Source organism: Oncorhynchus clarkii, chromosome 4 (assembly GCF_045791955.1).
Source record: "Oncorhynchus clarkii lewisi isolate Uvic-CL-2024 chromosome 4, UVic_Ocla_1.0, whole genome shotgun sequence".
Lineage (NCBI taxonomy): Eukaryota > Metazoa > Chordata > Actinopteri > Salmoniformes > Salmonidae > Oncorhynchus > Oncorhynchus clarkii.
The window spans coordinates 54,309,404-54,381,492 of NC_092150.1; the positions used below are offsets into that span (position 1 = coordinate 54,309,404).

The 72,089-nt window shown below is 42.5% G+C and overlaps 2 protein-coding genes and 1 pseudogene across 2 annotated transcripts; all 3 read right to left on the bottom strand.

The window, feature by feature from the left end:
- Positions 1 to 260: 260 nt before the first annotated feature.
- On the bottom strand, positions 261 to 14,984 carry LOC139406946 (translocating chain-associated membrane protein 2-like). The gene is made up of 11 exons (XM_071150133.1): positions 14,758 to 14,984; positions 12,515 to 12,578; positions 12,122 to 12,231; positions 10,859 to 10,975; positions 10,688 to 10,746; positions 10,177 to 10,261; positions 5,894 to 5,964; positions 4,088 to 4,192; positions 1,833 to 1,976; positions 1,481 to 1,638; positions 261 to 1,296 (listed from the first exon to the last, which is right to left on the bottom strand). Exons 1-11 carry the CDS (start codon positions 14,875 to 14,877, stop codon positions 1,220 to 1,222), a joined length of 1,110 nt encoding a protein of 369 aa, XP_071006234.1. The 5' UTR covers positions 14,878 to 14,984; the 3' UTR covers positions 261 to 1,219.
- A 1,902-nt stretch (positions 14,985 to 16,886) lies between these two features.
- On the bottom strand, positions 16,887 to 26,962 carry LOC139406945 (XK-related protein 5-like). The gene is made up of 7 exons (XM_071150132.1): positions 26,766 to 26,962; positions 25,147 to 25,330; positions 24,391 to 24,575; positions 23,423 to 23,635; positions 21,824 to 21,993; positions 19,863 to 19,974; positions 16,887 to 19,441 (listed from the first exon to the last, which is right to left on the bottom strand). Exons 1-7 carry the CDS (start codon positions 26,890 to 26,892, stop codon positions 18,402 to 18,404), a joined length of 2,031 nt encoding a protein of 676 aa, XP_071006233.1. The 5' UTR covers positions 26,893 to 26,962; the 3' UTR covers positions 16,887 to 18,401.
- A 2,883-nt stretch (positions 26,963 to 29,845) lies between these two features.
- On the bottom strand, positions 29,846 to 30,569 carry LOC139408001 (ruvB-like 1 pseudogene; annotated as a pseudogene).
- Between the last annotated feature and the right edge of the window lie 41,520 nt (positions 30,570 to 72,089).

Genomic DNA, 72,089 nt, shown 5'->3' on the forward strand with positions numbered 1-72,089 from the left:
GGTAAAAAAAATATATGAACTGTCCCTCACCTGTCCAGCTCCCCCCTCAGACCTCCTCCTCCAATGAGCTATCAGACAAATTGAGGAAGCAAGGAAGGAGGTTGCAAGGATTTGACAGTCACACAAAACAGATTTGCATCATGGCAATTGCAAATGATCAGTTTTTTTAATATTTTAGTGTGTAGTGTACCACACATCAGTTTTATGGTTGAAAGATTCAATTAATGTAAAAAACAAAATAACAGTCCAGACCATCACAATTGAGAAAAATGCATTATTTAATTAAGTAATAATAGATACCTCTTTAACAAAAACAATGGGAATGGCATGCGGTATTATCCAACATACATGGTCATCAGGATGGGCATGGTTTGTGTCAAGTGACCACAGCATGAGCACAATGCGGTCCGAGTAACACCGACCATGACCAAGAAGAAAGGGCAAAGGAGTAACCAGAGCCCCATGATTGGTCCAATATCAACCTTGTCCCGCCCATTCTACACACTACCCATCACTGACTGGGTAGCATCAAAGCCAGCACATTTGGATGTCCCTCTAGGGCCACCGTAGTATCAGCAACATCCTTCCTGCACCACATTACCAGGGTCGTATTTATTAGGGCACAAAACATTCAAACATTTATCAACGGAAACCGAAAATGTGCGTTTCTTATTGGACAAGTCCAGATAGTGCCTCAATGTTTCATTCCATTTGGTGCCTAATGAATATGACCAATGCTAAAAACAAAAAGCGAAGCCTGCTCATTCAACGGTGACAACAGAGCTCAAAATCAGCTGCGGTGACATTTCGACAAACACTACACCAGTACAGTACTTAACGCATGAGGCATCACATTCAATATGACACATACAGTGTGCCAAACAAACAACATATTCATCGTTCTGTATACAAAGGGGACTCCAAAAACACAGTGGCCATAGCAGGCGGTGTGGGTGTATAAAAATAAAATACTGATATTAGAGTAGAGAGAGAGAGTAAATGTCTGTTCAGGGCTCATGGGGGGGGTTTGGTTTTGGATTTTCATCCAGCATTTTTAAAGCCGTGTTGTGTCCATAGCGACAGACCCAGGCCCTGCATCCCCTCTGGAACACGCAAAACAGGAAGAGGATGAACCGTGTGGGACCAGTTTCCTGTTCATCTGATTGATAAGCCATATAAATCAGGGCCACTGTTAGGGCAGCCATTCCGGGTAGAGCCATTAGGGGGCCTTGATCTTCTTGGGCCGAGGAGAGGCTCCATTCTCGGCTTTGATCACGCCATTTTCATGGTGGCCAACTGTAAAAGGGAGGGAGGGAGGAGGGCAATCACACATTAACATGTTATTGTTGCTGCAATAGAATGGCTTCAACTCTTACCATTGACCATCTTCTAACTGTTAAACTGTTATAAATCCCCTACTGATCTTGAACAATGGCATAAGAGGTGCTATAAACCCATTCTAAAGTGTGTGTACACTCACGGGAGTCTCTCTTAAGAGGTCGGGGGGTTTGCTTGGCAGCGGCCCTCTTCCTAGAGGCTTGTTCGTGTCTGAACTCTCGCCACCGCCTCAGCTGGAAACGGATAAACTTCCACAGGAGCCAGGACTGGGTCAGACACACCAGCAACAGCACAGTCATTCTATACAGAGGGATGATAGAGAGAGGGTTAGGGAGATAGTGGTGTGTCTGCGTTTGTGTGAGAGAGGGAGAGACATCGTATTAGTGTGCACACACGTGTGTGTGTGTGTGTGTGTGTGTGTGTGTGTGTGTGTGTGTGTGTGTACATTAGACATAGAAGTACACTGTTCAAGACAGCCATCAAAAATCTCTTACCGTATCAGCACCGTGTTAAAGTTGCCCAAGTCCCAGTCCAGTCCCTGGTTTTCAGCGCGGGCCAACCCAAAGCCCACAGCCAGGAACATAAGGGTAAGGGTCACCATCCGCGTGAACACAAAGCACACCGCCCACACGTCAAACCTGGACACACACACACCGAACACATCAGTACATGACATAAGTGGATTGTGATTATGCTAGGATTGATTGCAATAAAGGTAGAATCAGCAATAAGATGTCATTATACACATCAGGGATATTCACAGCATTTTTAGAAAACAACAAAATTGAGATTTGCCAAGAATGTAGATATTGGGAAGAGCCAATAGTGAGAGTCTTGGCAGGTTGTATTTCAGGAAGTCACCCCACTGTGTCTGGTGATGTCACATTGCATAGTTTAGCTGTAATGAAGTGCTGTTTATACAGTTGAAGTCGGAAGTTGGCATACACTTAGGTTGGAGTCATTAAAACTCGTTTTTCAACCACTCCACAAATGTCTTGTTAACAAACTGTAGTTTTGGCAAGTCGGTTAGGACATCTACTTTGTGCATGACACAAGTCATTTTTCCAACAATTGTTTACAGACATATTATTTCACTTAATCACAATTCCAGTGGGTCAGAAGTTTACATACAGTAAGTTGACTGTGCCATTAAACAGTTTGGAAAATTCCAGATAATGATGACATGGCTTTAGAAGCTTCTGATAGACTAATTGACGTAATTTGAGTCAATTGGAGGTGTACCTATGCTTTGACATCATGGGAAAATCTAAAATAAGCCAAAACTTGTAGACCTCCACAAGTCTGGTTAATACTTGGGAGCAATTTCCAAATGAATGAAGGTACCACGTTCATCTGTACAAACAATAAGTATGCAAGTATAAACACCATGGGACCACGCAGCCGTCATACCGCTCAGGAAGGAGACGCATTCTGTCTCCTAGAGATGAACGTACTTTGGTGCGAAAAGTGCAAATCAATCCCAGAACAACAGCAAAGGACCCTGTGAAGATGCTGGAGGAAACATGTACAAAAGTATCTGTATCCACAGAAAAACAAGTCCTATATCGACATAACCTGAAAGGCCGCTCAGCAAGGAAGAAGCAACTGCTCCAAAACCACCATAAAAAAAACAGACTACGGTTTGCAACTGCACATGGGGACAAAGATTGTACTTTTTGGAGAAATGTCCTCTGGTCTGATGAAACAAAAATAGAACTGTTTGGCCATAATGACCATTGTTATGTTTGGAGGGAAATGGGGGAGGCTTGCAAGCCAAAGAACACCATCCCAACCGTGAAGCACGGGGGTGGCAGCATCATGTGGTAGGGGGTGCTTTGCTGCAGGAGGGACTGGTGCACTTCACAAAATAGATGGCATCATGAGGAAGAAAATGTGTATATATTGAAGCAACATCTCAAGACATCAGTCAGGAAGTTAAAGCTTGGTCGCAAATGGGTCTTCCAAATGGGGAATGACCCCAAGCATACTTCCAAAGTTGTGGCAAAATGGCTTAAGGACAACAAAGTCAAGGTATTGGAGTGACCATCACAAAGCCCTGACCTAAATCCCATAGACAATTTGTGGGCAGAACTGGAGAAGTGTGTGAGAGCAAGGAGGCCTACGAAATTTACCCAACTTATTGTGGGAAGCTTGTGCAAGGCTACCCAAAACTTTTGAACCAAGTTAAACATTTTAAAGGCAATGCTACCAAATACTAATTGGGTGTATCTAAACTTCTGACCCACTGGAAATGTGATGAACAAAATAAAAACTTAAATAAATAATTCTCTCTACTATTATTCTGACATTTCACATTCTTAAAATAAAGTGGTGATCCTAACTGACCTAAAACAGGGAATTAAATGTCAGAAATGGTGAAAAACTGAGTTTAAATGTATTTGGTTCATGTGTATGTAAACTTCCGACTTCAACGGTATATCACATTATAATATGAATAGCACTTCATTAAAAGGTAGACCCCGCAACATGTTGTTTTGCAGTTGGAAGTAAAAGTAAGCAGCCATAGTCTCCTGCGCGCTCTTATTCTGTAACGTGAAGCAGCATAATGGACAGGACGATAGTCAATCACAGGCCATTAGCACAAATCCATCTGAGTGCCAAGTAGAGAGGCATCGGGCACCATTTTTACAGTCTTTGGTATGACTCAACCAGGGATCAAACCCCCCAACCTTCCAATCTCAGGACGGACACTAAGCACAAGGACACTGAGTTGGAAGTATGAACTCACATTTTTTGGTGGCTCTCATCAGTGAAGTAGAACATTCTTGCGATGTGGAAGCCCATCTCAGACAGGTACTGGAGGCAGAGGAGCACCAGGCCCACACGACTCAAACTGAGGGAGGGGAGAGCGGGGGCGGTGAGGGAGAAGGACATGGTTATGCATGTGTTATGAAGTCCTTATGCAAGTACAAATTTGGAGTAAATATGAATATGGCAACTCAGGTGCTCTTAATTAAAGGTATAGGTGTTTATATATGCTAATGTAAAGTGCCGTCAGAAAGTTTTCATACCCCTTTGACTTATTCTACATTTTGTTGTCTTGACAAAGATTTTCTAGTTGATTTAAGTCAAAACTAACTAGACCACTCAGGGACATTCAATGTCATCTTGGTAAGCAACTCCATGTATAGGTTATGCATGTGTTATATAGTCCTTAAAGCAAGTACAACTCCATTGTTAGTATTGTGGAGGAACTACAATGTTGTCGAGCCATCCTCAGTGTAATGGATGTGATAGGAGAAAACTATGTAACTGTTTTAAAGTCACCATTGGCCTCAGTGAAATCCCTGTATCTTTGTAGTTACTGGGTATATTGAGACACCATCCAAAGTGTAATTAATAACTTCACCAGGCTCAAAAGGGATTTACAATGTTACAATGTCTGTTGACCCATCTACCAATAGGTGCCCTTCTTTGCGAGGCATTGTGGTTGAATCGGTGTTTGAAATTCACTGCTCAACTGAGGGAACTTACTGATTGTATGTGTGGGGTACAGAGATGAGGCAGTCATTCAACATGAATGTAAAACACATGTTGCACACAGAATGAGTCCATGCAACATGTGACTTGTTAAGCACATTTTTACTCCTGAACTTATTTAGGCTTGTCATAACAAAGGAGTTGAATACTTATTGACTCAAGAGACTTCAGCTTTTCATTATTAAATGAATTTGTAGAAGTTGTGAAAAACATAACACTTTGACATTATGGGGTATTGTATGTATACCAGTGACACAAAACCTCAATGTAATCCACTTTAAATTCAGGCTCGAACAACAAAATGTGAAAAAAATGAAGGGGAGTGAATAAATTCAGAAGGCACTGTATGTGCTTATCTAAGCTTCTTTGTTGTGGGTGCTCATGCGATTATATACTGTATGCATTTGTGCTAATATTAGGAGGTTATGTACACGTGCTTCTATTAGGGATGTCACGTTTAAATGAAATTGTTAAGGTTTTAAAAAGAAGAGCTAACCGAAAACCATTCAAATCACAGGGCAGTTGCCAAAAAACTAAACAGGTCCCGATCACCATCAAGGGAAAAAAGAAACATTCAACAAATGCCTAAAAACAATGCTGTAACGTAAGGAGATATTCATTTTTCAAAACGATTTGCTCAGCAAGTTATCCTCGTTTCACAATTGAAAAAAATTGCAGCGTGAGACAAGGAAGTGACTGCAGCGAAAGTCCTTGTAATGGCAATACTTTGAGAAGTTAGATAAGAAGGTTGTGAAATGCAAACTTTGTGAGGTGGAATTGAGCTACAGTGGCAGCACAGGTGCTGAAAGGGAGGCACCGTGAGGCCCAACCCGTTGCTGGCTGCAGTGCGATAAGGGATGGAATGAGAAATCACACCGCACTGATTACAGAAAGGATTGCGGTTGATATGCAGCCATTGTCAACGGCATGTCTAGAACCAGACTACAAGATGCCATGTAGGAACAATAAAAAATAAAATAAAAAATAAAAAGTGGCAGTTTTAAACATTAAGAACATTTGTCACATCCCAACTGTAGCTTGTACATGTGCTTACTTGAGCAGGTATGCTGCAGAGACGTGCAGCAGGTAGAGACAGATGTACTGCAGCTGGCGAGGGATCTCTTCCTGAGGACAACAACACAAGAGCAGTCACATCAGGAGTGGGTTCCCAACCTTTTTTGGAACCATGGCACAACTTGATGGGATTTCAAATTCTGTATTTAGTGGTAATGGCCAGGGGTTGTAACCGGTTCAGGGAACAGAACACCAGAATATAACAAAAATGTCATGAAACAGATTCAGAACCGTGAAGGAGATTGATCTATACAGTTCCAGAACAGAACCGTTACTTTAAAAATTAGGGGAAATCAGTTAATAACGTTATTTTACTTTCCGGCAACAAAGTGCCGATGATCTGAAAAGTCAGTCAATCGATCAATAATATAATAATACTTTAAGCAAAAATATTTATTTTAAAATGTACAATCTATAGAAACAATGAGAATGGAAAGGTTCAGAGCTTCTGTGAAACATCACAGCACAGTTGAAAAAGATATGGCAAATAGAAATCCAATAAGGATGGTGTAAAGAGATAGATGGGAGGGGTTGAATGGAGCTGAAGGTTGGGACAAATAACAACTAATGTAAAACATATATAGGTTAGGAACTTTTTTGAAAGACTACAGTTTGAAAGATATGAAAAATAGAAATCAAACTGGATGGGCATCATAAATATATGGGAGAGGTTGAGGAAGGACGAGTTAAAAACAAACAAAATAAAACTATTGTAAAATAAACTGTCCATAAAATGTATATAGCATGTATAAGCTGGAAATACAGGCCTAAATGTTGTTGTTCACTAGTTTGCTCCAATAGGGGGAGGGGTGGTAGGGTAATAAAGGAAATAAATAAACTCAGCAAAAAACGATACGTCCTCTCACTGTCAACTGCATTTATTTTCAGCAAACTTAACATGTGTAAATATTTGTATGAACATAACAAGAGTCAACGACTGAGACATAAACTGAACAAGGTCCACAGATATGTGACTAACAGAAATTTAATAATGTGTCCCTGAACAAAGGGGGGGGGGGTTCAAAAGTAAGTCAATGCAGCTGGTGGCCACACCAGATACTAAGTACTGCAGTGCATCTCCTCCTCATGGACTGCACCAGATTTGCCAGTTCTTGCTGTGAGATGTTACCCCACTCTTCCACCAAGGCACCTGCAAGTTTCCCGGACATTTCTGGGGAGGAAATGGCCCTAGCCCAACGATCCAACAGGTCCCAGACATGCTCAATGGGATTGAGATTCGGGATCGTCGCTGGCCATGGCAGAACACTGACATTTCTGTTTTGCAGGAAATCACGCACAGAACGAGCAGTATGGCTGGTGGCATTGTCATGCTGGTGGGTCATGTCAGGTTGAGCCTGCAGGAAGGGTACCACATGAGGGAGGAGGATGTCTTCCCTGTAACTCAGAGAGTTGAGATTGCCTGCAATGACAAGTTCAGTCCGATGATGCTGTGACACATCGCCCCAGACCATGACGGACCCTCCACCTCCAAATCGATCCCGCTCCAGAGTGTAGGCCTTGGTGTAACACTCATTCCTCCGACGACAAACGGGAATCCGACCATCACCCCTGGTGAGACAATACCGCGACTCGTCAATGAAGAGCACTTTTTGCCAGTCCTGTCTGGTCCAGCGACAGTGGGTTTGTGCCCATAGGCGATGTTGTTGCCGGTGATGTCTGGTGAGGACCTGCCTTAGAACAGGCCTACAAGCCCTCAGTCCAGACTCTCTCGGCCTATTGAGGACAGTCTGAGCACTGATGGAGGGATTGTGTGTTCCTGGTGTAACTCGGGCAGTTGTTGTTGCCATCCTGTACATGTCCCACAGGTGTGATGTTCGGATGTACCGATCCGGAGTAGGTGTTGTTACACATGGTCTACCACTGCAAGGACGATCAGCTGTCCGTCCTGTAGCACTGTCTTAGGCGTCTCACAGTACGGACATTGCAATTTATTGCCCTGGCCACATCTGCAGTCCTCAGGCCTCCTTGCAGCATGCCTAAGGCATGTTCACACAGATGAGCAGTGAACCTGGGCATCATTCTTTTGGTGTTTTTCAGAGTCAGTAGAAAGGCCTCTTTAGTGTCCTCACTCGCTCTGAACCTTGGAGTGGTTGTTCCCCTTGCTCTGCATGGGTAACGCTGCTTCGATGTGGTGGCTGTTGTCGTTGTGTTGCTGGTTTGAGCCCAGGGAGGAGCGAGGAGAGGGACGGAGGCTATACTGTTACACTGGCAATACTAAAGTGCCTATAAGAACATCCAATTGTCAAAGGTTAATGAAATACAAATGGTATAGAGGGAAATAACAGCCTAAAACTTCTTATCTGGGAATATTGAAGACTCATGTTAAAAGGAACCACCAGCTTTCATATATCCTCATGTTCTGAGCAAGGAACTGAAACGTTAGCTTTCTTACATAGCACATATTGCACTTTTACGTTCTTCCCCAACACTTTGTTTTTGCATTATTTAAACCAAATTGAACATGTTTCATTATCTACTTGAGGCTAAATTGATTTTGATGTATTATATTAAGTTAAAATAAGTGTTAATTCAGTATTGTTGTAATTGTCATTATTACAAATAAATAAATAAATAAATAAATAAATATATATACTATGTAAGTCGGCCGATTAATCGGTATTGGCTTTTTTGGTCCTCCAATAATCGGTATTGGCGTTGAAACATCATAATCGGTCGACCTCTAGTCTGAATACCTTCCAAATGCACTGTAGATGGGAGGGGTTGAGCGGAGCTGAAGGATGGGACTAAAAATAAACTAAATGTAACCATTGTGTGTATGCATGTATAAACTGGAAGTAGACACTTACGTGTTGTTGTCCATTGGTTTACTCAAATTACGGGAGAGGTGGTGGGGTAATGGGAAAATATATTTTTTAAATGCACATATTTAGGGCTCCCGAGTGGCGTAGCGGTCTAAGGCACTGCATCTCAGTGCTAGAGGTGTCACTACAGACCCTGGTTCGATTCCAGGCTGTATCACAAACCGGCCATGATTGGGAGTCCCCTTGGCCCAGGGTTGTCCAGGTTAGGGATTGGCCGGGGTAGGCCATCATTGTAAATAAGAATTTGTTAAATCGACTTGTCTTTTTGAATAAAGGTTAAATAAAATATTATTTTTTTTATGGGGGATTGGGTGATTCAAACAATTACATTGATGGAAGCCACAATCTACCATATAACAGCTGATCTATTCCCCCAACAAATCTTTTTTTTTTGGAGGGGGAACCACTGCTTTGTGCACGGTAGCAAAACGTTTTGCAATGGAAAAACTAAAACATGCGTTTCTAATTGGACAAGTTCGGGTAGGTCCCTCCCCGTTTCTGCCGGCTTGCTTCCGTTTGGCTCTTATGGAATGCAACTTGGTTACATCATCCTACTCTCAATTCATAAAGAGCGTCTGCATCTGGTTCTCTGTCAACGGGAATGTTAATGCTCAGAATGAGGTTGTGTGGGTGCAAACTAATGTTGTATTAAAAGGATAGTTCGCTCAAATGACACATTCACATATTTGTTGCCTTAACTTCAAAGCAAAGCAGTCTATGGACAAGGATCGCAACTTTCAAGGTGAGGAAGTAATATGTGATTTTGTTCAAAAAGCACTTGAGAAAAAAGAAACCTGCACACTGCTCTTTAATAAACCTTACGTATCGGCCCCACGGCCTTCGTCAGAGCTTTTAAGAGTTAAATTTTTTTTTTAGCACCCTTATGTAGATCTAGCCCCACCCACATCCATTCCACACATCGAATGGGGTTGGAGTTGAGGTTTAACCTACATAGCACAGCCCACGTGGACATTTAATAATGTAGATAACATGGGTGGTGGAAAACGTAATAATGTCATTTATTTGGAACCGTTTTCCTGTATGTGGGTGGCAGAAATATTCACACATCATCATATCATTACACTGTGCGCAACCTCTGCATCTATAAGAGGGCGTTCAGAAGAGGGCGTAAAAGAGCCTGGCTGATTTTCCTTTGTGGCTGGCAGTCGGCATGGACCAATTATTGCAACCTCTCCTATAAACAATAAGTGGTGGATTCTTAAATTCAGCTGGCAAGGCTGGGTCCACAAAGAAGATAGCTCCGGTGCCTTATGAATGTTGAAAAAGCCTTTACATTTGGGTGGGAAATGCTTTTTATAAGGAATTTGATGTGACAGAATTCCTTATTCAGAGTAAAGGAAGATTTTATTCATTTTCACACCAATATCACTCCTCCGTTTCTCACAGCCTCAGCACTGACCTTGCGTACTTTCTGGAAGTAGAGCTCAGGAAGGGCGTGAAGCCAGTAGGCCAGCTGAGTGAGGTAGAAGAACTTCACCTGAAACCTGCAAAACACACACACACACACACACACGCACACACACACACACACACACAGGGGTTGTTTAAGGATATAATGCAGAGCAGGGTTCTCCTGACAACTCTGGTCCTGGAGAGCTATTGGGTGTGCAGGCTTCTGTTCCAGCCCTGCAGTAACATACCCGGTTCAGCGTAGAGAAGGGTTGTTTAACCCATCATGAGAGGCCTACTAATAGTTACACCTGAGAAGAATACAATCTTACATTTTTACTGTACTGGAAGATAAACTATAAGTTACATTGCCATTTTGCTAATGGTTATCACAAGACATCTTGTTTGTGTCTGCGCCCTACAGATCCTGGTCACGAGTAGTGCACTACACAGGGAATAAGGTGCCATTTGAGACACAGACAGGAACAAGATACCCCTGTAATAGTGCCGAGTCATCATACCTGACATGGACATGTGGGTAGTTCTCCCAAAGGCTGCTAGGGTGAAACAGGTATCCTTCCTGAAAAGGGAGACTTTAGTGGAAGTCTTCATGATGATTTGACTTTACGCGACACTTTGGTGTATGTGTGTGTGTGTGTGTGTGTGTGTGTGTGTGTGTGTGTGTGTCTTACTGTTATGAGTATGTAGAAACTCCACACGCTAGACACCAGGTGAAACACACACAGCTGGCCTGACTCATTAAACTTGGTGTTCTTGCTTTTTGAGAGATGGAGACGCCTATTCACTTTCTGAAAACAGAACAACAAAAAAGCATTTGATTACAAATAGGTTCCAGATATCGTGGGAGACAGGTTGTGTCAAAATGGGGTTAATTTCCTGGTTCCATAGAAACATTGTCATAATGATACACAAGGAAGTGTACAGAAACAAAAGATGCAAAGTGCCATCTTTAACCACTCTGACGCATTTTGAGCAGAGACGTACCGTACAAGTGTTACCCCAGGGGGGTCAGGGGGACACAGTCGGTCTTCAACGAGCTCCGGGGGGCCGCATTGAAAGTGTGTTATATTTCCTCGCTGTCAAAGTTGGGGAAAAAAAACTCCTCTAGACATATTTGGGGATTTTTTTTATGCTCCCTGATTGTCTTACTTTCATTTCGGTGATTGTTAGCGAGCTGAACAGTCAAGAAACTGTATGAATGTAGGTCCATTCTTTCAGAGTTTCGATTTGGATTTATTCATAAAATAAATGTCTTAAACCACAGGTTTGACACCCGTGTTAACCCATTGTAGAACACAGTTGATGATAGAGTGTGAAATAATATTATCATCCTTTTCCTGTTAGCCAGGGTCCCAGATCTTTTTGTACAGTCTTGCCAACTCTTATGTTTAGCATTGCAGTGACCATAAGAGTTGTCAAGACAGCACAAACAGATCTAGCACCAGGGCCCCTAACCACAAAGCACTCCTACTCGGAAACGCTTTGTGAATACGGCCCCAGGCTACATCCCTGTATTCTGGAGGTTTTGTATAGGAGAGGAGACATAAAGACAACCCCATTTGACCTTGTGACCTCATAATGAGTATGTGTGCAGTAGGCCCAACAACCTTGATCTAAGGTCTGTTTTGCATTTCCAATTTAAATGGTTCATGCTACATTTGGCTGATCCTAGCTCTGTGCATACAAGGGCAACTTCTACTCAGATCAGTCAGTCTCCATTGTTCCAGGGTTTAATCTCCATTTTACCCATCGGTGTTCCCCTATCTACCATTGTATCGACAAGGCGGGCCTCCCCACCTAGCCCTATTGCCTCCAGTCTACAAGATTTTGGCATCTATTGGATTTAAATTACAGACAGTTAAGATGCCAGAGTTTCTGGATGTTGCATTTAGAACACAAATACCCACAATGCAGTGAGGCTTGGTATTACTCACATCCAGGATGTACTCCTGCACCACAGCGTGGAGGATGATGGTGATGAAGAAATAGAAGAGGATGGTGGCCCAGTCCCGCCAGCCATACTGGTACAACGTCACCTCTCCCTCTGGACAGACAGACAGTGGAGGGCAGGTAGGCATAATGAGTGACAAAGTACACACAAAGCAGGCTACAGCGAGGAATGCACCGATGACGACAGGTATGACAGAAATGGCAGATAAGCCTACTCTGCTAAACAGGCTATGGATGTATCCCAAATGGCAACCTATTCCCTACATAGCGCACTACTTTTGACCAGAGCCCATTGGGCCCTGGTCAAAGTAGTGTACTATATAGGGTATAGACTCATAGCTGATGTGGTAGTGTTGAATGGGGGTTGTGGCACAAACCTGGTGACTGGGTGCTGATGTTGTACTGGGGTTGAATGAACAGTATTGCAGTTTTTGCTGTTGCCTAAAAAAGAGAAGCATAACCACATTTATGTAAGATATATGCTGAGATTAGATATCTAATGTTTTATGAAACTGGCGAGCGGCTTGCCTATGAATGACTTTCTTGTTTATGAAAGCAAGTAGACAGACAAATACGGAGTGGATAAAGTTCTGTTAATGGACATTTGTGTGTGTATGGCTGTCTTTTTACAGACTGTTTCCGTATAGCGTCATGTAGTGACGATTGACACAATTGACATGCTGACTGCAGGAATGTCCACCAGAGCTGTTGCATGAGGATGTTGTTAACTGCTCTACCATAGGCCACCTCCAATGTTGTTTAAGCGAATTTGGCAGTATGTCCAACCGGCCTCACAACTGTTACACGTGTAACCATGCCAGTGGGGAAAAACTCATTCTGATTGGCTGGGCCTAACTCCCAAGTGGGTGGGCCAATGCCCTCCCCCGCCCACCCATGTGAAATCCACAGATTAAGGCCTAATTAACTCATTTCAACTGAATGATTTCCTTAAATGTACTGTAAAATCGTTAATTGTTGCGGTTATATTTTTGTTCGGTATAGTTCGCGTGTACTAGCTACCTAGCAGGTCCTAGCTGGCTAGCGTGCATGTAGTGACGCAGAGCGTCGTGGGCAAGGCACGTAGCGATCTAACGCTAATGGGCGTGGTACTGTTACAATAACCCTCAATTGCAGAGGGCGAGTAGTTACTGCAGTCCACAGATACTTTGGGAAAGGAAAACTCTCTCAAACACCTCACACGTTTGGGGCGGTAATTTGACGATGTTCTTCTAAAGTGAATTCCGAGGGGGACGATGCTGTGTCTGTATATATATATATAAAAAACGAGTCGTCTCGCCAGGACGAAGGGATACGCCGTTTATTTTACGGTAAACTCGAGCGCACTAACAGGTTGCCAACATTCCACGCGCGCCAGGGTCACCTGGTGTCAAAACTAAACCCCACCGAGTTCTAGTTTGCATGGGTCAGAGTCAACTGTTACCACAGTGACTTTCCGAAACGTGAAAGCTCAAGGAAACCCCCTCCATGGTCTATATGTAGCCTACACACCAAGGCCAACAGCGCGAAGGAACTGAGAATACCGGATTGATACCTGAAACAGTCACAGCAATGCAAACGACTTCGCCAAACCAACCGTAGACTAGGTTGTTTATGACAGATTAGACTACAGCAAGGGTTTCGCTACGTGCGAATTCATCAGCCGGCCTATGACGACCATTTTTTGTCGAGGCATTCAATGATCTTCCCAAATCGAAAGGGTACAACGCTAATCTAACATTTGTAATTGAATTAAGATGACAGGTCGGGCGCAAGTAGAACGCAATTCGTGTCACGGTCAGTGCACGGAAAAACAAACACGTCCACTCTTTCACTGCAACACAACCCGCTGCAGCAGCGCTCAAACATTGAGACGTGGCAGTTAACGCGATCAAATTGGTGCAACGGGCTTCCTTCGTCGAACAGCTTTGTCAACGGGAACCAAGGGGCACTGAACATGTAACGTTATTCGTTTATGGCAATTAGTTGTGCCTTAAAATGAGCCTTTCCTTGATTTCAAATACACCGAACTAGTTTGTTCAAGTTTAACGTCAATGAAAAAAGTGCCATACTCTAAAATTTTCAATTCTTACCAAACAACACACTTTAAATTGATTACTCGTAGGCTATGCAAAAACTTCTACATTTCAGACTGAACGAGTCCCGTTGCAGCTGACAAAATGAGCTACTTTAGATGAACTACTGTAGCCTAGAAACAGAGCGATGTCGAGACGAAGGAAATGATAGGAAGTTATGCTGTAAAAAAACGTCCCGTCTTTCACTTCCACTTCACCGCTGTCAACTTGCACATAAACCGTGATCAAACCACGATAAATTGTGACTTTGCAACCCTAGGTAGCCAACGCTATTGTGTTAACAAAAACTGCAACATTGTATCTACCAACCACCGCCATATCGGCATAACACAATGATTAACAGTGTAGCCAACAGCGGTAGTTAAAGTTAGTTGCAACTGCTTTCACATGAAACAGATGAAAGATATTACATGACGTTCAACTAACTACATGCCATGGGAATATCTCGTGGTTGAATCTGTAGCGGACCTGCCAACAAAAAACAGCTGAGGTAGACGAGGGAAAATTGGAATCAGAATTCATCTCACCTCAAACATCAATCCAATCAGAATGAAAATGACCAAACTAAAGACGATATCGGCATGATTCTGTATTAAGAATTCCTGGCTGAAGAAGGGATAACTCTTGTTTCTCCTCCGGAATGCCATTTCAGCAGAATGACTTTTTCCCGACTTTTTACTTTATCCAACAAAAAAAAACTGACTGCGAAGTTCAGGAGTTAACTTTCTCCTTGCTCTGCGCATGTGCAAACTCTAAAAGGGGACGTTTTGAGAATTCCTCATTAAAGGTAAGGCTAAGTGAAATTCCTTCCTTTCTAGCAACTTCAGAATTACAGAATGCTGCAGAACATTCAAAGCATTTTCTTATTTACAACAAAAACAACGTGTCTAAAGTGATTTGAATGTAAAAATAGTTCGATGATCGAGCTTGTTTAAGTCACCCGCCTCTTTTCATAGGACAAATAAGGACACAAAAGTTACCCCATATTACCTATGCATTTCTATGTAATGCATACATGCATACCATAACTAATTTGCTCTTACTGTAGATACAATTATAATATAATTCCTACATTAATTTGTGTACATTGAATTAAATGAAAGTTGAAATAATTACAACACATTTTTGCATCAAGTCCACCCAATATAACCTTTATTGCTTGTTCGTTATTACATCAACTGTGGCCTTGACCTATGTAACAAAATGTTGAATAGGCAAGCACCTGAGAGGGGGAAAAGTATGAAAACCAGCATAATGTCAGTGTTCTGTACGTGTTGCCTATGTACAGTGCCTTCCGAAAGTATTCACACCCCTTGACTTCCTCCACATTTTCTTACAAAATGGGATTAAAATGGATGTAATTGACTTTTTTCCGTCAACGATCTACACAACACAGTCTGTAATGTGAAAGTGGAAGAAAATTTTTAAATGTGTAAAAAATGTATGAAAAATAAAAACACTATATCTTGATAAATATTCAACCCCCTGAGTAAATACTGTACATGTTAGAATCACCTTTGGCAGTGATAACAGCGGCGAGTCTTTCTGGATAAGTCTCTTCAGTTTTCCACTCCTGGATTGTGCAACATTTGGCCATTTATTCTTTTCAACTTTTTTCAAATTCTATCAAATTGGTTGTTGACCATTACCCGACAACCATTTTTAGGTCTTGCCATAAGTTTGCAAGCAGATTTAAATCAAAACTGTAACTCGGCCACTCAGGGATGTTCACTGTCTTCTTGGTAAGCAACTCCAGTGCATATTTGGCCTTGTGTTTTAGGTTATTGTCTTGCTGAAAGGTGAATGCATCTCCTAGTGTCTGGTGAAAAGCAGACTGAACCAGGTTTTCCTCTAGGATTTTGCCTGTGCTTAGCTCCATTCCGTTTCTTTCTTACCTTGAAAAACTCCCCAGTCCTTAACGATTACAAGCATACCCATAACATGATGCAGCCACCACTATGCTTGAAAATGTGGAGAGTGGTTCTGTTATGTGTTGTATTGGACTTGCCCCAAACATAGTTAAATTGCTTTGCCACATTTTGTGCAGTATTACTTTTATGCCTTGTTGCAAACATGATGCATGTTTTGGAGTATTTTTAATTCACTCTGTCAATTAGGTTATTATTGTGGAGTAACTGCAATATTGTTGATCCAGGCTTAGTTTTCTCCTATGCAGCCATTAAACTCTGTAACTGTTTTAAAGTCACCATTGGCCTCATGGTGAAATTCCTGAGCTGTTTTCTTCCTCTCCGGCAACTGAGTTAGTGACTGGGTGTATTGATACACCATCCAAAGTATAATTGATAACTTCACTATGCTGAAACAGATATTCAATGTCTGCTTTTTTTTTTATTTTCTTCTTTTTTAAACCTGTCTACCAATAGGTGCCCTTCTTTGCAAGTCATTTGAAAACCTCCCTGGTCTTTGTGGTTGAATCTGTTTCAAATACACTGCTCGACTGAGGGACCTTACAGACAATTTTATGTGTGGGGTACAGAGATGAGGTATTCATTTAAACATCATGTTAAACACACAGCGAGTCCATAATTGTTAGGAAATTTCTTTACTCCTGAACTTATTCAAGCTTGCCATAACGAGTGGTGTAGCAGTCTAAGGTACTGCAAGGCGTCACTACAGACCTTGGTTTGAATCCGGCTGTATCGCAACCAGGCCGTGATCGGGAGTTCCATAGGGCAGCGCACAATTAGCCCAGCGTCGTCAGAGTTAGGGAAGGGTTTGGCGGAGGTAGGCAGTCATTGTAAATAAGAATGTGTTCTTAACTGACTTGTCTAGTTAAATAAAGGTTAAATAAAAACATAAAAAACAAAGGGGTCCACTTTGACATTATGGGGTACTGTGCGTAGACCAGTGACCAAAAACATCTCAATGTAATCAATATTAAATTCAGGCTGTAACAACAATGTGGAAAAAGAGAAGGAGTGTGAATGCTTTCTTAAGACACTGTATCTTACCCTGGGTCATTTATAGAGCATTTAATCAACAATACAATGATCCCTTATAAGAGATGAAAAAATTAGCACAGCAAAACATTGTCACAAAATATGTCTTGGATATCCCTTATTCTTCCACTTACCTTCACATTTGAGGTGTGAAAACTGTTTAAAACACAACCACGTGCCTGAGACAGTACAATACAACATATTTTAGAGTTTCTCAATTGGAAAAACTGCATTTAGCAAGTTAACATGTTCAACATGTCTTTAAGACAAAGAATAATAAAAAAAATTATATCGTTGCAACAATGTACCTTAAAAATATTAATTAATTAGCTCAATAAATATGTTTGTTAATATGAACAACTTCGCAAAAGGCAAAATGGGACATATAAATGTGGGACAACTGTCTGATTTCACCCTCAAACAGTTTTGTCGAGTTGACTATGAAGCCCTGTCTGTCCTAAGCAGTGTCAGCAAATGAGTGTGTACGTTCACCTGGGGTGTAGTCATTAGTGCACAGCACACCGTAGCAAATGATAGCTAAACATTTTGCAAAGGACAAGTTCAGTTTAGTCCTTCCCCGTTTTGGTCGTTTGCTTACGTTTGGTTCCTAGTGAACCCTTGACCTGTTCAATGTGTTCATTTTGGGGGTATGGGGAGTGAGTATCTTTTCAAAGGAATAACAAAAACACAACAGGAAATTAGAGGTGCACTGATACTATCAATGATGGTACTCAGTATCTGGCCGATACGGTATCTGTAAATGCCAGCCAAAACAAAGTTCAGATACTCACTGCAATATGTCAGCTTGGTATCTTCACTTTAGCCGAGATCATGTCACCACTTCTTAGAATTATTTTTTAGAAGCATTTAAATAGGTTTTTATGTGGTATTATTTGTTTATTGTATTATATTTGGTTGATTAGGAGGTAGAGTTGATTGAACTGGGTTAAAGTTACTGATGTAAAAAGTAAGTACCGGTACTTGGCGGAATATGAAATCCTCAATAGAAAGTACTTGGTACTCGGAACAATCAGTAAGAAATGGTAACGGACAGCTTTATAGGAAATGTATATTACTTAAGATACTTGTGCTTCAAATGAGCTAGCTTTGAGCTGGGCTTGTGTTTGATTATGCTTCCTCTCCATTGATTTTTCAATCGCTTTCCACCATCTCTTTTTTTTCTCCTCCCTCTCTTTTTCCCTCCCTTGTTCTTAAAATCCATCGTCCTGGTCTCGCCGTGACAGTATCAGCTGCCTCCTGGGACCACTCAGATGAGGGATGCTGGGCGGTGCGTCCCCCTGCACCCCAGAGTCCAGTTTGGGTGTGGAGGTGTAGCGAGGCCCCATCTGACCCATCTGCAGTCCCCTGACGTCCCTGTGCAGGGCGGGGTCGCTGGGGATGGAGCCGAGGCCTGCCATGCCCATGGGGGGGCTGGCCCGGTCCAGGCGGGGGTTGCTGGTGCTGCTGGGGGACTGGGGGTCAGCACTGAAGTACAGTGTGGAGCTGGACAGGGTGGTGCTGGGGCAGAAGTATGGCTCGGGGCTGTCCCCGAACACTGATTTGCCCTCGGGCGAGCTGCGCTTTAAGGAGTCAGACACCGGCGACTCCAGTGGGCTCTGCATGTCCTCCAGGCTGTCCTCGCTCTCCTCCTCGCCAGGCATCTCGGCGGATATGGGCTCATCGCTGGCGCTCTGGAACTCCTCCTTGCAGTCCGAGAGGGGTGCTAGGCCCCGCTTCGTCCCCTGCGATTCGGACACCGAGGCCCCGGAGACCCCGTCGTAGTTGCCCCCACACGCTGTGGTAGTCCTGCCGCCACCTGTACCCGTGGCCTCCGAGTTACAACAGTAATCGTCCTCGTCCAAGTTGGCCACCACGCCACCGGAGCCATAGGCCCGGTTGATCTTTCCTATGTCACTCGTTTTTAGTGCCAAGCGAATCAGGAGCCAGTGGTGGTGGCGGCAGAGGCACGAGTTACCCAGCCTGGGACCGCAACTTCCAGGATGCTCCAGGAGGGAGCCGGCCACGCCAGAGAGGGAGAAGCTGCCGTGATTGTGCAGGGAGGAGGGTGCGGCCTGGGGGAGGCTCTTGTCACCTCCCCCACCCCCTAGGGAGTAGGAAGACTCGCCCTGCTCTAGGCCCTCCAGGCAGGTGGAGCCCATGTGGTGGTTGCGGTGGCCGAGGCCATGGCCTGTGGCGATCTCAGTGGACTTGGGGTGGAGGAAGCGGTAGTACAGGACTAGAGAGGTGGCGCCTGGAGTAGGGAGAGATAAGAGAGGGGGAGACTTAGAAACACGCTCTGTGTGATGCAGAGTATTTGAATGGACAGTGACGTACAATACTGAACAATGTATAGTATTCATTAAAGGTTAAGGCTAAGGGTTAAGGTGATGGGATTGAAAGTTCCTTATGGGGTTCAGTTGCTTGTGTCTGAAGCTTGACATGGTGCCTTAGATAGATAGACAATGTATCCCTTACAGCCACGAACATGACTAAATATGTCATTTTAGGTTTCTAATGTATCAAACATTTGCATTAAATGAAATGTAAATATGAATTTTAGAAGTACTTTTAACAGGTTTTTAACATCCTCTTTGTTCTGTGCACAGGCATCAGGCATAACAGGGGCTTAAACTAAATGCTACATAAGGGGGAGAATCCAAAGAGTGACTCACCAAGCAGGAAGCTGCTCAGCACAGCGATGGGGAGGGTCATGCTATCCCATGATTTCTCACTGAGGAAGTCGGACGCTGCCACTAGTAGGGTGGTGTTCTCCAATAGCATGGCCTATCGGAGAAGAGGTCAGAGGGAGGTCAGGAAAAGTCATGACAGGACTAAGACGGGACAATGGAATGCAAGGACAGAAAGCGTGTGTGTGTGTGTGCATCTGCAGCTGTGTGTGCGCCCATATGAACATGAGTGAAATAATAGGCCCCCCAAAAAATACAAAACATACAACTCGTCACAAAGACACAGGGGTGAACGCATAAGACAACGAATGACACCAAGCAGCAGGAGATTCAAACAGAACTCAATTCAATTCGATAGATCTTTATTGTCCCTGAATGGCAGTCCTCGTCCTCCTATTCATCATATATACCACTTAGAAGCAGGAAATTGAAACGGAACTGAATCGGAACATGCACAAAAATCTGAATGAATAGAATTAAATTAAACAGTATTGTCTCCAAAGGGCAATTCAGTTGCAGCATACAGAATTTCTCCTCTACTGAATTCTTTCTTCCTGGCAACTGAACCTTTTTTGGAACACCATTATTTTTGTCTTACTGAGATTTACTGTCAGGGCCCAGGTCTGACAGAATCTGTGCAGAAGATCTAGGTGCTGCTGTAGGCCCTCCTTGGTGGGGGACAGAAGCACCAGATCATCAGCAAACAGTAGACACTTGACTTCAGATTCTAGTAGGGTGAGGCCAGGTGCTGCAGTCTCTCTCTCTCCAATTAAAGTCCAAGGGATTTATTGGCATGGAAAACATATGTTTATATTGCCAAAGCAAGTGAAATAGATCATTAACAAAAGTGAAATGGAATGGAAGCTCAGTTTCCACCTCATTTTGTGGGCAGTGTGCACATAGCCTGTCTTCTCTTAAGAGACAGGTCTGTCTACGGCGGCCTTTCTCAATAGCAAGGCTGTGCTCACTGAGTCTGTACATAGTCAAAGCTTTCCTTAAGTTTGGGTCAGTCACAGTGGTCAGGTATTCTGCCACTGTGTACTCTCTGTTTAGGGCCAAATAGCATTCTAGTTTGCTTTGTTTTTTTGTTAATTCTTTCCAATGTGTCAAGTGATTATCTTTTTGTTTTCTCATGATTTGGTTGGGTCTAATTGTGTTGCTGTCCTGGGGCTCTGTGGGGTCTGTTTGTGTTTGTGAACAGAGCCCCAGGACCAACTTGCTTAGGGGACTCTTCTCCAGGTTCATCTCTCTGTTTGTTGATGGCTTTGTTATGGAAGGTTTGGGAATCGCTTCCCTTTAGATGGATTTACAATTTAGAGTCTCTTTTCTGGATTTTGATAATTAGCGGGTATCGGACTAATTCTGCTCTGCATTCATTATTTGGTGTTTTATGTTGTACACAGAGTTCTGTATGCAGAGTCTCAATTTGGTGTTTGTCCCATTTTGTGAATTATTGGTTGGTGAGCAGACCATAGAACTCACAACCATAAAGGGCAATGGGTTCTATAACCGATTCAAGTATTTTTAGCCAGATCCTGATTGGTATGTTGAATTTTATGTTCCTTTTGATGGCATAGGCCTTTCTTGCCTCGTCTCTCAGATTGTTCACAGCTTTGTGGAAGTTACCTGTGACAGTGATTTTTAGGCCGAGGTATGTATAGTTCTTTTTGTGTGCTATAAGGCAACACTGTGTAGATGGAATTTGTATTTGTGGTCCTGGCAACTGGACCTTTCTTTGGACCATTATTTTGGTCTTACTGCGATTTACTGTCAGAGCCCAGGTCTGACGGAATCTGTGCAGAAGATCTAGGTGCTGCTGTAGGCCCTCCTTGGTGAGGGACAGAAGCACCAGATCATCAGCCAACAGTAGACACTTGACTTCAGATTCTAGTAGGGTGAGGCCGGGTGCTGCAGTCTCTGTGTCTCTCTGTCTCGTACGTACGTACCACGTAGAAGCCGGCCATGCGAAAGCGCGAGGGTCCGTCTTTGACGTTGAGGAAGAGGAAGATGTGGACCAATCCCAGCGCGACGTTGAACAGGCGCCAGCGCCAGGGTCCGGTGCAGATTTCCGGTTGCTGGGCGACCAGCCAGAAGGACGCCGTGAGCCAGTGGAAACCTGGAGGTCAGCGTAAAAATAGATAGCTAGTTGAGATTACTGGTTAAAGTTGATTCTGATATGACTAAGATATATATTTTTTATTATCCCAATTAGGGTGTGGTGCGTGGCCACAAACAAATGGAGATTTTAAAAAGGATGTGCAGAGAGAGAGAGAGAGTGGGCCGGTGTTATTTTGTTGTGTTTACTCAGGGAACTTGGTTGTAGTAAATAATGCATCAATGCAGATTCCAGATCCTTTCCAATCATCTGACAGCACAGCCAATCAAAATGGTCAATTATAATCAACTGATTTAATAAACTCATTTGACCTACAATTGACCTCTACGTGCATTGTACCAAATTTACAAAGCCTCGGGTTAAATTAGAAATAAATACATATATATTAAGTAAAATCAATAAAAGGCATCTATCTTCTTAATGCAACACATGTTGTCCTTCAAAGCGTGTTCCTTGGCAACCAGTTTTCACCATCTTGACTAACTAGGCAAGTCAGTTAAGAACAAATTCTTCTTTAAAATGATGGCCTCCCAAAAGGCAAAAGGCCTCCTGTGGGGATGGGGTCTCAGGAGTCTGGTGGGAGGAATGGAATAACTCCCTTTTCCTGGGCAGAAGTCTAATTAGCATAATACAAAAATCCCTATACAAATCTGCCAGTTTAAGCTATCTGTTTTTTTTAACATTGGCTGTGTCTCAATCCACCGCATCGGCCTTTGTAACACTTCTACATCTGTGGTGAAAGGTGACAGAGCGGTGTTGTCAAACCATGAGACATCCTGAAAATCTGTCTGCTCACAAAGTCCTCTGTAGCGTCCGAACGGTATGGAATACAAACTACAATGAGATGAGACTCTCACAAACACGACGGTGTTCTCTGTTTTGCTCGACGACCCCCACAAGCGTCTTGGGTCTCGTCTGAAGTCGGTTCAGCCGATCTGCCAACTTCTGTCTGTAGCGTCCGAGCAGTTTGGGCTACACACTAATATGACCTCTCTGTAGAAAGGTGAGACTCTCAGGATGTTGGTTGTTTTGCTCTAGGAGCCCACGGACCTCACAAGACTTCTCTGAAGGTCCCTCAGTACTAGTTGACAAAATGAATGGAAGTATACAGTATATGGAGACTAATCTTTCTTATATCTCTCAGATATGGGATAGACACTTCGGAACAAACTTCCATTTGATTTTTGGGGGGGACTATCTGTTCCATGTAGTGAATATGTTATTAAATGCATTTGTATGGGCTAATAGTAGTAAGGCCAAAAATATTTTTTTTATTCAATTTTTTCTTTTTTTTATACTTCAAGGGGTCTTAAAATTCAAAAACAAATAGAAAAATGATCCTTCTTAAATAATTTTCTACCCTCCCTCCCTCGTTCTCTTTGTCTCCCTCTCACCTCGCTCTCTTTCGCTCTCCCTTTCTCTCTCTCACCTGCCACGCCGCAGGTCCACCAGTGGAAGTAGCGGGCGAAGGACATGAGGCTTGCCACGCGGGCGCCCAGCATGCCCGCCCTCCACAGCAGCTGGCACAGCAGGGCGGCCGGGGGCATGGCCAGGTGGCCCGGGCGGATCAGGCAGCATGCCCGGCTGAACAGCACCAGCGCCCAGGACAGTGACAGCAGGCACAGGCCTGCGCACACCGCTACTGTGGAGAGGGATGGGTGGGTAAGGGAGTGGGGGAGAGAGAGAGAAATTTAAGACATGTTTTAAGGTATACAGACATTTTTGGGTATACAAATGACAAGGTATTTACTAAGAAAATGGCATGTATAGTAATAGAACCTGTTGTTTAAGTGACTGGCTGTAACAGCCCCAGCTGTCCCAGCTCTTTAGGATGTGAAAATATATTTACCCAACATTATTACATCATCACAGACATATGCATGGAAAATGTTATGAGTAATTATTCAGGACAGGGCTAGTATAAGCTACAATAGTACCTCACCACAGGTTACAGACAGCTTTTTCTTAACTCCCAATCCAACTCAACCCTAGATCTGGGGCCGTATGCTTCTCAGAGTGCTGATCTAGGATCAGCTCCCTCACTGTCCATGTAATCTTATTCATGGTGATATAAAAGGCTAAACTGATCTTAAATCAGCACTCCTACTCTGCGGCACTTAAAAAACATACCAGTTAGGAGACCAGGGTTGTATGTATCAAGTGTCTCAGAGTACGAATACTGACTTAGGTTCGGTTTTAACTTGTGGATCATAATTAACAAGATCACATGGATGGGACCTGATCTTAGATTAGCACTCTTACTATGAATACCAACCCACTAAGAGATGGTAAAATTGTAATTATTACATAGTAATTAATTAGATATGATGTAGGCTACATGTTTCTTTCTTTGTAATGAATTAAATGAAGCATCACCTGGGTACAGTGGTGTCTTACCTGGGGAGTGGAGTTCCACGTCAGTGACAGCTAAGACGTAGGTCTGCAGCAGTGTCTGAGGGAGGGTAAGGACCAGGGCCTCCAACAGGCGGAGGGCGGACACATCGGCCTGCTGCATCACAGCCGCCCCGAGCTCCCCCGCACTACCCTGCATGTCCCATACGGATATCATGCAGTCCCATAACCTGCCAGACGGGGGAGACAAAGAGCAATGGCTGTATACAGAGCTGGTGCAATGGGGGCAGCACTAGAAGGTAGTTGGTTATGTATAGTGGATGTGGATGATGATGTGTGTTGGTGGGATTGTGTGTCTGCAATTTAGATATGTAGAATTCTAAAGATGATCTACACATAAAATGCAAAAATTGTAGGTTTAATGACGTAAACCTCTCAAGGTAACCTCTAATGACCATCACTTACAGTATAGTACTAGAGGGCAGATAGGACAGGAGATCTTATTTATCCAACTAAGTAAATCAGTGGCTGGTTTCAAAATGATTGTTACTTTGAAATATTCTGAGCTGAAAGCAACTTCTCCGTCAATTTATAATTCTGAGGCAGATCGTTCTGTTGACAGGGTCCTGTTTTTTAAGGCACACTGTAACAAAACGTTCAAAAGCATTTTGCAACAGAAAACAAAAGCGGACATTTCTAATTGGTCAAGTTCAGCTAGTAACCTCCACATTTCAATCAGTTTTCTTACATTTTGTGCCTATTGAACATACCCAGGTGTAGCGATTGTTCAGGTGGGCTCACCTTTGGAAGATGCCCAGTTGCAGCACATGTGTGAGGGTCAGGAACCAATAGTGGTCTTCCCCGTCGTCACGGTACCACCTGAGACTCAACACCTGGACCAGTATCCCCGGCAACAGGAAGGCGAGGGTCATCCCCGCCCACTGCGTTTCTTCATTCCATAGGTAGAATCCTACACAATAGATCACTTTATAGATCACACACACAGAGGGAAGAAATAGATATTATACATTTATATCAATGTAATAGTGTATCAGTGTACTACAAGGTCTATTTACCTACATACAGAATATATTGGTTACATTCTGTACAGTCTATGGTGGGAGTGAATGGTGATACATTCCATTGCACACAATGCAAGCTACATAAATGAACAAGTGAGGTGAGTGACTTAGTGAGTGGATGGCTGGATAAATGAATGAATGGTATATTTGGAAACAATCCCCTCGCCTTTATTTCACAACAAAAACAGACATGTCGAATGAATGAAATTAAATGCTATTTATGTGTATGCCTCTTGGCCACACACTTGGCAAGGGGAGAGAAGAGTGCTTGATGGCTAGATCTGGATTTTTTCTGTTTTATCCATCAGGACTGACTGTCTCTGTTGGTGGGGCCCTAGAGAGGCTCTCAGGCTAGTTTATTTGGATCCACATTAGCTACTGTACATGCAGCAGCTCCTCTTCCTGGGGTCAACATAACAAGTACAAATACATGACAAAGTACAGAACCATTATAGACGAGCATAAGATATTAAATTCCCCCGAAAATAAATATGAGTTACATATTGAAGGCACGGTAGTTTTATCCGGTGAAAGCCATCTGTGTGGAGGCCAAAGTTGCTTCGCGTGCAGTCCGTTGCCTTCGCTGGGGCTCTCTGACTTGTGCTACTTGTCCATTGGGTTTCCAAAGTCACAAAGTCAAAATTGTCTATCGTAAAAATGTATGGAAGCAAAAATGTGCTTTTTGGTCTTAATGTAAGGTTAGGAATACGTTTAGCAGTGTGATTGGGTTAGGGTCAAGGTCAGGGTGAAAATGACATTTTTAGAAGAGCAATTGTAGAAATGGGAGGCTGTGGCTGTGGTAACTAGTGACGACCTTGTCATTGATCTGCTTACTCTACACAAGGATGCACGGCGCCCCTTTCCCGGCTAACGGCGCGGAGGAGACTAATCTCTCCGTGCCCTTCGACTGACCCGCGTGTGATATGCATACAAAAACTAAAAACATCTCGGTAGAAATAAAGGCTAGCCTTCAACTTACAATACCGCAATGAAACTGGCTATACACGTATAGAGAATGAAACAGAAAGGTCGGTGGTATACGTACAATGTTACCGGGCCACATTCACATTAACGTATGCACATACAGTAGCTAGCTAGCTAATGTGGCTAACGTTACTAGCCTAATGTTAGCCAAGTGATGCTGTACTGCACTAGACGTGTAACGTCAGCTAGCTAAATACGCATTCCATGAAGTCCATAATAACACATTTCCCCGGAAAAACAAGAGCTCTACCATTGCATTTAACTAATTGAAGGTCACTAACGCAGTCCAATGCATGACTGAACATGAGGCAGAATACAGTGGCTAGGCTACTGTAGCGTTTGGTATCCACTTACGCGCGGTCCTTTCAGCCAGTATCACAAGCCCTGAAACACCAAAAAGGATAGCCTGGCTCCACGCAATCCAGGACCCACTCCGGGCCGCCACGGGCATCATATGGGCGACAGGCCCAGTGTTTATCATGATACGGAGACTTGGGCGCCGCGGGAACCAGCCGGGGACATTATTATTGTCATCCTTCTCCCTTGGTGGATCCCGTTACCTACCAGTACTCGTCCTCCGGGCTGGCTCCCGTTAAAAATATTTGACGTCACTGCAGTTTTTAAAGAGGCAGTGCACTACACGGTAAAGTAAGTGTTGTTTAAACTTGTCACATTGACGTTGAGACGTTACACCTTTTCATCTGGTGGCTATCCTGATTTATACAGGGCCGGCCCTGGACGTTCTGCTGCCCTAGGCGAAACAAACATCTCAGCCAAAAGTCGGAGGAACAGAACATAATAGCAGCCCAATTAATAGGCCTATGCTACAAATTAAACACAATTTTAGCACATCTGGTTAGTAGGCTATATAATCACTTCAATGTCAATAATATAGCCTAATATTTTCAATCTAATTACATTGTTAAAATCACCAATGTCCTGGACGTTCTGCCGCCCCAGGCCAGACAAAAATAATTACATCTTAGACATCCTTATGAATCTAAGCATGGCACTTTCAAAAGTTACCTTTCCACCCAGACAGAGGCTCTACTGACGCAGAAAACTGTAAGCTTCAAATGCTGGCTACTGGCTACAAATGTTGTATAACCCAACAACAGAAGTGCTTCCCTAAAAGCTGCCTGGGTTTAAACAAACATATTATATTTTCAGAAAGAGAAAAGCTCAACTAATAGGGACAGAATAGCAAAGTCTATTTTTTTTATCTCCTCGAATATAATATGCTGCGGTTTAGCTTCAGATTGTCATCGAGAGGAATCAATATATCTCCATATGCATCGGAGTCCCGTCTTTCGCGGGCATTTTAGAGCTTGTTTCTACCATAAAGTATGTTTATAGAACGCTTGCTATAATCTGGATACGTTATATGTATTTATTTAAAATACACAAAACAATAGATACCCTTGGTTAAAGAAAAAGGCAAAAAGGATATGTGTTTTCCTCACTCAATTCGAGCCCTGGTTTTAGTCAAACACACCAAGCCCTTCCCAGACACGGAGTTATTTAATCAGTACATGCGACAGTATTGGATTATTTGGCTATACCGACATCTATGGACAGGATAATTGTGTCTGTCAAACAGGTAGGCTGAACACGTATTGTTTGGAAGATGAAGAAATAAGCTCCAATTATCTATGTCATTCTATGTTTATGCCCATAAACATTTTTGGTGCACTTTAACCCCTGCATCGGAGAGTTACATTGTTGCTATCACTATGCAACCTATAGTTGGAAAACTACGTTTTTTATTAATAATATCCCACCTGTTATCACACATGGGACGACGACCCCATAATTGTTACAATTACAATACAAATAACAAGTTTATATAACATATTTAACATTTATTTTATATTACTGCAGAACTGTAAAACAGTAAGATAATTTGAGTTTTGGAAACAACTGCTGGCATAAATTCATGGCGGGGGTCGTTTCGCTGGAGCAGTGTAAAATAACCTTTATGTCAATGACCCAGCCTTAATGAATTTAGTTTATTTACATATCGAATGTTATTGTCCAACATCAGTTTCAGAATGTATTTATTTTGTCTCCACCGAGAGAGGCCTCTTTCCTCTGCTGTGGTGCTGCATTGCAGTCAGCGATGCGTCCTCTCGGTAGCTGTCCATGGTCCTGATTCTTCCAGGCCCTGGTTCCATCCCCTGGTTCCATCCCTAACCAGCGCAGATTTGCACTCGTGTGAAAAAAAGTTTGCAGCAAAAACAAAATGCTGCATCGTTTTGCTTGGAATAGACTAGCCTTGGTCTCTCCACTCTCTCCCCGCTCGCCATCCTCCTATAGTAGTGGGCCACCGAAAACTTTCGTTGACCCTCATCTCTTGTGAAATCCCCCTCCTTATCCTGATGTGGCCCTGCCTGCCTGCACTAACATATCCTGTAAAGATCCACTCATTTATTTTGGCCACTCACTGGGCTCTTTAATGTTTTTTGTTTGGGAGTCGGATTTAGTAGCAGCACCACTACTGTCATCGGGCGACGAATCTGAGTGTGGGTCCAAGATAGTAGGGTCTTCTCCGGCATTGTTTGGAGGTGTGGCTAGGCCTGGTGCGACCACCTGTTCTTGTCCAGCCAGGGAGCTGTCATCATCGGTGGAAGTGCATGGCTCGGACTCCTCCGGTTTGCCCTCTTCGAGCAGGGGCTCGTCGTTCTCGGCGAATGAACGGCCTGTCCTCGTAGGCTGGTCATTCTCCACACCGGCTGGTGGACATTGCTGCCCACTGATACATTTCACCAGCGAATTTCTTTGGTTTAGAGATTGTGCTTCTTTTCCCATTGTTTTTTAAATATTCGCTTCCAGGTCGTTTTTGTCTCTTAGACATGATAGCAAATGGTTTCACATCTCTATAGATTAATTTTAGTTAAAATGATATCCACTAGTAGTTGCTAGCTAACTTTACAGGCTACTGCCTTAGTCACCAATCGTCTTCGTCACATATTAACATAAAAAAATACAATTATTTAATTGGCAGATTCATTTTGATTAATGTTTCACAATTGGATAATCCCATATAAACACACACATCACCATAGCTACCAAGGACAGTGCGAGTGAACTTCGGGAGAAGCGGGAGGGGGCGGGAACTGCAGCAACGCTATGAGCTGGTGGCTGGGGTGCCGCGGGCGGTGAAGAAGTGATGCCAATTTAGCAATTTTGTTTCTAGATTTAGCAACTTTTCAGGCTACCCTGGCAACATTTGTTTAAACCACACCTTGCAAAAAATGTAGCTACTTTTAAAAAATGTATTTGGAACTTTTAGCAACTTGTAAAAAGTGACTCAAACGCTAAAATGCACACATTTTCCCTCTAAATGACACAAACACGATTCTCTGTCACACACCCAGTCACAACACACGTGCCTGGCTCAAAAGTGCACTGTGAGTAACGTCAGCAGCAGGCGCTCAGCTCGGGCACGGCAGCAGCAATTTCAGGTAGGTGAAACAGTTGATGTCCAGCATGTGCACCTCGTCCACAAACAGCACCCCAGGGACCAGCTCAGCCACACCCTGGTCAATGTAGCGGTTTACCACCTTGTTGATCTCAGCTCGCAGCTTGTCTGTGATCTCGGTCTTCTTGGGCTTCATCAGCTGTCCTATCATAGACAGGATATCTTGACCTCCCTGTGGTCTAGCATTGGCAATATCCAGGTCGTGTAGCGTGACGTCTTGGATAATCTCATTCTTCTTGTGGACGTCCCCCTTAGGCAGCGGCACGTACTCCTCAGCCTCCAGGTCAAACTCTGTGGCAAATGTGTCACACCGACCTTGTCTCTTGACGGCGCCACTGTTTTGCTTCAATGTAGATGACGTCTCCCGCTTCCACACGCTCCTTCTGCAGGCTCTCATAAATACTGGGGTCCAGCTTTAGCTGCTTGGTGCCCTTGCCGGTCTTCAGTCCGATGATGACGTGGCTGATGGTCTTCCCATGGGGTTCTCTGTCTCACAGGGGGTCAGCTCTGTGACCTCCCCCTCATTAGCACCTCTGTTTTCTTGATCTCAGAAGAGTAGACCTCACTGCCCACCATGGGGCAGAAGGGCACCTTGTTGCCGAGCTCCTGTGCCATAGCGCCCCCCCCATCCTGCTCTTTCTTGTTCCTCTCATTCCAGCCTTCCTCTCATCCTTTTGTTCCGAGCCCCCATCAAGCTGCCCCATTTGTGCATCATCCACTGTAGTAGTTTGTTACGTTCAGATAAATACATTGTTTTAAAAGTTCTTTGCATGTTAATAAAATTAGATTTTTTCAATAAAACGGGGGGGGGGGGGGGGGGGGGGGGGGCAGCAGCAATTTCAGCAAATTGCAAATCATCACAGCAGCAGTCGTACTGGTTCGATGAGCCAAACCCAATGAATGTAGTTGGTCATGAATGTTGGATCTTGAACAGAACTTACAACATCAATCAACATGTCTCAATCAAAATTGTACAGCCAGAAGTACAGAAAAGAGTGGGAGTCTGTACCTGAACAAAATCAAATCATATTTTTTTGCCAAGATGGCCAGTCAATTTGAGTAACGTTATTGTGTATTCTACGTAATGATGCAGTTTTACGTTATCACGCAATGACATCACAACGTCATTTAGCAACTTTTAGCAACAAATCAACCTGCCTCTTGCAACTTACCCTGAAAATTAGTTGGCTAAACTGCTGTGAAGTAGCTGATCAGTGGCGCCGGAGGGCGGGCAGCCAATTGTCAAAATGCCGCCCCCAAATTCAAGTGCCTAATCTTGCCTAATGGGAGGCCGCACCTGGGTTTATAATCTTCCATATCACACAGATCCAGGGATATAATCTAGAGATATAATACATTGGGTGCTATGCCCCTGAGAAAACACTCAGGAAAGAAAGAGACACTTATTCAAACACCTAAGAAAGAGGATAATGACATAGGAACACAGACAGTGAACCTACAGCGACTTCAGACAACCTGCTGTTGCTTGTTAGTGGTGTGCGTGTTAGTGGTGTGCATGTTAGTGGTGTATGTGTTTGTGGTGTGTGTGTTAGTGGTGTGCGGGGTCAGCTGTTTGTTCACCCACACCTACCTGTAATTGCTAATAACCCATCTGCAACTGCCCGACTGAGCGTACAAAACATTAGGAACACCTTCCTAATATTGAGTGGCACCCCCTTTTTCCCCTCAGAACAGACTCAATTAGTTGGAGCATGGACTCTACAAGGTGTCAAAAGCATTCCACCGGGATGCTGGCCCATGTTGACACCAATGCTTCCCACAGTTGTCAAGTTGGCTGGATATCCTTTGGGTGGTGGACCATTCTTAATACATACAGGAAACTGTCACAGCAGCGTTGCAGTTCTTGACACACTCAAACCGGTGCGCCTGGCACCTATTGCCAGTGGTGGAAAAAGTATCCAACTGTCATACTTCAGTAAAAGTAAAGATACTTTAATAGAAAATGACTCAAGTCAAATTCAAAGTCACCCAGTAAAATACTACTTGAGTTAAAGTCTAAAAGTATTTGGTTTTAAATATACGATAAAAAGTAAATGTAATTGCTAAGATATACTTAGGTGTCAAAAGTAAAAGTATGAATAATTTACAATTCCTTATATTACGCAAACTAGAGAGCTCAATTTTCTTGTTTGTCTAATTTATGGATAGCCAAGGGCACACTCCAACATGCAGACATAATTTACAAACGAAGCATGTGTGTTTAGTGAGTCCACCAGTTCAGAGACAGTAGATATGACCATGGATGTTCTCTTGATAAGTGCATGAATGAACCATTTTCCTGTAACAAGTACTTTGGGTGTCAGGGAAAATGTATGGAGTAAAAAGTACATCATTTATTTAAGAATGTAGTGAAGTAAAAGTCAAATTTGTCAAAAAATATAAATAATAAAGTATAGTACTACAAAGTATTTTTACTTAAGTAGTTTGCACCACTGCCTACTACCGTACCCCTTTCAACTGCACTGAAATATCCTGTCTTGCCCAGTCACCCTCTGAATGGCACACATACACAATCCATGTCTCAATTCAAGACTTAAAAATCCTTCTTTAACCTGTCTCCTCCCCTTCATCTACACTAATTGAAGTGGATTCAACAGATGACATCAATAAGGGATAGCTTTCAACTTTTTTATGAACAACACCTGGGGTGTGTTCACAAATTCACTCTGGAGTGCCAGAGTGTGCTCTGGGCGTTAATAAATTCAGAGCGTTGTCAGATTGTCTGTTCATAAATTCAGAGCTCACACTGGATGCTCTAGCCTATGAGTAGGTTTGATCTGAGCGTTCTGACCTCACGACGGCAGTCAAGCACCCAAGCTAACTGGCTAAAGTTGGCTAGCTTGCTCAGTGCATCCAGACACAAATGAGTTTACAAGTCACTCTGACCATTTTAGTCTCCCTAGCAGAGCTGGTTATTATGCTGCTGTTTTCATGTTATCATGAGCATAGGTGACTGTAATTGTACTACTGGCAGCAATTTAATTACGTTTTTTTTTGCGACGTTTATTGACACCGGTCATATTCAACTGATGTAGTGCACAGACGGGAGTGCTCTGAAATCAGAGTAGATAGCCAGAGTGAATTTACGAACGAACCCCTGATCAGTCTATGTAATGGAAAGAACAGGTGTTCCTAATGTTTTGTCAGTGGTGTAAAGGACTTGGCTAAATATTCTTTAAAGTACTACTTAAGTAATCTGTATTTTACTATTTACATTTTTGACACATTTTTTTTTACTACATTCCTAAAGAAAATAATGTACTTTTTACCACATACATTTTCCCTGACACCCAAAAATACTTGTTACATTTTGAATGCTTAGCAGGACAGGAAAATGGTCCATTCACGTGTTTATCAAGAGAGCATCCCTGAAAGTGTTAAATGTACACTATTTTCAGTGAACATATGAGTTCCACTGAACTGGTGTTAAAATAACACATTTGAAACTGTTAAAGATTTAACTCTGTTGCTGTGTTACCAATTCAACTCTTAAAGTGTTCTTTTGAACTTGACTCTGGTGTTTGCATAGCTCTACTGTAGAGTAATCCGCAACACATACCGTGTAAAACATAAAACTTGATTGAGAGTAAACTCGACTCACTTTGCTTAGAGCTGACACTGTTACACTTTCTCAATGTAAGAAATGAGCGTGTAGTGTTACAGTAAATCATCTTTGATTGTTGTTTTAACATCATATGCTGTAATGCTGCATTTGTATATTTCCCAGGGTGCCTTTTCTTTTCGAGTGAATTGTAGTTGCCACCCATGACTGTATTTGTTAGTGACAGAGACATGGATATTGAATTATTTCCTTTGAAAGGCATGTGCCTGTCACCTAGGTGAATATCATCATTAAACTCTATGACAATACAAAACAAATAGTATAAGGCTTTACGTTCATGGCCTAGTTTTACCCTAACAGCCTGCCAGTCACATTGGCTTGCAAAGTGATGTGCACTTCCAATTGGATTCCAGCCAGAGTTAGGACAGTTGGTGTATTTATTCACCTGCAACCTGCAATCAGAATTACTGTATGGGTTGATAAGAAGACTACCTAAACCATTTAAACTGGAACAACCATTTCATTAAGGGGTGCAATAAATCTAACTCATTGGATAGGTTTAGAAAAATTTATCTTAATTAAGTTTGTGTAGCATAAGATTAATCAATGCAAAAACACAGATATTAAAACAATCCTAAAAAAAATCTACCTGCAGTAGAGCACGCTGGGAAATATGATAATGATGGGCATAGTTTTGATGGGACTGTTTCTTACAGAGTGAATTTAAGTTCTGAATCAACAGTAGAAATGTTACACTAAAAAATCAACACTCGCCAATTTGCTGTGTACTGCCTCTGATCTGGCAGGCTCACTAAACACAAATGCTTCGTTTGTAAATGTGTCTAAGTGTTGGAGTGACCCTGGCTAACCGTAAATAAAAAAATAAAATACAATTGTGCTGTCTGGTTTGCTTTTTGTGCTGTCTAATTTATACTTTTACTTTTGATATTAAGTATATTTATAACCAAATACTTTTAGACTTTTATTCAAGTAGTATTTTACTGGGTTACTTTCACTTTTACTTGAGTAATTTTCTATTAAGGTGTGAATCTTTAACTTTGTCTCAAGTATGCCAATTGGGTACTTTTTCCACCACTGTGTTTTGTACTCTGTCTATGATAAAGTGAAAATCTGAGGACCACACCCGAAAATAAGAAAATGCCTGTCGACTACAGTTAGAGATGGCAGAATTTGTTTTGACAGTGGGTACAGGATTTGTTTTGACAGTGGGTATGAATGAATGCTTCCTTCAATCTAGTTGATATCAGTAAAGTTCTCTGTCATCTCGGCTTCTTTCGCGAAGCAAAGACATTAAGGGAATGGGGAGAAAATGAAATAATAAAGATTTTCTGTGCAAAATGCCCAAATGACTTCAGTTTGACTCGTTGTAAGGAAATAGAAAGCTGTGAAAACAACCCAACATGTTTCTGCTAAGATTTCAGTTCGGCTTGGATGCATATTTTATGTGGTTAAAATACTATCAGCTTTTATGATGTTGATAAAGATAACACCTCTACAGACGGTATCTATCTGTGCATTCACATTATCTCAGGATGCTCAAAGAAAGAAATCATATTTCTCCACTCCTGTCCCCGAGTCAAAAATGTAGCCTGCATTTATTTACTGTATAATTTTACTGCAATAAATGCTTAATTCTGCAGGAGTTCATACTGAGGCTAGGTAAGGTTATAGACCTAGAGTCAGTGTCCAGATTTCAGTTTCCTTTTAACCCGTCTGAACAGTAGGCTACAGCTCCCTTGAGATGCCATAGGCCTACTTGAAGACCCCACCTTGTGTCTGTCGAATTTGTATAGTTCCTCACAATCATCACAAATAAATAGCCGGTACTGCTATCATCCTCTTTCACCACTTCACCTAATCCTTTCCAAACGTTTCTGTCCGCCCCTTCTCTTTATTTTCAACTGTCCATTTCGCAGCTTTTTTATTATTGAGTTAAAGACATTGTCCATTTTGCCTCTGTGGATACTTTTCCGAGGCTCACAGACAAGGCAGAGATGCTGAGTCTGAGGCGTGCATGGACAACAGTGAATGCATCAATTCAGGCTACAAGTGTAGTCCTAATGGCACTGCAGAATGTCATTATAATACACGTAGGTGTTTTGCAACTGATGTCTCTTTCCATTCATCCATTCGCAGGTGCACAGTGCACTGTTGGATGCTGAAATGATTTTATGAGTGCACGAATGTGCACATACAGGAGCACATTTGTTAAGTGATTGTTTGACTATCAGATGAAAACATCATGACTGGTTGTATTTATGCCACATTAAAAGGCATAGGCGCTGTGTCCATGAGGATAGGGGAAGCTAAGCTCATCATCCAGGTTAGAGTGTGACGGTAGGCCGTCATTGTAAATAGGAATTTGTTCTTAACTGACTTGCCTAGTTAAATAAAGGTTAAATAAAAATAAATCAAATGTAGTTTGGATGTGGGGGACTTCCAGGGAGTGCTGCAACACTCTCAGCACCCCTACTTCCTGCAGCTGGGGTCGGAAGGGCCCGCAATTTGGGCAGTGCCCCTGCAAATACCAAACAGATGATTGTTGAGTTGCAACTGTCAGTGAAAAGCAGAGACCCAGCCAGGCATATCGCAACATTTCAAAATACAATCGTGGAAAAACTGTTTGGAAAGCAAATGGCTATTGCTGTAAAGAAGACAATGAAAAGACTCCGATCTGTCTTTTAGTTATCCAAATTCTCAACTTAATTGAGCAAACAGTAGCCTCTCTTATTGGCACCAGCGGAGAACGTTGGCCTTATCCCCGGTGAGAATGCATAGTCACTGTCTTTATCATTGGGTCAGTGCCACTGTTGTTTGTTTTTGGACAAGCATTTCCTCCTCCAGGTTAGATGGACAACATATTGTATTTGTGTCTCCCATTTTCATAGGCTGATTGTTTGGATCAGACAACATGGTTTCATTGATCTGTTTGTCAGTGTCAGCAGAGTTGTCACGTTCTGACCTTTATTTCCTTTGTTTTGTCATTATTTAGTATGGTCAGGGCGTGAGTTGGGGTGGGCAGTCTATGTTTGTTTTTCTATGATTTTGGGATTTCTATGTTTCGGCCTAGTATGGTTCTCAATCAGAGGCAGGTGTCATTGGTTGTCTCTGATTGAGAATCATACTTAGGTAGCCTGGGTTTCACTGTTTGTTTGTGGGTGTTTGTTTCCGTGTCTGTGTTTTTCACCTCGCGGTACTGTTTTGGTTTTCGGTCGTTAAAAGAACCATGGACACTTACCACGCCGCATATTGGTCCTCCGATCCTTCTCGCCTCTCTTCAGATGAAGAGGAAAACCCTTACAAGAGTAGGCTACCCTGTCATTTTCATTGATCTGTTTGTCAGCAGAGTAGGCTTCCCTGTCATTTTTATTGATCTGTTTGTCAGTGTCAGCAGAGTAGGCTACCCTGTAATTTTTTGGCATAAAATATAATAAAGGGTGTGCGTGTCCCATACCAGTAAAACATGTAATCTCACCACCAATGGGTGTGCTTGTTGCATGTCACGTCGGAGCTTCTCAAAGTCAGGGGGCGCTGTCGACAGTCAGCACCTCATTTCTGGTGTCACATCCAACGTGGATCCATATTTGGATCGATCCATGGATATTTGGATCAATATTTGATGGTGCTTTCTTGACAACAGGGATTAATACAAGGTCAAATCATGACGTCAGTCATCTTCAGATCGGAGTTCTAGAAAGAGTTCGTCCCCGAGTTGGAATTCCGAGTTGGATGACCGTTCAAAACTATTTTTCCCTGTCGGAGCTCATTTTGTTGGAGTTCCCAGTTATCTTGAACACACTGAATGAAGTCAAAGGTCAGAGTTCCGAGTTCTTTTGGATGCGCCATTAATGCTCAGAGGGAGACAGCAGGGTTTTCCCTTTGAGTCAGGAACCAAAACTCCTCTGTAGAGACCCGTGAATGCATTGTCTTTAGCATTCGGTCACATGACAGCTCGATCAGCTGTTTGATTTCACTTACCGGCATGTCAACGGAGCCAGGACCACAGTCAAACGGATAGGGAAGTAGGTCCCAAAGTGCTCTTCCAAGCGTTGGAGGTGACCATTCATCACTTGTGTAGGATTCTTACTGATGCTGTTTCCTGTTAGAAACATGCACAGCCAAGGGAAGGGTGCATGGTTCACTTTTGAAAGACTCGCTACAATAAGAATTATTTCCTCTGAATCCACTGATTCAGTCACTCATCTGTAGAAAGTTTTAGTATTTCCCCTGCTTGCATTCAGTTCGTTCAGTTTACCAAATATTGTCACGCCCTGGTCGAAGTATTTTGTGTTTATTTTCATTTATTTGGTCAGGCCAGGGTGTGGCATGGGTTTTTGTATGTGGTGTGTTGGGTTTGTAGCTTAGTGGGGTGTTCTAGTGAAGTCTACGGCTGTCTGAAATGGTTCTCAATCAGAGGCAGGTGTTTATCGTTGTCTCTGATTGGGAACCATATTTTGGCAGCCATATTCTTTGGGTGTTTCGTGGGTGGTTGTCCTTAGTGTCCTCTGTGTTAGTTTGCACCAGTTTAGGCTGTTTCGGTTTTCACATTACGTTTATTGTTTTTGTACAGTTCATGTTTCATCATTGTCAAATAAACATGGATCGCAATAGCCACGCTGCATTTTGGTCCGATCCTTGCTACACCTCCTCGTCCGAGGAGGAGATAGAAGAAAGCCGTTACAAATATGTCTGTTACATGGTCAAGGAGACATTTTCTTTTCATTACCCAGAAGGTCAAGTCTTATTCTCAATGCATAAAATCTTTCCAACACTCCCCCTCGATAACCACCAAACCATTGCCATGCTCTGATCCCATATCTAAACATAGTTTTGCAAACGACAATGCAGAGGCCTGCCTGCCATCCCGCCATAGATGAAGCCCCATCTCTGCGATAGCCTAGCATTCGATCCCATGGAATCTGTTTTTCGTCAATTGTCAGCAGCACACTGAACATCGCCAGTGCAGTTTCATGCTTGGGAATCGTGAGACAGTACAATATGTTGTCGGGAATAGCATCCCTCGACATGTATAGCAAACAAGTCAATGCATGGGCATCTCATATCAATTACAGACGGTAATATCAAGGTCTGCAAAAGTGTGTGGTTTCATAGTGTAGTGGGCATAACCATTCACCTTGGGAATGATTAGCTAGTGTGTGGTTTCATAGGGCTGTGGGCCTAACCATTCACTTTGGAAATGATTCAATAGTGTGTGGTTTCATAACATAGTGGGCCTAGTCATTCACCATTGGAAGGATTCAATAGTGTATGGTTTCATAATGTAGTGGACCTAGTCATTCACCGTGGGAATGATTCAATAGTGTTTGGTTTCATTACATAGTGGGCCTAGTCATTCACCGTGGGAATGATTCAATAGTGTGTGGTTTCATAGCGTAGTGGGCCTAGTCATTCACTGTGGGAATGATTCAATAGTGTGTGGTTTCATAGTGTAGCTAGTCATTCACCATGGCAATGATTCAATAGTGTGTGGTTTCATAGTGTAGCTAGTCATTCACCATGGCAATGATTCAATAGTGTGTGGTTTCATAGTGAAGCTAGTCATTCACCATGGGAATGATTCAATAGTGTGTGGTTTCATATTGTAGTGGACCTAGACATTCACCATGGGAATGATTCAATAGTGTGTGGTTTCATTACATAGTGGGCCTAGTCATTCACCATGGGAATGATTCAATAGTGTGTGCTTTCATTACATAGTGGGCCTAGTGATTCACCATTGGAAGGATTCAATAGTGTGTGGTTTCATAGTCTGTTAATGGCAATAATCAATGACAATATGGAAATGCAATAAGCATATGAATGGGTATAGATATAGCAGCAGTTAAAGAATGGCAAGATACGGGGTGCAATAGCATGCAGCATTGGTAGGCCGATGCTATAGCAGGCTAATTTATCAATGGCTACATAGCATAGCAAGCAAATAAACAATACAACGCTAACAAAAGTAGAAAGTATAGCCATTAAGCAGGCCTAGTTAGCATAACAAAGGCAATGCACAAAAAGTGCCACAAATTAACATGTGTCCATTAACACAAGTACCAAAGAGAACAGATCAATACTCAAAATGACTGTTTGACTGCGCGCTAGCATTTCGCAGCCATTAGCAGCCGATATCAACTATACAAAATGAGTGGTGAGGGATTCCTCTCATCTTCTTTTTATAAGATAAAAGGCTTGTACTCCTATTTCAACGACACATAATGGTTGTTGTTTGCGGGGGTTGTTTGTCATGCTCAACTACTCAGCTCTGTCTGGGTGAAGGATCAAGATTTAAAGGAGGCACCTTCGAGTTATATAGAGGGCACATCTGTCACGAGTGCCCTAATCCGCCTCCACGTCACTGAGCAGGGAATTCTGTACAAAGATATACAACCTTTTGGCTTTACCAATATAAACATATATATGCCATTTAGCCGATGCTTTTTTCCAAAACAACTTAGTCATGCGTGTTTAAATTATAAGGAGTGGTGGTCCCAGGAATCAACACCACTATCCCGGCATTGTAAACACCATGCTCTACCAATACCCATTACATACCAAATACATACCCATTATCAGCCTGAAAACGGCATTCTGGCACATTTTTGCAAAAAAGAAACATGTCACAGTAACTGCCGTTTTTCTCAATACATTGCAGTGAATGGGAAGAAATGATTGTCACAGGATTGATATTTTTTCTCAGTACATTGCAGTCAATGGATAAACATGCATTAAGGCTTCTCTCTCTCTCTCTCTCCCACAAGTTCATTATTACTTACATTGTCAAAGTATACATATCGAAAAATATATATTTATATATAAATAAATGGTGGGACCAACAGCAATAATAATAGTAGTAGTGGACATGGGATTACCATTAACAACAACTACAACAACAATTTTAATGAGAACAACAATACATTAAATCAATGCTAGTAGACCAGTGTCAACATGACTGAGAAGACGCATGACATGGTATGAAAGACAAAACAAAACAAGATGGGAAATATTATCGACATTACTTTGCACTTTTCACTGGCTGTCCCTCAGGTTGTGGCAGGAGGACACAAAACTGCACATTTTGGCTTTTAACCCAATAAAATGTATAGTTTATAGTTTCAAATTCTTTGTATTGAATTATAATTTTGGGAAAGAAATCATCTCTTAGGTCTGAGTATTTGTCACAGTGTAATAGGAAATGCAGCTCTGTCTCTACCTCTCCCCTGGAGCAGAGTGAGCACAGCGTGTCCTCTCTGGGCAGCCAGGTTTGTCTATGACTCTATAGCCAGACTGTGCTCACTGAGTCTGTACCTAGTCAATGTTTTCCTCAGTTTTCTATCAGTCACAGTGGTCAGATAGTCTGCCCCCCCCGTACTGTCTGTTTAGAGCCAAATAGTTTGAGTATAGCCAATTTGTTGTCTGTATATTTGATCATTTCATTTAAAATACCATCAGCAACACAGGCCTTTTTGGGTTGGAGAGTGTACAGTTTATCCAATAATTCTTCTTCTGTAATTGGGGTATCCATAGGATTATGATAGTCAAGAAAATTTACAAATACTTGATTCAGCAGTCAAAGACTATCTTTTTGTTCTGGGATCTTTGTTATATTGCTGTAGAGGTTTGCAAAGTGATTTCTCCACATATCCCCATTTTGGATAGCCAGTTCCTCCTGATGAGGTTTGTTTCATTTATTCCAATTCTCCCAGAAGTGGTTTGATTCTATGGATTCCTCAATTCCATCCAGCTGATTTCTAATGTGCTGTTCCTTTTCTGTTCTAGGGTGTGTTTGTATTGCTTCAGTGGTTCCCCATATTGAAAGCATATGTTTCTGATCAAATCAAATTTTACTTGTCACATCCACATGGTTAGCAGATGTTAATGCGAGTGTAGCGAAATGCTTGTGCTTCTAGTTCCGACAATGCAGTAATAACCAACAAGTAATCTAGCTAACAATTCCAAAACTACTACCTTATAGACACAAGTGTAAGGGGATAAAGAATATGTACATAAAGATATATGAATGAGTGATGGTACAGAGCGGCATACGCAAGATACAGTAGATGGTATTGAGTGCAGTATATACATATGAGATGAGTATGTAAACAAAGTGGCATAGTTAAAGTGGCTAGTGATACAGGTATTACATAAAGATGCAGTAGATTATAGAGTACAGTATATACGTATACATATGAGATGAATAATGTAGGGTACAGTATATACGTATACATATGAGATGAATAATTGTAGGGTATGTAAACATTATATTAGGTAGCATTGTTTAAAGTGGCTAGTGAGATATTTTACATCATTTCCCATCAATTCCCATTATTAAAGTGGCTGGAGTTGAGTCAGTGTGTTGGCAGCAGCCACTCAATGTTAGTGGTGGTTGTTTAACAGTCTGATGGCCTTGAGATAGAAGCTGTTTTTCAGTCTCTCGGTCCCAGCTTTGATGCACCTGTACTGACCTCGCCTTCTGGATGATAGCGGGGTGAACAGGCAGTGGCTCGGGTGGTTGTTGTCCTTGATGATCTTTATGGCCTTCCTGTGACATCGGGTGGTGTAGGTGTCCTGGAGGGCAGGTAGTTTGCCCCCGGTGATGCGTTGTGCAGACCTCACTACCCTCTGGAGAGCCTTACGGTTGTGGGCGGAGCAGTTGCCGTACCAGGCGGTGATACAGCCCGACAGGATGCTCTCGATTGTGCATCTGTAGAAGTTTGAGTGCTTTTGGTGACAAGCCAAATTTCTTCAGCCTCCTGAGGTTGAAGAGGCGCTGCTGCGCCTTCTTCACGATGCTGTCTGTGTGGGTGGACCAATTCAGTTTGTCTGTGATGTGTACGCCGAGGAACTTAACTTACTACCCTCTCCACTACTGTTCCATCGATGTGGATAGGGGGGTGTTCCCTCTGCTGTTTCCTGAAGTCCACAATCATCTCCTTAGTTTTGTTGACGTTGAGTGTGAGGTTATTTTCCTGACACCACACTCCGAGGGCCCTCACCTCCTCCCTGTAGGCCGTATCGTCGTTGTTGGTAATCAAGCCTACCACTGTTGTGTCGTCCGCAAACTTGATGATTGAGTTGGAGGCGTGCGTGGCCACGCAGTCGTGGGTGAACAGGGAGTACAGGAGAGGGCTCAGAACGCACCCTTGTGGGGCCCCAGTGTTGAGGATCAGCGGGGTGGAGATGTTGTTGCTTACCCTCACCACCTGGGGGCGGCCCGTCAGGAAGTCCAGTACCCAGTTGCACAGGGCGGGGTCGAGACCCAGGGTCTCGAGCTTGATGACGAGCTTGGAGGGCACTATGGTGTTAAATGCCGAGCTGTAGTTGATGAACAGCATTCTCACATAGGTATTCCTCTTGTCCAGATGGGTTAGGGCAGTGTGCAGTGTGGTTGAGATTGCATCGTCTGTGGACCTATTTGGGCGGTAAGCAAATTGGAGTGGGTCTAGGGTGTCAGGTAGGGTGGAGGTGATATGGTCCTTGACTAGTCTCTCAAAGCACTTCATGATGACGGAAGTGAGTGCTACGGGGCGGTAGTCGTTTAGCTCAGTTACCTTAGCTTTCTTGGGAACAGGAACAATTGTGGCCCTCTTGAAGCATGTGGGAACAACAGACTGGGATAGGGATTGATTGAATATGTCCGTAAACACACCAGCCAGCCAGCTGGTCTGCGCATGCTCTGAGGGCGCGGCTGGGGATGCAGTCTGGGCCTGCAGCCTTGCGAGGGTTGACACGTTTAAATGTTTTCCTCACGTCGGCTGCAGTGAAGGAGAGTCCGCATGTTTTGGTTGCGGGCCGTGTCAGTGGCACTGTATTGTCCTCAAAGCAGGCAAAAAAGTTATTTAGTCTGCCTGGGAGCAAGACATCCTGGTCTGTGACGGGGCTGGTTTTCTTTTTGTAATCCGTGATTGACTGTAGACCCTGCCACATACCTCTTGTGTCTGAGCCGTTGAATTGAGATTCTACTTTGTCTCTATACTGACGCTTAGCTTGTTTGATTGCCTTGCGGAGGGAATAGTTACACTGTTTGTATTCCGTCATGTTTCCGGTCACCTTGCCCTGATTTAAAGCAGTGGTTCGCGCTTTCAGTTTCACACGAATGCTGCCATCAATCCACGGTTTCTGGTTTGGGAATGTTTTAATCGTTGCAATGGGAACGGCATCTTCAACGCACGTTCTAATGAACTCGCTCACCGAATCAGCGTATTCGTCAATGTTGTTGTCTGACGCAATACGAAACATATCCCAGTCCACGTGATGGAAGCAGTCTTGGAGTGTGGAATCAGATTGGTCGGACCAGCGTTGAACAGACCTCAGCGCGGGAGCTTCTTGTTTTAGTTTCTGTCTGTAGGCAGGGATCAACAAAATGGAGTCGTGGTCAGCTTTTCCGAAAGGAGAGCGGGGCAGGGCCTTATATGCGTCGCGGAAGTTAGAATAGCAATGATCCAAGGTTTTTCCAGCCCTGGTTGCGCAATCGATATGCTGATACAATTTAGGGAGTCTTGTTTTCAGATTAGCCTTGTTAAAATCCCCAGCTACAATGAATGCAGCCTCCGGATATATGGATTCCAGTTTGCAAAAAGTCAAATAAAGTTTGTTCAGAGCCATCGATGTGTCTGCTTGGGGGGGAATATATACAGCTGTGATTATAAACGAAATAACAGATGTCTGGTCCTCTGTGTTTTTGATTAGATATATTTCTCAATTACTTTCTTAGATTTTTGCAATCATTATCAAACCATTTTTCATTATCTGTTATTTCTGGTTTGCTCTTGTGTTTCTTTAAATTAGCCAAGGGGGATCATTTGTCAAATATAAAGTTTATGCTCCAAACAGCCAAATTTAAACATACATTGCTGTAGGAGAATGTTAAGGCTAAAAAGTTGTCCAGGAGAGATTGTATTTTTTGGCTACTAATTGCTTTTTGGTAGATGTCTGTACTGTTTGCACTCCATCTATAGGCCTGTTTTGTACCATGTAATTTATTGGGCCGTGATGCTTCATGGTTGGGTTCTGCTCTTCTCAGATACACTGTGATTTTACTGTGGTCTGAGAGAGGTGATAGTGGGCTGACTGTGAAGGCTCTGAGAGACTCTGGGTTTATGTCGGTGAGGAAGTAGTCTACAGTGCTGCTGCCAAGGGATGAGCTGTAGGTGTACCTACCAAAAGAGTCACCTCTCAGCCTACCATTGACTATGTACAGACCCAGTGTTTGACAGAGCTTCACGAGCTGTACTCCATTTTTGTTTTTCACTTTGTCATAGTTGTTTCTGTGGGGGTATGTGGGGAGGGAAAGGTTGTTGCTTCCTGGTAGGTGTTTATCTCTATGACTGTTAATAGTGTCTTGATATTCTGCTGTTCTAGCATTCAGGTCTCCACAGACCAGACAAACTTCCCATTTGAGTCCATCAACAGGGATATGAATGGAGAAAGTCTCTTCATTGAAGTAGGGTGACTCTGAGGGGGGAATGTATGTGGCACAGAGGAATATGTTTTTATCTGTAAAGATAGCCTCCTTGTTGATTTTAACCAGATAAAGAATTCTCCTGTTTTGATAAATTCGATTGAATTAATTAGTTCAGATTTGTACCATATTAGCATTCCCCCTGAGTCTCTGCCCTGTCCTGAGTCTCTGCCCTGTCTGATAATCATACCATCCACTAAATTAAAAGTTATCTCCCTATAACGTAGTGGACAGCCAGTGGAAACATCACCTCTGCACCATGTTTCCTGTAGTACTACAATATCAACATCATCAATTTCTTTCAGGAAGTCTGGGTTTCTGCTCTTTAGACCAAAAGCAGAAGGATTGTAAATTCCAACAAGCAACATAAATAATTTTATCTTTACTTACTTTCTTAATGAGACAAACACTCACAATCCAACAAGAACTATTAGATTTTTCAATTAACGTAAAATCTTATTATGCAAATGTGATGATCAGTTAAGATAGCATTTGTGTCGTGCCACTTTTTATTTTACTAGGCAAGTCAGTTAAGAACAAATTATTGTGGGGCGCTAGAGAGCGTGATATGGAATAGACTTGCTTTGCTAGAGCTCCGCTCCATTTTGAAACAAATTAGTATTTATCTTAACCTCTCATGACCTATATCTTCAAACAAATAATGACAAAGGGGAAAAGGCACCAGAAAAGGGAGCGCTAAACAAGAATTTGAATGAGAGACAACGAACCAATTTCAACGTCGCCAACCCACAAGGAGTTAGCTGAAGAGGCTAGCTTCCAAGAGTCCCCCACAGAGCCTACGCAAAGTGACATACTGGCTGCCATAAACTCACTAAGCAAGAAGGTGGACACAAGGTTGGCTGATATCTCAGAGTATTGGGACTTTGGCCGAAACTGTGAAGGCAACTCAGAGAAGGGTGCATGAGGTTGAGCAGACGACAGTCGATCACGATGCCAGGCTACAGGACATAGAGAAACAGTGCGCAATGTTAAAAAATGACAACAAAACCCTGAAAGCCCGACTGGAAATGCTTGAGTCGCATTCAAGACGCCAGAACATCCGAATATGTGGCATCCAGGAGGACACTGAGAAAGGGAAACCCACTGAATTTGTCTCGGAGCTGATACCGGCCCTGCTGGGGAGCGAACACTTCAAAACGGCTGTTACGGATACAGGTATCCTGTGTCTGTGTGTATCCTGTGTGTTTCTTTTCTCTCCTTATCCCCTCACAGGTGAAAATCATTACTCCCCAATCAGTCAACAATCAACCCATCAATCAGAAGACACACCTCCTCCTGTTTCCTACCCTATCACAGTTCCTTTCCCTTGGTTTAAAAACCCTATCATTTGTTTGCTCTAGAGCTCAATCTTTGTAATGCCATGTTGGTAGATCGCTGTTCTTTGTAGATTTCAGGAGAGCTCAATCTTTGTAATGCCATGTTGGTAGATCTCTGCTCTTGATAGATTTCAGTAGCACAATCTCTTTGTAAATGCCATGTATGTAGATCTCTCTCTTTGTGTATTAATTAACCTCTTCTTTTGTTTGAGCACCTCCAAATCACTTTGTCATCTCCTGTGAGTATTGTTTTTGCTTATGGTGTTTGCTGGTGGGAAAAGGGGGAAACCAAGACAAGTCGCCCATGGGCATACACTACCCGTAGGTAAACTTTGTTAACACACACTAGTTAGAACTGGGCGGACCACCCACTGTATTTTGGTTAGTTAGTTAGCTGTTGTTGAAATAGGCTAGTCTAGCTTAGGGGTGTTTTTGCATATTTGTTTCTTTCCTTGGGTCCAGCTCAGCCCCTTTTCCTGCTCCCCCCCATTACCGTGTGTTTTACAATAAACCCTGAGTTTGACGGTATTATTTCAGTTGTCCTGGTTATTTCGTTCACACGTACTTTGTCACAATTATAATTTACATGAGTTATGTTACGCGTCTCACTACCATCCCCCCTAGACTGTCGGGCCAAAAAGGGATTCGTAACAACGGCCATCCTGATCGCCCGCGCACACAGATCTCAGGCAACGAAGCCGGCCAAGGGCGGGCCACCAAGGCCATTCATTGTACGGCTGCACTATCCCCAGACCAGGGATCTCATCCTCAAGCTGGCTAGTCAAAAGTTCCCCCTTAACTTCAATGGAGCCAGGGTGTCTTTCTACCCAGAACTTACCTTGGAGGTGAGGAACCAACGGAAAGAGTTTGATGAGGTACGCAACAAATGCAGGGCGGCCAACATCCGATATGGATTCCCTGGCTGAGGATACAGAACGGCTGTGTCAGCCGGCTAAATGACCAAATACAGGCCAGGAATGTGTTTGGATTTCCGGACTATGTCTTTTCGATTAGAAGATCAGAATTTGGGACTTGATGATTGGTGAGATGTTGTGGCTAATATAGCATTGTTTGGCACATCATGTCTTAGCGCCACTCACCCCCTAACGTGAGAGTTAAGTGTTACGTGTTATTTAATATTAGCGTATATGCGGACTATAGACGACGAGTTAGTTCAAGCTGTATCTCTAGACACCCTAAAGTTTGTGTTAGCCAAGGAGTGCTTCGTTTGGGGAAGTCACTCAGTAAAGGGACGGGAGGGGGGATGGGGTATGTGTTTTATGTTCACGTTTATTATTAGTACAGGTGGCATGAGTTTTGTATGACAGCAACAATTTGCTCTAAAATAAGAAATGCCACATAGTGACAGAGCACAGAGTAGACCAGGTGGGATAAAGATAGTCAGCTGGAACTGTAATGGCTTAGGGCATGTGGTGAAGCGGGCTAAGGTTTTCTCTCATCTTAAATCACTGGGTGTTGCTTCAAGAAACTCATATTAAACGCTCCGCTCAGGCCAAGCTACGAGTCGGCTGGATCGGTCAGATATACCAGTCTAACTTTGATGCAAAAGCGAGAGGGGTAGCAATTCTGATAAGAAAAAACATTCCGTTTGTTTACTCATCCTCGATTTCAGATCCTAATGGTCGGTATATTATTGTGGCTGGTACACTGAATTCGAAACCAGTAACCTTGGTCAATTTATATGAACCCAACTTCGATGATCCATTATTTTTTATTTAAGGACATACCAAATATCTCGGATACAAGTGTTATTGTTGGAGGGGACTTTAACTGTACGTTAGATCCTCTTTTAGATAAACAGCTATCAAGGTCACTTCAACAATCAAATGCCAGTGTCTGTCTAAATACATTGATGACAAACCTTAACATTGTCGATATTTGGAGACTGACGCACCCAACAGACGGGGATTACTCTTTCTTTTCATCAGTTCATAAATCATATTCCAGAATTGACTATTTTTTGTTGGACTCCAAACTAATCTCAGCGGCTGAGTCGGTTAACTATCACCCTATTCTAATTACGGACCACTCTCCTGTGTCCATGGTGCTGAAACTCGACAATATGTCGACAGGTCGGCGACTGTGGCGCTTAGACGCATACCTGCTGAAAGATGAGGCTTTTTGTCAGTATTTGAAGGAGCAGATTGCCTTTTTCCTCGGAACTAACGACACGGGGGATGTTGACGACTCCACCCTTTGGGAATCTCTAAAGGCTGTGATTAGAGGTTACATTATTTCTTATACATCAGAGAGGAAGAAACGCGCCAATACTAGGCTAAGAGAAATTGAAAGAGTTAGGGGAACAGGAGAACGTTTTTAGGACGAATTCCTCGTATACAGTCCTTGAGAAGATCACAAAGTTAAAATATGAATACAATACCATCCTTTCGAAACGGGTGGGCTCTTTACTTGCTAGAACGCAACAAAGTTATTTTGAACTGGGTGACAAACCACAAATTATTAGCAAGACAGCTAAGGCATGTACAGGCATCTAGAGCTATTCACAAAATAAAAGACAAGAAGGGTAAAATAGTAACAGATCCGCAGGATATTAATAAATGCTTTGCGCAGTTTTACTCAGAGCTATACCAATCAAAATGCGATGCTACTGATCCACAAACTATGGAACGCTTTCTCGCTGAATGTGAACTTCCTAAACTAGACAGGGGGGCAGCTTCTGCACTTGATGCAGGGATAACTTTGGAGGAAATTAACACAGCGATAGCACAGGCGAAACCAAGATGAAACTTCAAACAGGAAATTAGCAGAATTTCTGAAGCTCTTCCAATGTCTCCTTATATGGCTGTGAATGCAGCAGGAACGAGCCTGCGCTTTCTGTCGTTTCTTCAAGATGTCTGCAGCATTGTGACGTATTTGTAGGCATATCATTGGAAGATTGGGCATAAGAGACTACATTTTCCAGGGGTCCGCCCGGTGTCCTTTGTCTAAATTGGTGCGTAATCTTCAGTTGCGGGCATTTTCTCCTGGGATTCAGAACAGAAAGCACACTTCCACGAAGGATATATCATCGAAGAGATATGTGAAAAACACCTTGAGGATTGGTTCTAAACAATGTTTGCCATGTTTCAGTCGATATTATGGAGTTAATTTGGAAAAAAGTTTGGCGTATTGATGACTGGATTTTCGTTTTTTTTTGGTAGCCAAACCTGACGCACCAAACGGAGCGATTTCTCCTAAACAAATAATCTTTCAGGAAAATCTGAACATTTGCTATCTAACAGAGTCTCCTCATTGAAAACATCTGAAGTTCTTCAAAGGTAAATGATTTTATTTGAATGCTTTTCTGTTTTTTGTGAAAATGTTGCCTGCTAATGCTAATGCTAACGCTAAATGCTACGCTAGCTAGCTACTGTTACACAAATGATTGTTTTCCTATGGTTGAGAAGCATATTTAGAAAATCTGAGATGACAGTGTTGTTAACAAAAGGCTAAGCTTGAGAGCTAGCATATTTATTTCATTTCATTTGCGATTTTCATGAATGGTTAACGTTGCGTTATGGTAATGAGCTTGAGTCTGTATTCACGATCCCGGATATGGGATGGCTAAGTGCAACTTTAAACAATCCAAATAAAATGCCAAACTCCCGCAAACACTGTATGAGGCTACAATAGCACTGATCTTGAAAAAAGATAAGATGACATCTCCATGGAATCCCTATCGCCCCGTGTCGTTACTCCCCATAGAAAACAAGGTGTTGACAAAGATATTGGCAAACCGATTGAAAACATATATTTCTGACATCATACACCCTGACCAGACAGGTTTTATCCCGGGCCGACATATACACTACAATTTGAGACGTCTTTTCAACGTAATGTATCACGATCATAAGGTTGAGGCAGTCGTAATAGCTCTTGATGCAGAGAAGGCGTTTGACCGGATTGAGTGGAAATATATGATGTCGGTTCTGGAGCACTTCGGATTCGGAAAGGTATTTACTAATTGGATAAGAATTATTTATGCACACCCAATGGCGTCCGTGGTAACCAATCAAGAAATGTCGCAGTCATTCCGCTTGTTCAAGGGGTGCCGACAGGGGTGCCCTATTTCGCCTGCTCTCTTCGCTATAGCCATGGAACCCCTTGCTACTCACATTTGAGCATGTGCCGATATAGTTTCTGTTAAAATAAAGGACACACAGCACAAAATGTCCCTATATGCAGACGATGTTCTTTTGTTTTTGTCCAAGCCAAAAAACTTCTATTCCACCCTTACTTAACTTGATAAACACATTTGGCTCCGTCTCTGGCTACAAGATAAACTGGCAAAAAAGTGAGTTGATGCCAGTATCACACGGCCTGTGGATATGCAATTTCTGCAATCTACCCCGTTTAGAACAGTGATGGACAAGTTCACAAGCCTTGGCATTGTAGTGACAAGAGACCTTGATCAGCTATTGAAAGCGAATTGGGACATGAAAATATATCAGCTTTTTGGAAAACTCTGCCTATCTCCTTGGTTGGTCGTATAAACGCTATTAAAATGGTTGTCCTACCCAGGTTTCTCTACCTCTTCCAATGTCTACCCAATTTCATACCACAAAGCTATTTTAAGAAACTGGATTCAATAGTAACTCCATTTTTATGGGATAACAAGGCAGCCAGAATTTCAAAGAAGCATTTATGCAAGTACAAAATAGAGGGGGGCTTTGGCCTTCCTCACTTTAAACTGTATTATTGGGCTGCTAATCTGAACATTGTGTCTTTCTGGAGGGAAAGCTTACCTGAGATGAGACAGAAGGATATGCCTGCATGGCTTTTGATTGAGCAGGCCTCCTGTCAACGTTCCTCACTCCCTGCACTTGTTAATAGCCCATCATATGTGAAAAAATCCACTTATGACTCTAACCCAGTCATTTGTCATACGCTTAGGATCTGGAAACAGATTAGGTATTTCCTTAACATACCCACTGTATACATTGACAGCCCGATTTGCCTGAATCATGCTTTCCACCCCGCATTGGATGATGTGGTGTTTTCACAGTGGAGGGAGAAGGGGCTCACAACAATTGGTAATCTATACATAGATGGTCAGTTAGCTTCATTTCAACAATTACAGGGAAAGTTCAACATGCCAACAACACATTTTTTCAGATACCTCCAAATCAGGAATTTCGTAAGGACACATATCCCACAGTATGGCATGAAGCCAAATAGTCCTACATTAGATAGCTTGATCCTTGTCAAACCCCATTCAAAAGGGTCGGTCTCTAGACTGTATGATGTGCTACAAGCCCACATAGAGGTATCCACAGACACCATTAAAAGGGCTTGGGAACAAGAACTTGGCTCAGAAATCTCAGATGAGGACTGGGTAGAAGCTCCCAGGAATATAAACCACAGTTCAGTGAATGCCAGACACAACCTTGTACAGTTTAGGGTGATACACAGGTTACATTACTCAAAAGTAAAACTGCATAAAATATTCCCGGACACCTCATCACTGTGTGAGAGGTGCAAGCAGGATGAGGGGACGTTGACCCACTTATTCTGGACATGCCCTAAGTTACATGTTTACTGGTCTCTCATTTTTGATTATTTATCTAGAGCCTTTGATAGAGTTCTAGCCCCAGACCCATTGACCGCTCTGTTTGGCACAGTTGATGGGAATAATCACGACGGGAAAGCTGTCTCTCTTTGTACTCTATTAGCCAAAAGGCTCATATTGCAATTTTGGAAACTGGAGACTGTACCTACCTTTGAAATGTGGTTACGGGATTTAGGAAATGTAATACATATGGAAAAGATTCGATACAATACCTCCAATAGAAGTCCAATGTTTTACAAAATATGGCAGCCGATACTGGATAAATGGTCTAGTCCCGCTTCATAACTGGGTTGACGATCTGCTGCTACTCTGTGCTGTACTCCACTCAATATTTATTTTTGGCTTAACTACACTGCTTGTAATGACTATATGCTGTCTTCCTATACATGTACCACCTAATAGGATTTTGTTTTATTTTGTGTATGTGTGAGTTTTGTTTTGTCCTCTAAATTGGCCATCCCATTCAACAGTACAATGAATGTCATTGTTAGTATTGCTGTCTTTTTTTATTAGATTTTTAATTATAAAATAAAATAATAAACATATTATAAAAAATAACAAATTCTTATTTTCAATGACGGTGGGTTTTAACTGCCTTGTTCAGGGGCTGAACGACAGATTTGTGCCTTGTCAGCTCGGGGATTTGAACTTGCAATCTTGTGGTTACTAGCTCAATACTCTAACCACTAGGCTACCCTGCCACCCCACTTGGGTTGATGTAGTGTGAGGATGGTGGAGCTCTTGTGCTCATCTTACCATGACCCTCGGCCTATCACATGTGCGCATAGCAGACTCAGCATTTGTTTAACTTCTTAAGGTATAGGGGGCAGCATTTTCACTTTTGGATAAATAGCGTGCCCAATTTCAACTTCCTGCTACTCATGCCAAGAATATAAGATATGCATATTATTAGTACATTTGCATAGAAAACACTGAAGTTTCTAAAACTGTTTGAATCATGTCTGAGTATAACAGAACTTATGTAGCAGGCAAAGGTCTGCTGTCTGTTCAGTGAGGTCTCATTGGGAAACAGTATTTCTTAGGAACTTGTTTTCAATTCCTACCGCTTCCACTGAATGTCACCAGTCTTTGGTGGTTGAGGTTATTCATTTGTGCAATGAAGAAGTACGGCCATCTAGGAACTGCGTAACACTGTTGAGAGTTGCGCAAGATTTGAAAAGTAGCTTGGTTTGTTGTCTTCCTGTATTGAACACAGATAGACCAGTCTTCAATTTGATCAATTATTAATGTTTAAAAATACCTAAAGTTCTATTACAAAAGTAGTTTAAAATGTTTTGGCAAAGTTTACAGCCAACTTTTGAAATTTTTTGTAGTGACGTTGTGCAATTTGGAAACGTTTTTTTTTCTGGATCAAACGCGCCAAGTAAATGGACATTTTGGATATATATGGACGGAATTAATCGAACAAAAGGGCCAATTGTGATGTTTATGGGACATTGGAGTGCCAACAAAAGAAGCTCTTCAAAGGTAAGGCATGTTTTATATTTTGTGTAGCGCCTGTAGGAGGGATGGAGATTGCTCCGCTGTTCCTGAGTGGAGAGGTCGGGCTGCGGTTTAAAGCAACGTCCTTGAGAGTCTTGGCAAGGATGGGGACTGTCTCCCTGTACAGGTGAACATGGTCATAGAGACTTTACAGATCGAGGGTGGAATGGTGGGCCAGGTGTACAATAGGTCGCAGGGCACAGTCCCGGGTGAGGCTGGCGTTTATTCTTTGGATTGTGGCAGGGTGGAAGTCCTTCCTCTGTAGAAGGGTTGACACCACAATTCTTGAGTTGGGGAAGATTGTGGAGGCCTTCTCAATCACTTCCCGTAGTGAAGTCGCCACCCTCTCCTGCTGAGCATGCAGCTCGTTGCTTCCGGTGTGTATGATTATGTGGATTGGCGATCCAAGATGGGCCTTATCAAGCAGCTCCATGCCACTGCGTTGTTGGGCACCACACCTTTCTCATTTTGTGTCTAGGGAAAAGTTTATTCTCCTGAACAAACTTCCCATTTGAGTCCATCAATGGGACGATGTCAGCCAGTGTTTCTTCTGGGCAGAGTGGGGGCTGGTGGGTGTTGGATCTGGGGTGTGGCTGGTCTGTGCCGCTGTCAGTGGGAGGCTGTTCTGTGGGCTGGCGAGGAGGGGTGCAGCAGGCAGGGCTGGGGAAGCCTGGCTGGTTGATCTGGGCTCCTCTGGTGTGTGAGGGCAGGTCATAGAGTGATGATCTAGCTGCTCCTGCAGCCTCTCCTCTGTTTCTCTCCTGCAGATCCTCTCTTAGTGTGGTCAGATCGTTATTACTGTTCTGCCTGTCTTTTTGGAGCTCTCTCACCTTCTTTGTTAGATCAGCCAGCTCTCTCTTGAGTCCGTCTCTCTCTTGCTGAACGTCTTTCAGCTGTGTTGCAAGGCTGTTGTCCTGCTCTGTCCGCACCTTGGTTAGGAGCTCCTCTAAGGTGTGGTTGTCTGGTTGCTGTTTGCTCATGCTCTCCCTGAGCAGGACCACCTCCAGTCTGGTGAACTCATCCCTCATGGCAGCCATGGTGGTGAGGAGGGCCTGAGCCTGCTCTGCACTGAGGGGGTCGCTCTCCTCCTGGGGCGTGTCCTCCACTATGGTGGGAAGAGAGGTGCTGTATGAGCCTTTTTGGGTGGGGATAGTAGGGGTGAGGGTGATGCTGGTGGAGTTTGACTTGTGGGAGGGCATGTCACTGGTGGTGTCATTCTCTCTCTCTGCTCTCTCCTTAATGGTCTGAAAGTCTGTTTCAAACAGCCTAAGATTACCTTGCACCATGACAGTCCCAGTCTTGTAGAGGTTGATTGTTATCATGGTGCTGTCAGGGTAGTCTGTCTCTTGATTTTCAGGTTCCACCCATTACAGATTCCCTCTTTCTTTATGTATGGGTAGTGACAGACTGCTGAGCGCCATGCATTTGGCTGGTCAGTGAGGAAGATGAGATTACTCACTTGACCGACTGCGAAAAGGGTTTCTGGCCTCCCCTTTAGTAGTTTCTGTTTAAAAGCTTTCCTTGTTGTGTCATTTTTGGCCTCTGGAGGGTAGAGAAAGGATTCAGCGCTGAAGAGGAGTGGGGACAGGGTGCCTGTGGGCTCTGCTACTACTGCTGCTGCTGCGTTGTTCTGCTGCCCCGTTGAGATGGCAACCGATTTGTTGTTCTGCTGCTGTTGCTAGCTAGCTAGCTAGCTCTAATTTAGTTCAAAATCCAGCAAAAAGAGTGACAAATCTTCACACAAAAAAACAGAAGATATGTTTAAAGTTAGTCCGTGCTCCTTTTTGGTTTACTCACTCAGTTTGATCGTTTGATGTAGTTGTATTAACTTCCCTTGCTAGGTTTGTTCTAGCTTGTTTCTTCTGGCTAGCTTGTTAGTCTGCTGGCTAGGTCTTTGTTGTGTCGCTAGCTAGCTAGAGTCAAAACGTCTTAACTTGAGGCGCAAAGTTACTTTTTTTCTATTCTGAATGAATAGAGTTGTTGTTCATCACTTCTTGTCTGGAATTCTTTTTCGATTAGAGTGTTTTATCTCATTCTAAAAACAAAACAAAATATGAAATATATCAGGAGCTCATGTTGAGCATGACTGACTCTCTCTCTCTCTCTCGGGGCGGCAGGTTGCCTAGTGGTTAGAGCGTTAGGCCAGTAACCAAAAGGTTGCTGGATCGTGTCCCAGAGCTGACAAGGTAGGTTGCTGGATTGAGTTCCAGAGCTGACAAGGTAAACATCTGTTCTACCCCTGAACAAGGCAGTTTAACCCACTGTTCCTCAGTAGGACATCATTGTAAATAAGAATTTGTTCTTAACTGACTTGCCTAGTTAAGTTATTATAATTTTTTATCCCCCTCCTTCTTTCCCCCTCCCTCTAATAGATTTCTCTCCCACCTCCACCTCTCTCTTCACTTTTCCACCTCCACAGACAGGCTATTGACACATACAGTCGCTTGCGAAAGTATTCAACCCCCTTGGTATCTTTCCTATTTTGTTGCCTTACAACTTGAAATTAAAATAGATTTTGGGGGGGTTTGTATCATTTGATTTACACAGCATGCCTACCACTTTGAAGATGCAAAATATTTTTTATTGTGAAACAAACAAGAAATAACACAACAAAAAACTGAACTGGAGATGCATAACTATTCACCACCCCAAAGTCAATACTTTGTAGAGCCACCGTTTGCAGCAATTACAGCTGAAGTCTCTTGGAGTATGTCACTATAAGCTCAGCACATCTAGCCACTGGGATGTTTGCCCATTCTTCAAGGCAAAACTGCTCCAGCTCCTTCAAGTTGGATGGGTTCTGCTGGTGTACAGTAATCTTTAAGTCAAACCACAGATTCTCAATTGGATTGAGGTCTGGGCTTTGACTAGGCCTTTCCAAGACATTTAAATGTTTCCCCACTCGAGTGTTGCTTTAGCAATATGCTTAGGGTCATTGTCTAAAATCTCTGGAAGACTGAAACAGGTTTCCCTCAAGAATTTCCCTGTATTTAGTGCCATCCATCATTCCTTCAATTCTGACCAGTTTCCCAGTCCCTGGCTATGAAAAACATCCACACAGCATGATGCTGCCACCACCATGCTTCAATGTGGGGATGTTGTTCTCGGGGTGATGAGAGGTGTTGGGTTTCCGCCAGACATAGCGTTTTCCTTGAGGGCCAAAAAGCTCCATTTTAGTTTAATCTGATCAGAGTACCTTCTTCCATATGTTTGGGGAGTCTCCCTAATGCCTTTTGGCGAATACCAAATGTGTGTGCTTATTTTTTTTTTTAAAGAAATTGCTATTTTCTCTTCTGTAAAACCCAGCTCTGTGGAGTGTATGGCTTAAAGTGGTCCTATGGACAGATACTCCAATCTCCGCTGTAGAGCTTTTCAGCTCCTTCAGGGTTATCTTTGGTCTCTATGTTGCCTCTCTGATTAATGCCCTCCTTGCCTGGTCTGTGAGTTTTGGTGGGCGGCCCTCTCTTGGCAGGTTTGTTGTGGTGCCATATTATGGTGCTCCGTGGGATGTTCAAAGTTTCAGATATTTTTTAGAACCAAACCCTGATCTGTTCTCCACAACTTTGTCCCTGACCTGTTTGGAGAGCTCCTTGGTCGTCATAGTGCTGCATTCTTGGTGGTGCCCCTTGCTTAGTGGTGTTGCAGAATCTGGTGCCTTTCAGAACAGGTGTGTATATATACTGAGATCATGTGACAGATCATGTGACACTTATATTGCACGCAGGTGGACTTTATTTAACTAATTATGTGACTTCTGAAGGTAATTGGTTGCACCAGATCTTATTTAGGGGCTTCATAGGAAAGGGTTGAATACATATGCACACACCACTTTTCAGTTGTTTTTTTAAACAAGTTCTTTTTTTTCACTTGACTTCACTATTTTGTGTATGTCCATTACATGAAATCCAAATAAAAATCCATTTCAATTACAGGTTGTAATGCAGAAAAACTCCAAGGGGGGTGAATACTTTTGCAAGGCACTGTAGTCTTGACCTAAGGGTCAAAGGTTGGAGAGGACTCACATATCTTGTAACAGTATTTTTTTTTATTGGAATTTCTCAATTATCACCCATATTAAGAGATACAACAACAAAGACAAAGCAAAAAAAACAGCACTCACTTACACATACCTGCATATATATATATATATATATATATATATATACATACACACACACACACACACACACACACACACACACACACACAATGGGGCAAAAAAGGTATTTAGTCAGCCACCAATTGTGCAAGTTCTCCCACTTAAAAAGATGAGAGGCCTGTAATTTTCATCATAGGTACACTTCAACTATGACAGATAAAATGAGAAGAAAAAAAATCCAGAAAATCACATTGTGGGATTTTTTAATGAATTTATTTGCAAATTATGGTGGAAAATAAGTATTTGGTCAATAACAAAAGTTTACCTCAATACTTTGTCATTGCCAACAAAGGGTATATAACAGAGGTCCAATGTTTTCTGTAAGTCTTCACAAGGTTTCCACACACTGTTGCTGGTATTTTGGCCCATTCCTCCATGCAGATCTCCTCTAGAGCAGTGATGTTTTGGGGCTGTTGCTGGGCAACATGGACTTTCAACTCCCTATGGGGTTGAGATCTGGAGACTGGCTAGGCTACTCCAGGACCTTGAAATGCTTCTTACGAAGCCACTCCTTCGTTGCCCGGTGCGGTGTGTTTGGGATCATTGTCATGCTGAAAGACCCAGCCACATTTCATCTTCAATGCCCTTGCTGATGGAAGGTTTTCACTCAAAATGTCATGATACATGGCCCCATTCATTCTTTCCTTTACACGGATCAGTCGTCCTGGTCCCTTTGCAGAAAAACAGCCCCAAAACATGATGTTTCCACCCCCATGCTTCACAGTAGGTATGGTGTTCTTTGGATGCAACTCAGCATTCTTTGTCCTCCAAACACGACGAGTTGAGCTTTTACCAAAAAGTTATATTTTGGTTTCATTTGACCATATGACATTCTCCCAATCTTCTTCTGGGTCACCCAAATGCTCTCTAGCAAACTTCAGACGGGCCTGGACACGTACTGGCTTAAGCAGGGGGTCACGTCTGGCACTGCAGGATTTGAGTCCCTGGCGCGTAGTGTGTTACTGATGGTAGGCTTTGTTACTTTGGTCCCAGCTCTCTGCAGATCATTCACTAGGTCCCCCCGTGTGGTTCTGGGATTTTTGCTCACCGTTCTTGTGATCATTTTTACCCCACGGGGTGAGATCTTGCGTGGAGCCCCAGATTGAGGGAGATTATCAGTGGTCTTGTATGTCTTCCATTTCCTAATAATTGCTCCCACAGTTGATTTCTTCAAACCAAGCTGCTTACCTATTGCAGATTCAGTCTTCCCAGTCTGGTGCAGATCTACAATTTTGTTTCTGGTGTCCTTTGACAGCTATTTGGTCTTGGCCATAGTGGAGTTTGGAGTGTGACTGTTTGAGGTTGTGGACAGGTGTCTTTTATACTGATAACAAGTTCAAACAGGTGCCATTAACCTGTTGGATCTCTAGGGGCGCTATTTCATTTTTGGATAAAAAACGTTCCCGTTTTAAGCGCAATATTTTGTCACGAAAAGATGCTCGACTATGCATATTCTTGACAGTTTTTGAAAGAAAACACTCTGAAGTTTCAGAATCTGCAAAGATATTGTCTGTAAGTGCCCCAGAACTCATTCTACAGGCGAAACCAAGATGATGCGTCAAGCAGGAAATGAGCAGAATCTCTGAAGCTCTGTTTTCCATTGTCTCCTTATATGGCTGTGATTGCGCAAGGAATGAGCCTACACTTTCTGTCGTTTCCCCAATGTGTTTGCAGCATTGTGACGTATTTGTAGGCATATCATTGGAAGATTGACCATAAGAGACTACATTTTCCAAGTGTCCGCCTGGTGTCCTGCGTGGAATTCGGTGCGCAAACGCCAGCTGCTTGTACTTTTCCATTTGATTGAGGGGAGAAACCATGCTTCCACGAACGATATATCATTGAAGAGATATGTGAAAAACACCTTGAGGATTGATTCTAAACAACGTTTGCCATGTTTTCAGTCGATATTATGGAGTTAATTTGGAAAAAAGTTCGCGTTTTGAGGACTGAATTTTCGTTTTTTTTTTTGGTAGCCAAATGTGATGTACAAAACGGAGCTATTTCTAATACACAAAGAATCTTTTTTGGAAAAACTGAGCATCCGCTATCTAACTGAGTCTCCTCATTGAAAACATCCGAAGTTCTTCAAAGGTAAATGATTTTCTTTGAAGGCTTTTATGTTTTTGTTGAAATCTTGCGTGCTGGATGCTAACGCTAATGCTAACGCTAAATGCTACGCTAGCTAGCCACTTTTACACAAATGATTGTTTTCCTATGGTTGAGAAGCATATTTTGAAAATCTGAGATGACAGTGTTGTTTACAAAAGGCTAAGCTTGAGAGATGGCATATTTATTTCATTTCATTTGCGATTTTCACGAATAGTTAACGTTGCGTTATGGTAATGAGCTTAGGTCTGTAAATAGAATCCCGGATCCGGGTTTGGTCGACGCAACAGGTTAATACAGAGGAGCCTCTTTAAGAAGTTACAGGTCTGTGAGAGCCAGAAATCTTGCTTGTTTGTAGATTACCAAATACTTATTTTCCACCATAATTTGCCAAAACATTTTTTTTTAAATCCTACAATGTGATTTTCTGGATTTTTTTTTCTCATTTTGTCTGTCACAGTTGAAGTGTACCTATGATGAAAAGGCCTCATCTTTTTAAGTGGGAGAACTTGCACAATTGGTGGTTTACTAAATACTTTTTTGCCCCACATATATATATATATATGTATGTATGTATGTATGTATGTGTATATGTGTATATGTATATGTATATGTGTATGTGTATGTGTATATATATATGTGTATATATATATATATATGTATATATATATATATATATATATATGTGTATATATATATGTGTATGTGTATGTATGTATGTGTATGTATGTATGTATGTATGTATGTATATATATATATGTATGTATGTATGTATGTGTATATATATATGTATGTATGTATGTGTATATATATATGTATATATACGTATATATATATATACATATATATACATACATACATACATATATATATATATATATATATATATATACATATACACATACACATACACATACACATACACATACACATACACATACACATACACATACACATACACATACACACATATATATATATATATATATATATATATATATATATATATATATATGTATGCACCATCTTCCTCTCCCCGCTCGGCGCTTCTCTCACTCCATCCCCACCATTGCGTCTCTCAATACATACAAAAATAAATTAAACAAAAAAGCTCAGTTTAAACTAAGAAGTTAGGTTCAACACATGGAACGTAGTGTAATCTTGAAATACATAGATCACCACCATTCTAAGAATCCTTGCAGCATAATAGATACCTGATACCTCAGGTTCTAGGTAATTTAGATAAGGTGCATGTCAGATATTCCAGTGGCACCCATTCAAATAGTATCTTATGCCAATCTTTAATAGAAGGAACCTTATCACAGTAAAGAAACTGGGTCCAATTCTAGATCAACCACTAGGATCTTTTCAATTTCTTGCAGAACACCAGACCAGTATCTTTGTAATTTGGAACATGACCATAAACAATATGTTAGAGTGCCTGTATAAACTGCATTTAAGACACTGAGGAGAAGAGGAAGAGGGGCTAAAAGCATGTCTGTGACTTGGGGATATATGCAATCTGTGTATTATTCTTAACTGGATTGCTCTAGTACGATTACATATAGATATTGTTTTTGCATATCTCCAAATGTCCTCCCACATCTCTTCATCAATAGTAACAGACAATTCTTTGTCCCACACTTGTTTCACCCTCTGTGTCTACAGCAGAAAAGGACATTAACTTCTTCGATATAGGGGGTGCTCTTTTAATTATAAATAAAAAACGTTCCCGTTTTAAACAAGAGATTTTGTCACGAAAAGATGCTCGACTCTGCATATAATTGACAGCTTTGGAAAGTAAACACTGTGACATTTCCAAAACTGCGAAGATATTGTCTGTGAGTGCCACAGAACTAATTATACAGGCGAAACCAAGATGAAATTTCATACAGGAAGTGCCCCAGATTTTGAATGCGCTGTGTTCCAATGTCTCTTTATATGGCTGTGAATGCGCCAGGAATGAGCCTACACTTTCTGTCGTTTCCCCAAGGTGTCTGCAGCATTGATGTATTTGTAGGCATATCATTGGAAGATTGAACATAAGAGACTACATTTACCAGGTGCCCGCTTGGTGTCCTCCGTCGAAATTATTGTGTAATCTCCAGCTGCGTGCATTTTTCCATTTGGTTCAGAGGAGAAACCAAACTGCCACGAATGATTTATCATCGAATAGATATGTGAAAAACACCTTGAGGATTGATTCTAAACAACGTTTGCCATGTTTCTGTCGATATTATGGAGTTAATTTGGAAAAAAGTTTGGCGTAGTAATGACTGAATTTTCGGGGTTTTTTCTTAGCCAAACGTGATGAACAAAACGGAGCAATTTCTCCTACACAAATAATATTTTTGGAAAAACTGAACATTTGCTATCTAACAGAGTCTCCTCATTGAAAACATCCGAAGTTCTTCAAAGGTAAATGATTTTATTTGAATGTTTTTCTTGTTTTTGTGAAAATGTTGCCTGCTGAATGCTAGGCTTAATGCTATGCTAGCTATCAATACTCTTACACAAATGTTTGTGTAGCTATGGTTGAAAAGCATATTTTGAAAATCTGAGATGACAGTGTTGTTAACAAAAGGCTAAGCTTGTGAGCCAATATTTATTTCATTTCATTTGCGATTTTCATGAATAGTTATGTTAATGAGCTTGAGGGTATGATTACGCTCCCGGATACGGGATTGCTCGACGCTAGAGGTTAAAGCATCATAAAACAGACTTACAGACATTTTCCTTTGTGGGAAAAAAAGCATTCTTTCAATGACAGACATCAGGGTTGCCAATTAAGGTGGTGCTCTTCAGAATATAATGTCTTACTTGTAGGAAGCGGAAAAAGTCCTGCTTTGGGAGTCAATATTTCTCGACCATCTGCTCAAATGACAATAAAATCTTATCAGAAAATAAGTAATTTAGTCTGCGTATGCCCTTATTAAGACAAAAGTTAAAGCCAGCATCCAGCAATTCTGGAACAAAATCTCGGTTGTTAAGAATTGGGGTAAGAGCAGAGGTTAGTTTGGACCTTCCCAAAAAACATTGAACTGACCCCATACCTTGAGTGTGTTAAGTGTAATGGGATTATTACAGTGATCTTCTGCAGACTTGAAACTTCTGAAAAATAAAAGATCCTGTAAGGGGTATTTTGAGAGAATGTCTAACCAAATAGAGGAGTCATCGTTTGTGATCCAGTCAGAAATATAACATAGGTGGGCACACCACTGATAGAACATGATATTTGGCAGGTCCAAGCCGCCCATAGAACTTGGCAGCTGCAATATTGCCATCTTAAGTCTTGGCTTGCGTTTACTCCATATAAAGGAACTTAGCCATCCATTTACATCCTTTCTTACCTTATTGGAGAGTAATACTGGGATCATTTGGATTGGGTAAAGTAGTCTAGGTAAAATGTTCATTTTCAAGAGGAATATTCTACCCAACCATGAAATCGGAAGAGTTCCAGCGCTCCAGATCCTGTCTTATTGTATCAAACAAGGGAACAAAATTGGCTTTGTACATTTGCTGGAATTTAGGAGTTACAAATATACCCAGATACATAAAACCTGATGGAGACCATTTGAAAGGGAAGGGGGAGAAGTATTAGGTACAGAGTGAAGGTTACCAAGTGGCATAGACTCTGATTTAGTTAAGTTAATCTTGTAGCCTGAGAATTCGCTGAATAATTCAATAATATTAATAAGAGACGTAATTGAAGTCTCAGGACTAGAGATGAATATCAGGACATCATCAGCATACAAGCTTATTTTATGGTGAACATCACCAATGAGCATCCCCTGTAAGGCGCTACCCTGATGGCCTCGGCCAGTGGTTCCATAACGAGTGCAAATAGGGGAGGGGACAAAGGACAGCCCTGTCTGGTACCTCTTGTGTATAGAGAAGCTTTTTGACCTTAGTCCATTAGTAAGGACAGCAGCCTGAGGATAATCATATAAAACTTTCACCCATTTTATAAAGTTGTCCCCTAGACCAAATGTATTTAGAGCAAAGAATAGGCAAGACCACTCCACACGATCAAATGCTTTTTCAGCATCTAGCGAGAGCACAAGACCATCCTTAGCACTTATTTGGTAGGCTTGAATTACATTAGGAAGCCGCCTGAAATTGTTCCATGACTTACTGCCCTTAATGAAGCCAGTTTGGTATCCTTTCACAATTAGTGGCAGTGAGTCCTCTAATCTTGTGCCTAGAATTTTAGAAAGCAATTTTCTATCCACATTCAGAAGGGAAATGGGTCTGTACGAGGAACAGGACTCTGGACATTTTCCCTTTTTGAGGATAAGTGATATGTTGGCTTCTCTCAGCGTTTGAGGGAGCTGGTCATTTGAAAATGAGTGGTTAAACATATCATGCAATGGCTCAAGGATCAGGAACTCTTTATAGAACTCAGTACAAAACCCGTCTGGTCCTGGGGCCTTACCATTTTTCAGATTCTTAATTGGGAACATTATCTCTTCCTCAGTAATAGGGGCATTAAGGAGAGACCTCTGGTCTTCGGAGATAGTAGGGAGCTCAATCTTAGAAAATAAGTTCTCCATTAATTTGGGTGCGTCATTTGTCAGCTCTGAGGCATAAAGATTTGCATAAAATGTCCTAAATTAGTAATTTTATCAATTTATTTTCATATAAATGATTGCCATCAGAATCAGTAAATAGTAACAATTGACTGTGAGTCAGCTCTCTTTTTAGCTAGGTACGCCAAGTACTTTCCTGGCTTATCGCCATGTTCATATAGCTTTTGCCTGACAAATCTAATTTTCTTTTCAGCGTCCTGTGTTAGGAGAGAGTCCAACGTTGATAAGGACTGATATTTCCTTTAATAGGGCAGGAGTAGGAGTTTTAATGTAGCCCTTCTCTTTAGTTCCTAATTCTCTAACGTTTTTTGCTTTTCACGCTTTTTCCGCCTCTTCATGGCTGTGTATGACATAATCAGACCCCTGGCGTACGCTTTACAGGTTTCCCAAAGGAGCGAGGGGTTGTCTGTTGATTGAGAGTTAATAGAGAAAAATGCTTTAAACTCTAATAAAATATGATGTGAATGTATGGTCTTTAAGAATGGTTGTATTAAACCTCCAATGTCTTGACCGATTGAATGCCCCGTTGAGTTTTATGTCCAGGATCACCTCAGCATGATCAGACATGACTATGCTTCCTATACCAGCGGATAAAACAGACTGCAAAGACGCCCTGGGCATAAAAAAATTATCTATTCTAGTCTGACATCCATGAGGTGCAGAGAAAAAAGTGAACTCTCAGTTGGAGGGATGAAAAGTTCTCAAAATATTAGCATACCCCCAGATCATCACAAATAGCTTTAAGTGACTTAGCTTGAGGAGAGACTGAAGCTATACTGCTGGGAAACTTATCAATAAGGGGGTTCAACAAGCAATTAAAATCTCCTCCAACCACTGCAGTGTCTGAGTTTAATTCTGAAAAGTCTAGAAATACCTTAGTGAGGAAATCAGGGGCGTGGGCATGAATATTTATGAGTAAATATTCATTATGGAAATAACAAAGCAACCAAATGTATCTTTCACACATGTCAAGACCTTAAGGGGTAAGTTCATTTTCACAAGAATTGCTACACCTCTACTTCTGGATGTAAATGATGAGAAACACTTGACCAAACCCCCCTTGTTGTAATTTCAGATGCTCCTTATCATCCAAATGAGTTTCTTGCAATATCAATATTTATTTTTCCAAAAAAGACAGTACCTTCTTCCTTTTAATGGGGTTATGGCTCCCTCTAATGTTCCATGTACATACACGCAGTGTTACCTGCCGTTGCACTTTGACCATTCAATATCCAGGCTGAATCCTACTGTAAAAATGGGGTGGTACCTTTTTCCATGTGTTGAACTCTCTTCTATCTCACCGAGCATAAACAAACGATATGAACCCTGAACTCGAACTGTACTAAACTCAAAAAAGAAACATGTAAAGATCTGAAAGGGGGTTTTCCCACTAGCTAATATGCAGGGGATTTCAACTTTCCAATGTAGACTCTTAAGTCCGCATTGCCACTCAATAGCCTCATCCTGTATAGAAATGGAAATTAAAATCAATAGAAGAAGATTGAAGCTCTTCCACCTAAAACCAAGCCTGAGCTCCAATATGGATTCACACAAATCTCAGTCTGAGCTATAGGGGCAGTTACTTTAGCAAGAAAAATAAAATACTAATATTCATGAACAGGAGTCCGTGAGAACTCCCACCACTGCTTCATGATGAGATTCAAATTTTAAAAAGTTATCCAATGCTGCGGGGGTGCAGCATAAAGTTATTTACCCAAGAGAGACAATAAACGCAGCAGCCTCTTTAGGTGTGTACAGTTTTTTAGGAGATCCGTTGACCATAATTTTCAATGTGTCCGGATACAGCAGTGCGTAGTCCATCTTCATTCTCTTGAGTGTAGCCCTCACCTCATCAAACGCTTGGGCGTCTTCGTACAACCACTGTGGAATAATCATTAAAGAATGAGACCTTTTGGGCCTCCCAGGTGGCGCAGTGGTCTAGGCCACTGCATCGCAGCGCTAGCTGTGCCACCAGAGACTCTGGGTTTGCGCCCAGTCTCTGTCGCAGCCGGCCGCGACTGGGAGGTCCGTGGGGCGACACACAATTGGCCTAGCGTCGTCCGGGTTAGGGAGGATTTGGCCGGTAGGGATATCCTTGTCTCATTGCGCACCAGCGACTCCTGTGGCGGGTCGGGCGCAGTGCGCGCTAACCAAGGTTGCCAGGTGCAGTGTTTCCTCTGACACATTGGTGCGGCTGGCTTATGGGTTGGATGCGCGCTGTGTTAAGCAGTGCGGCTTGGTTGGGTTGTGTTTCGGAGGACGCATGACTTTCGACCTTCGTCTCACCCGAGCCCGTACGGGAGTTGTAGTGAAGAGACAAGATAGTAACTACTAATCATTGGGGAGAAAAAGGGGGTAAAATGTAAAAAAATAAAAAGAAGAATGAGACCTTTAAGTTGACTACCGTCAGAACCAAAATTTCTAGCCGCATCCATGAAGCACTGCTTGTCGGTGAAGTTGTGGAACTTTATAACCACTAGCCGTGGGCGCTAGTTTGGACCAGGTATCGGTGCTTGAGAGCGATGGGCTCTGTCCAGCTTCACACAACCAGCCATAGTTTCCATTTGTAGGTAGCCAGGGATCCATTCCCCCCCAAAATTGACTGAATGTGTCCCTTCATAATATTCCGGGAGTCCCACAACACGGACATTGCATCTGCGTCCTCGATTATCCAAGTCGTCAATGTGCTCCGCCATTTCGTGCGCCTGTTTCTCAAGTGCTTTTATCTTAGTGTCCATAGATGTAATTCAAGTTTCCACAGTAGCAATTCTTCCTTCCGCCTCATCAACAACCCTCTGTAGATATTGCTTCCAAGACCATTCCTATCTTAACATCGATCACTTTAGTGATGTTATCCGTCATCCTTTGAATCTCCAGGTCCATTGTGCCTGGATCCGCAGTGGTGTTAGTTTCGCTAACGTTAGCTAGCTCCTCCTGCACATCTACAGGGATGGTGGTTTTGGTCGAGTTCTTGGTAGTTCTGTTGGGCATGTTGTCGGAGATTTTTGAGAAATAGCCGTCAACACTCATATTAGAATAACGTATTTAGCCAATTCTACCACTTTTTCAAGCTAGGAGATTAATGTAAAAATATACATTTACAAATGCCACGAGAGCTCGCTGAAACAGTGTTCTCTCTACGGCGCCACTTTGTCCCCCCGGACTCACATATATATATTTTACCTTTATTTAACTAGGCAAGTCAGTTAAGAACAAATTCTTATTTTCAATGATGGCCTATGAACATTGGGTTAACTGCCTTGTTCAGGTGCAGAACGACAGATTTGTACCTTGTCAGCTCGGGGATTTGATCTTGCAACACTCCAACGCTCTAACCACTAGGCTATGCTGGATAGATTAAATAGAGTAAAGAGCACCAAGGAAAGGTCCAACATCATAAAGAAATTGAGAAGAGGTGTGAGGAAAAAAGACAGAGAATCAGCGCTTAAAAGATGAGCTCTGCCGGATGGAGGAGGAAGGAGAACCGCTGTGAGAGCTCAGGAGGCCTAGCGAAGCCTCTTTGAGAGTTGCAAAAGTAGGATTTAGACAGAGAAAGAAAGATGGACACAGGTGGTGGAGAGATTCAGGCCCATGATCCAGGAAGTGACCAACAGAAGAATGGAGTTGGAGGAAGAGCTAGAGATGATGGAGGAGAAGAAAAGCTGGAGAAACTCCAATAAATGGAAAAGAAGATACAGATGTGCCTAAGGAGATGGAAGAGGAGTTTGAAGTAAGTCTAAAGGAAGCTATTCAAGAGGTTGAGAGGAAGTGGCAAGTGCCTTCACTGACATTTTCAACCTCTCCCTGACCGACTATGTAATAACTACATGTTTCAATGTAGTTTCGTCTTTTGAGCTTCTAGTCATGAAATCTATGCAGCCTACTCAATCACTTTTTATAGCTACTGTTTACAGGCCTCCTGGGCCATATACAGCATTCCTCATTTAGTTCCCTGAATTCCTATCGGACCTTGTAGTCATAGCAGATAATATTCTAATCTTTGGTGACTTTAATATTCACATGGAAAAGTCCACAGACCCACTCCAAAAGGCTTTCGGAGCCATCATTGACTCAGTGGGTTTAGTCCAATATCTCTGGACCTACTCACTGTCACAGTCATACTCTGGACCTACTCACTGTCACAGTCATACTCTGGACCTAGTTTTGTCCCATGGAATAAATGTTGTGGATCTTAATGTTTTTCCTCATAATCCTGGACTATCGGACCACCATTTTATTACGTTTGCAATTGCAACAAATAATCTGCTCAGACGCCAACCAAGGAACATCAAAAGTCGTGCCATAAATTCACAGACAACACAAAGATTCCTTGATGTCCTTCCAGATTCCCTCTGTCTACCCAAGGATGCCAGAGGACAAAAATCAGTTAACCACCTAACTGAGGAACTCAATTTAACCTTGCGCAATACCCTAGATGCAGTTGCACCCCTAAAAACTAAAAACATTTCTCATAAAAAAAAACTAGCTCCCTGGTACACAGAAAATACCGGAGCTCTGAAGCAAGCTTCCAGAAAATTGGAACAGAAATGGCGCCACACCAAACTGGAAGTCTTCCGACTAGCTTGGAAAGGCAGTACCGAAGAGCCCTTACTGCTGCTCGATCATCTTATTTTTCTAACTTAATTGAGGAAAATAAGAACAATCCGAAATTCCTTTTTGATACTGTCGCAAAGCTAACTAAAAAGCAGCATTCCCCAAGAGAGGATGGCTTTCACTTTAGCAGTGATACATTGATGAACTTCTTTGAGGAAAAGATCATGATTATTAGAAAGCAAATTACGGACTCCTCTTTAAATCTGCGTATTCCTTCAAAGCTCAGTTGTCCTGAGTCTGCACAACTCTGCCAGGACCTAGGATCAAGAGAGACGCTCAAGTGTTTTAGTACTATATCTCTTGACACAATGATGAAAATAATCATGGCCTCTAAACCTTTAAGCCTCTAAACCAGCATACTGGACCCTATTCCAACTAAACTACTGAAAGAGCTGCTTCCTGTGCTTGGCCCTCCTATGTTGAACATAATAAACGGCTCTCTATCCACCGGATGTGTACCAAACTCACAAAGTGGCAGTAATAAAGCCTCTCTTGAAAAAGCCAAACCTTGACCCAGAAAATATAAAAAACTATCGGCCTATATCGAATCTTCCATTCCTCTCAAACATTTTAGTAAAGGCTGTTGCGCAGCAACTCACTGCCTTCCTGAAGACAAACAATGTATACGAAATGCTTCAGTCTGGTTTTAGACCGCATCATAGCACTGAGACTGCACTTGTGAAGGTGGTAAATGACGTTTTAATGGCATCAGACCGAGTCTCTGCATCTGTCCTCGTGCTCCTAGACCTTAGTGCTGCTTTTGATACCATCGATCACCACATTCTTTTGGGGAGATTGGAAACCCAAATTGGTCTACACGGACAAGTTCTGGCCTGGTTTAGATCTTATCTGTCGGAAAGATATCAGTTTGTCTCTGTGAATGGTTTGTCCTCTGACAAATCAACTGTAAATTCTGTTGTTCCTCAAGGTTCCGTTTTAGGACCACTTGTTTTCACTAAATATTTTATCTCTTGGGTGTCATTCGAAAACATAATGTTAACTTTCACTGCTATGCGGATGACACACAGCTGTACATTTCAATGAAACATGGTGAAGCCCCAAAATTGCCCTCGCTAGAAGCATGTGTTTCAGACATAAGGAAGTGGATGGCTGCAAACTTTCTACTTTTAAACTCGGACAAAACAGAGATGCTTGTTCTAGGTCCCAAGAAACAAAGATCTTCTGTTGAATCTGTCAATTAATCTTAATGGTTGTACAGTCGTCTCAAATAAAACTGTGAAGGACCTCGGCGTTACTCTGGACCCTGATCTCTCTTTTGAAGAACATATCAAGACCATTTCAAGGACAGCTTTTTTCCATCTACGTAACATTGCAAAAATCAGAAACTTTCTGTCCAAAAATCAATCCATGCTTTTGTCACTTTTAGGTTAGACTACTGCAATGCTCTACTTACCGGCTACCCGGATAAAGCACTAAATAAACTTCAGTTAGTGCTAAATACGGCTGCTAGAATACTGTCTAGAACCAAAAAATTGGATCATATTACTCCAGTGCTAGCCTCCCTACACTGGCTTCCTGTCAAAGCAAGGGCTGATTTCAAGGTTTTACTGCTAACCTACAAAGCATTACATGGGCTTGCTCCTACCTATCTCTCTGATTTGGTCCTGCCGTACATACCTACACGTACGCTACGGTCACAAGACGCAGGCCTCCTAATTGTCCCTAGAATTTCTAAGCAAACAGCTGGAGGCAGGGCTTTCTCCTATAGAGCTCCATTTTTATGGAATGGTCTGAGTGGTCAGAGACGCAAACTCGGTCTCAACCTTTAAGTCTTTACTGAAGACTCATCTCTTCAGTGGGTCATATGATTGAGTGTAGTCTGGCACAGGAGTGGGAAGGTGAACGGAAAGGCTCTGGAGCAACGAACCACCCTTGCTGTCTCTGCCTGGACGGTTCCCCTCTTTCCACTGGGATTCTCTGCCTCTAACCCTATTACAGGGGCTGAGTCACTGGCTTACTGTGGCTCTCTCATACCGTCCCTGGGAGGGGTGCGTCACCTGAGTGGGTTGAGTCACTGATGTGATCATCCTGTCTGGTTTGGCGCCCCCCCCCCCTTGGGTTGTGCCGTGGCGGAGATCTTTGCGGGCTATACTCAGCCTTGTCTCAGGATGGTAAGTTGGTGGTTGAAGATATCCCTCTAGTGGTGTGGGGGCTGTGCTTTGGCAAAGTGGGTGGGGTTATATCCTTCCTGTTTGGCCCTGTCCGGGGGTGTCCTCGGATGGGGCCACAGTGTCTCCTGACCCCTCCTGTCTCAGCCTCCAGTATTTATGCTGCAGTAGTTCGTGTCTGGGGGCTAGGGTCAGTTTGTTATATCTGGAGTACTTCTCATGTCCTATTCGGTGTCTTGTGTGAATTTAAGTGTGCTCTCTCTAATTCTTTCTTTCTCTCTCTCGGAGGACCTGATCCCTAGGACCAAGTCTCAGGACTACCTGACATGATGACTCCTTGCTGTCCCAGGTCCACCTGGCCGTGCTGCTGCTCCAGTTTCAACTGTTCTGCTTTATTATTATTGGACCATGCTGGTCATTTATGAACATTTGAATGTTTGATGTTCTGTTATAATCTCCACCCGGCACAGCCAGAAGAGGACTGGCCACCCCACATAGCCTGGTTCCTCTCTAGGTTTCTTCCTAGGTTTTGGCCTTTCTAGGGAGTTTTTCCTAGCCACCGTGCTTCTACACCTGCATTGCTTGCTGTTTGGGGTTTTAGGCTGGGTTTCTGTACAGCACTTTGAGATATCAGCTGATGTACGAAGGGCTATATAAATACATTTGATTTTATTTTGATTTGATTCAAGCAACCCACCATAGTCCCTGAGCCCAAGAATGCGAAGATAACCTGCATAAATGACTACCACCCGTAGCACTCATGTCGGTAGCCATGAAGTGCTTTGAAAGGCTGGTCATGGCTCATATCAACACCATGATCCCGGAAACCCTAGGCCCACTCCAATTCGCAAACGGCCCCAACGGTTTGGACCGTGATAGTTTGTTGGTGATGTCATGCCTGTCCTGTGAGGATCCTAATGGTTCAGATCACACTGGCGAGATGAGGTTGTGGACAGGTGTCTTCTATACTGATAACAAGTTCAAACAGGTGCCAACGAGTGGAGGACAGAGGAGCCTCTTAAAGAAGATGTTACAGGTCTGTGAGAGCCAGAAATCTTGCTTGTTTGTAGGTGACCAAATACTTATTTTCCACCATAAT

Bases quoted from the DNA above. Each gene is read 5' to 3' on its own strand.
- LOC139406946 (XM_071150133.1), bottom strand. From the start codon at position 14,877: ATGGCATTCCGGAGGAGAAACAAGAGTTATCCCTTCTTCAGCCAGGAA. The intron at 12,579-14,757 runs GTGAGATGAATT...TCTCTTTTTTAG, and splicing joins TGATTGGATTGATGTTTGAG to GCAACAGCAAAAACTGCAAT. The intron at 1,639-1,832 runs GTAAGAGATTTT...CCCTCTGTATAG, and splicing joins TTTAACACGGTGCTGATACG to AATGACTGTGCTGTTGCTGG.
- LOC139406945 (XM_071150132.1), bottom strand. From the start codon at position 26,892: ATGATAAACACTGGGCCTGTCGCCCATATGATGCCCGTGGCGGCCCGG. The intron at 25,331-26,765 runs GTAAGTGGATAC...TGATCTATAAAG, and splicing joins ACTGGCTGAAAGGACCGCGC to TGATCTATTGTGTAGGATTC. The intron at 24,576-25,146 runs GTGAGCCCACCT...CCCGTCTGGCAG, and splicing joins CAACTGGGCATCTTCCAAAG to GTTATGGGACTGCATGATAT.